The sequence below is a fragment of the Triticum aestivum genome, chromosome 1B, assembly GCF_018294505.1.
Source record: "Triticum aestivum cultivar Chinese Spring chromosome 1B, IWGSC CS RefSeq v2.1, whole genome shotgun sequence".
NCBI lineage: Eukaryota > Viridiplantae > Streptophyta > Magnoliopsida > Poales > Poaceae > Triticum > Triticum aestivum.
Genome location: NC_057795.1, coordinates 495,293,349 through 495,365,437, shown reverse-complemented (window position 1 = coordinate 495,365,437; position 72,089 = coordinate 495,293,349). Strand labels below are relative to the sequence as shown.

Here is a 72,089-nt window from a genome sequence, read left to right as displayed (position 1 = left end):
GTGATTATGTGATCCATATCAACTACACCATGTCCGATCGTCACGTGAGATGGAGTAGTTTCAACAGTGAACATAAATATGTTGATCATATCTACTATATGATTCACGCTCGACCTTTCGGTCTCCGTGTTCCGAGGCCATATCTGTTATATGCTAGGCTCGTCAAGTTTAACCTGAGTATTCCGCGTTTGCAACTATTTTGCACCCGTTGTATTTGAACGTAGAGCCTATCACACTCGATCATCACGTGCTGTCTCAGCACGAAGAACTTTCGCAATGGTTCATACTCAGGGAGAACACTTCTTGATAATTTAGTGAGAGATCATCTTAAAATGCTACCATCAATCAAAGCAAGATAAGATGCATAAAGGATAAACATCACATGCAATCAATATAAGTGATATGATATGGCCATCATCATCTTGTGCTTGTGATCTCCATCTTCGAAGCACCATCGTGATCACCATCGTCACCGGCGCGACACCTTGATCTCCATCGTAGCATCGTTGTCGTTACACCATCTATTGCTTCTACGACTATCGCTACCGCTTAGTGACAAAGTAAAGCAATTACAGGGCGTTTGCATTTCATACAATAAGCGACAACCATATGGCTCCTGCCAGTTGCCGATAACTTCGGTTACAAAACATGATCATCTCATACAATAAAATATAGCATCACATCTTGACCATATCACATCACAACATGCCCTGCAAAAACAAGTTAGACATCATCTACTTTGTTGTTGCAAATTTTACGTGGCTGCTACGGGCTTAGCAAGAACCGTTCTTACCTACGCATCAAAACCACAACGATAGTTCGTCAAGTTAATGTTGTTTTAACCTTCGCAAGGATCGGGCGTAGCCACACTTGATTCAGCTAAAGTGAGAGAGACAGACACCCGCCAGTCACCTTTAAGCACGAGTGCTCGTAACGGTGAAACCAGTCTCGCGTAAGCATACACGTAATGTCGGTCCGGGCCGCTTCATCTCACAATACCGCTGAGCCAAAGTATGACATGCTGGTAAGCAGTATGACTTGTATCGCCCATAACTCACTTGTGTTCTACTCGTGCATATGACATCTACGCATAAAACCTGGCTCAGATGCCACTGTTGGGGAACGTAGTAATTTCAAAAAAATTCCTACGCACACACAAGATCATGGTGATGCATAGAAACGAGAGGGGAGAGTAATGTCCACGTACCCTCGTATACCGTAAGCGGAAGCGTTATGACAACGCGGTTGATGTAGTCGTACGTCTTCACGATCCGACCGATCCAAGTACCGAACGTACGGCACCTCCGAGTTCAGCACACGTTTAGCTCGATGACGATCCCCGGACTCCGATCCAGCAAAGTGTCGGGGATGAGTTCCATCAGCACGACGACGTGGTGACGATGATGATGTTCTACCGGTGCAGGGCTTCACCTAAGCTTCACGACGATATGACCGAGGTGGAATATGGTGGAGGGGGGCACCGCACACGGCTAAGGAACGATCACGTAGATCAACTTGTGTGTCATTGGGTGCCCCCTTGCCCCCGTATATAAAGGAGGGAGGGGGAGGTGCGGCCGCCCCCCAAGGGGTGCGCCTGGAGGAGTCCTACTCCCACCGGGAGTAGGACTCCCCCTTCTTGCCTTGGTGGAGAAGGAAAGGGGGGAGGGGAAAGAGGAAAGGGGGGCGCCCCCCCCCCCGCCCCCCCCCCTCCTTGTCCTATTCGGACTAGGGGGGAGGGGGGCGCGGCCTGCCCTGGCCGGCCCTCCTCTTCTCCCTCATGGCTCATGAAGGCCCAATAACCCCCCGGGGGGGTTCCGGTAACCCCACGGTACTCCGGAAAAATCCCGGTTTCTCCCGGAATGTTTCCGATATCCAAATATAGGCTTCCAATATATCAATCTTTATGTCTCGACCATTTTGAGACTCCTCGTCATGTCCTGGATCACATCCTGGACTCCGAACAACCTTCGGTACATCAAAATATATAAACTCATAATGAAACTATCATCGTAATGTTAAGCGTGCGGACCCTATGGGTACGAGAACTATGTAGACATGACCTAGAACTATTCTCAGTCAATAACCAATAGCGGAACCTGGATGCTCATATTGGCTCCTACATATTCTACGAAGATCTTTATCGGTCAAACCGCATAACAACATACGTTGTTCCCTTTGTCATCGGTATGTTACTTGCCCGAGATTCGATCGTTGGTATCTAATACCTAGTTCAATCTCGTTACCGGCAAGTCTCTTTACTCGATACGTAATGCATCATTGCGTAACTAACTCATTAGCTACATTGCTTGCAAGGCTTATAGTGATGTGCATTACCGAGAGGGCCCAGAGATACCTCTCCGACAATCGGAGTGACAAAACCTAATCTCGAAATACGCCAACCCAACATGTACCTTTGGAGACACCTGTAGTACTCCTTTATAATCACCCAGTTACGTTGTGACGTTTGGTAGCACCCAAAGTGTTCCTCGGTAAACGGGAGTTGCATAATCTCATAGTTATAGGAACATGTATAAGTCATGAAGAAAGCAATATCAATATACTAAACGATCAAGTGCTAGGCTAACGGAATGGGTCATGTCAATCACATCATTCTCCTAATGATGTGATCCCATTAATCAAATGACAACACATGTCTATGGTTAAGAAACATAACCATCTTTAATTAATGAGCTAGTCAAGTAGAGGCATACTAGTGACTATATGTTTGTATATGTATTCACACATGTATTATGTTTCCGGTTAATACAATTCTAGCATGAATAATAAACATTTATCATGATATGAGGAAATAAATAATAACTTTATTATTGCCTCTAGGGCATATTTCCTTCAGTCTCCCACTTGCACTAGAGTCAATAATCTAGTTCACATCACCATGTGATTTAACACCAATATTCACATCTGTATGTGATTAATACCCATAGTTCACATCGTCATGTGATCAACACCCATAGGGTTTACTAGAGTCAATAATCTAGTTCACATCGCTATGTGATTAAGACCCAAAGAGTACTAAGGTATGATCATGTTTTCCTCATGAGAGAAGTTTAGTCAATGGGTCTGTCATATTACGGAGATAACAACACGCCGGACAGTGCCGAAGACAACCCCCTCCAGTAGGATTCAGTGCAGGAGGACGAAGGAGCCAGCCCTCATGAGAGAGCGTCCGACAAAGCGGATGAGGACGACAATTACATGCCTCCCTCTGAAGACGAGGCAAGCCTCGACGACGACGAATTCGTCGTGCCAGAGGATCCCGTCGAACAAGAGCGTTTCAAACGCAGGCTCGTAGCCACGACAAGCAGCCTCAAGAAAAAACAGCAGCAGCTTAGAGCTGACCAAGACTTGCTAGCCGACAGATGGACCGAAGTCCTGGCGGCCGAAGAGTATAAACTAGAACGCCCATCCAAGGGCTACCCAAAGCGCAGGCTTCTACCCCAACTTTAGGAGGAAGCAACTAAACCTACATCACCAGCGTACGATGCGCCCGATCGACCACCCCGTGGCCACGATAGAGAGGCCTTCAGGCCCTCAACCCAAGCCGCACCCCGACACCGCTCAAAACATACCAGAGTATGGGGAGACGCAACAGACCTGCGAGACATCTTGGAGAATAAGGCAAGGCAAACAAGATCGATCTATGGATCGCATGGGCGCCCCGCTTCATGTGACGCTAGCCGTCATGCCGGACATAATAAGTATGGCCCGGCCGAATACAACAGACCAAGCTCGTCCGAGCTGCGTCGTGATATAGCCCAGTACAGGGGCGCCACACACCCATTATGCTTCACAGACGAAGTAATGGATCATCAAATCCCCGAGGGCTTCAAACCCGTAAACATCGAATCATACGATGGCACAACAGATCCTGTGGTATGGATCGAGGATTATCTCCTTCATATCCACATGGCCCGTGGTGATGATCTACACACCATCAAATACCTCCTGCTCAAGCTTAAAGGACCAGCTCGACATTGGCTTAACAGCCTGCCAGCAGAGTCAATTAGTTGTTGGGAGGACCTGGAATCCGCATTCCTTGACAACTTCCAGGGCACGTATGTGCGACCACCAGACGCCGATGACCTAAGACACATAATCCAGCAGCCAGAGGAATTGGCTAGACAATTCTAGACACGGTTCCTAACCAAGAAAAACCAAATAGTCGATTGTCCGGACGCCGAGGCCCTTGCAGCCTTTAGGCACAACATCCGAGACGAATGGCTTGCCCGGCACCTAGGACAGGAAAAGCTGAAATCTATGGCAGCCCTCACGACGCTCATGACCCGCTTCTGTGCAGGAGAAGACAGCTGGCTAGCTCGTAGCAATAACATAACCAAGAGCCCCGGCAATTCGGATACCAAGGATAACAACGGCAGGTCACATCACAACAAGCATAAGCGCCGCATTAACGGTGACAATACTGAAGATACGGCAGTCAATGCCGGATTCAGAGGCTCTAAACTGGGTCAGCGGAAGAAGCCATTCAAAAGAAACCCTCAGGGCCCATCCAGCTTAGACCGGATACTCGATCGCTCGTGCCAGATACACGGCACCCCCGAACAGCCAGCCAATCACACCAACAGGGATTGTTGGGTGTTCAAGCAGGCAGGCAAGTTAAGTGCCGAGGCCAGAGACAAGGGGCTACATAGCGATGACGAGGAGGGGCCCCGGCCACCGAACAACAAAGGACAGAAGGGATTTCCCCCGCAAGTTCGGACGGTGAACATGATATACGCAACCCACATCCCCAAAAGGGAGCGGAAGCATGCTCTCAAGGACGTCTATGCGCTAGAGCCAGCCCAAAGTTCAACCCATGGTCCTCCTGCCCGATCACCTTCGATCGAAGGGACCATCCCACCAGCATCCGTCACGGCGGATTCGCTGCATTGGTCCTAGACCCAATTATCGACGGATTTCACCTTACCAGAGTCCTAATGGACGGCGGCAGTAGCCTGAACCTGCTTTACCAGGACACAGTGCGAAAAATGGGCATCGATCCTTCAAGGATTAAACCCACAAAGACAACCTTCAAAGGTGTCATACCAGGGGTAGAAGCCAGCTGTACAGGCTCGGTTACACTCGAAGTGGTCTTCGGATCCCCGGATAACTTCTGGAGCGAGGAGTTAATCTTCGACATAGTCCCATTCCGCAGCGGCTATCACGCCCTGCTTGGACGAACCGCATTTGCAAAGTTCAATGTGGTGCCGCACTATGCATATCTCAAGCTCAAGATGCCAGGACCTCGCGGAGTCATCACGGTAAACAGAAACACCGAACGCTCTCTCCGAACGGAGGAGCACACGGCGGCCCTGGCGGCGGAAGTACAGAGTAGCCTCTCAAGGCAGTTCTCCAATCCAGGCGTCAAATGTCTGTACAACGTCAAGCGAGCCCGAAGTAACCTACAACAAATCCGGCTGGCACGTTCCGAGCAAACATAGCAGTGCGGCCCCAACCCCAGCCCCCGCCAAACGGCAATACTGGTACCACGCGTACATAATTACGCCTTAGAGATACCATGGGCATAAGGGGAGGGGCACAACAACGGCATGCCCAGAATGCGGCTCAACCGCACTAAGGGGCTCCCTATTTCGCCGTTTTCCTTTTTACACACTTTCAGGACCCAACTATTCGGAAGGCCTGTCCGGCAATACACTCGCCGAACCCATGATGCAACAGCCAGGGAGGGAGCAAGCCACATCAAAAGTCCAGGTGGTCTCTATAACGAGTTTAATACCTGTTTTACTTACAATCCCGCAGCTTGCCCTTGGAGGGGAATATGTCAAATACTCCCATCTCTCGCTTACCGCACTTATTGTATCGTCCTGCTTTCGCAGCAGCCCTTTTTTAATAAACAATATATAACTCTTACCTATTATTGTACTTATCTATTTTTATATACAAATATGTTCAGTCATGATATTCTGCAACCGTACACTTTGGTGCGGACAATACACCAGGGGCTTACAACACCCCATAACATGGTGTGAGAAGACCGAACACTCTCACGAGTGCGGCACCCCGAACTTATAGCACTATATGCATCGGCTCCGAATCATGTCTTTGGTCAATAGTTGGGTTTGCCTGGCTCCCATGTTTTGGTACCTTACATTCCGCATTGTTGGCTAAGGTAGCGCTGGGAGAACTACTGCGATTGTGCCCCAGTTGAGCTAGGTTAACACCTCAGTAGAGAAAGCTAAAACTGACTGTCATGATAGTGCGAGAGACCGGTCGCTGTTCGCGAGGTTTCTTCGAGTCCTTAAAGACTTATGCCGCTTCGAGCGAGGAACCGGACTTATCCGGCCTAGGCGTGGATAGCGCCTCGAACTCGGTCTTCCGAATACTAGGGGCTTCGCCAAAATTTAAAATTATAAAATTCTATGGCTAAGTGAGAGTGATAAAGCATTATAAGTCCGACGGCCTGGTTCGTTGTGTTGAACGCCTCCCTAGATGGACCCAAGAATGGGAACAAGAGCGCTCAGGTTTATCCCGAACACCCCATCACTCGTGGCATGGGGGTCGAAGCCGACGACTTGCATCTCTCAGATTTGATAAACGGCCGCACAGAAAGTAATATTTTAAATTAACAAGTGTTGCTTAACGCATATGAACAAAGCTTCAGCGTATAGGATAACAAATGCGAGTCTACTCAAAAATTACATCTTTGGAGCACTCATCCGCTATACGGCGGGCACCCTTCAGAATGCCATTATAATACATCTCGAGCGTACAATACTCCTTGCCCGGCGGTGGCGCGTCCGTCAACAGCTTCTCTGCATCTAGCTTGCCCCAGTGCACCTTAGCACGGGCAAGGGCCCGACGGGCACCTTCAATACAAACGGAGCGCTTGACGACCTCAATCCACGGACACGCGTCCACCAGCCGCCGCACCAGACCGAAGTAGCTCCCAGGCATGACTTCTCCGGGCCACAGCCGAGCTATGAGGCCCTTCATGGCCTGTTCGGCCACCTTGTGGAGCTCGACCAGCTGCTTCAGCTGGTCGCTCAGGGGCACCGGATGTTTGGCCTCAGCATACTGAGACCAGAACACTTTTTCTGTCGAGCTCCCCTCTTCGGCTCGGTAGTATGCGGCGGCATCAGACACACTACGGGAGAGCTCCGGATTCGGGTAAGTAGCAGATAATTAACTTTTATATTTTTGCTTTGCATAAAGAATGCCTTACCCGCCGCTATCTTCTTCATCGCCTCGATCTCCTGAAGGGCCTTCTGGGCTTCGGCCTTAGCGGTCTTGGCACTCTCAAGAGCCAAGGCAAGCTCGGACTCTCGAGTCTTCGAGTCATGCTCCAAACTCTCGTGTTTTTCCACGAGAGACTGGAGCTCTTGCCGCACCTCCGCCACCCACGCCTCCTGCTTCTCTCACTTGCTGCGCTCCAAGGCCGCACTCTTTTCGGCCTTGGAGACCGCCTCTTTCAGGGTCGCCACCTCGGTCGTGGCTCCTGCAACATTAACGTTGGTCCTGTTATTATTTTGCAACCAAGTATTTCTATATACATTTACAGGAGGTACTATGTACCCTGTTTATCCTCGAGCTGCTTCTTGGCACGGCCGAGCTCGCTCTCGGACCGCTTGAGTCTTTCCTTCAATGCATTAACCTCCGCAGTCAGTGCGGCAGAGGTCAGCAGCGCAGCCTGCATTCCCATATTGACATATTTCTATTAGACTCCTGCGTATATCTTTTTAGATCCTCAGCTCGGCTTTTCTTTCCGAACACTGAACTGAGCATCAGGGGCTACTGTCTATGCAGTAATATTTTTTATATATATGTTTTTAAAACACATACCTCAAAGCCCGTTAACAGGCTTGTACAGGCTTCCGTCAGCCCGCTCTTGGCGGACTGAACCTTCTGAATCACCGCACTCATAACAGTGCGGTGTTCCTCGTCGATGGAGGCGCCGTTAAGCACCTCCAGCAAATTGTCCGGCGCCTCCGGATGGACGGAAGTCGCCGGTGTCGTAGGCCTACCCTTCTTATGAAGGCGCCGCCTGTCGGACTCTGGAACCGCTGATGGTTCCGGAGCAGTGTCCGGCCCGGGGCCGGACTTAGATCCCTCCGGGGCTTTACCCCCTTTGGGCCTGGAGTCCGGAAGGTCGCCTTGTGGCGCCTCCAGGACCACCACCTCCTGGTTTTGTCCCCTACGGGATTCCAACTCAGCATCGTCTGTAGGGAGAGGGGAGGAGGCCGTCGGAAGTGAAGCACTATTCACGTCCGACGAATTCAGAGAGTCGCTCGACGAATCGCCAAGCTGAGCTCTGGGCGGACTACATGATCAGATTCGGCGTTAGAAGCTATTGAATAATAAAGGAGTGCAATAAGTCATTCGGGTAGCTGGACACTTACGATTTTGCCAGGGGCTTGACCCTGGATGGCCATTCCCCCCGCCGTCTTCGGCGTCGGGGGCGTAGTCCGGCAGAAGGGTCTTCCTCTTCTTGGACCCTCCGGCTTCCCCAGTTGGGGCGGCCTTTCTTTTCTTTCCTCCCCCTATTGGAGGGGGAGAGGCATCTTCTTCTTCTTCCTCCTCCTCGTCTTCGGAGGCGGAGGGTGCGTTGGGGTCGTCGGGCAAATCCGACGACACCGGGTGCCGAGAACTCTTTCGGGTCCCCGTGGCATCCTCCTTGGCCTTCTTCTCTAGCACCACGTGAGGTGCCGGAACTAGTAGCTTCGCTAAGTGTGCGTCTGCTGGGCCTTCGGGCAAAGGGGTCGGACAGTCAAACTGTCCGGATGTCCTCTTCCAGTCCTGTCAAAGGAACGGGAGTTTAGATCCCACATAAAGTCACACTATGAAATTCGGGTATCCCGTAAGGGACTAAATGTAAGCTTACTTCGGAGGCTTGACGTTTGGCGCAGAATCCGCGATCCTCGGTGACGGGAGGGGAGACCTCGGAACTCTTGAAAAGCACCTTCCAGGCGTCCTCGTGCTTCGTTTCAAAGAGTCGGGATAGAGTCTGGTGCTGGGCCGGGTCGAACTCCCACAAATTGAAGTCCCGTCATTGACACGGGAGGATCCTGCGAAAGAGCATGACCTGGACCATGTTGACAAGCTTGACCTTCTTGGTCACCAGGTCTCGGACGCAGGTTTGGAGTCCGGTCACCTCTTCCGGATTGCCCCACGACGGGCCCGTCTCTTTCCAAGATGTGAGTCGGGTAGGGAAGCTGGATCAAAATTCGGGGGTCGCCACCCACTTAGGGTCACGCGGCTTGGTGATATAAAACCACCCCGATTGCCACCCTTTGATGGTTTCCACGAAGGCACCCTCGAGCGAGGTGACGTTGGCTATCTTGCCCACCATGGCACCTCCGCATTCCGCTTGTCGGCCTTTCACAACCTTCGGCTTGACGCTGAAGATCTTCAGCCATAAGCCAAAGTGGGGCTGGATGCGGAAGAAGGCCTCACACACGATGATAAACGCCGAGATATTGAGAATGAAGTTCGGGGCCAGATCGTGGAAGTCCAGGCCGTAGTAGAACATGAGCCCCCGGACGAACATGTGAAGAGGAAAACCCAGTCCGCGGAGGAAATGGGGAAGAAAAACAACCCTCTCATGGGGCCTGGGGGTGGGGATGAGTTGCCCCACATCTGGAAGCCGGTGCGCGATGTCGTTAGACAAGTATCCGGCCTTCCTCAGTTTTTTGATTTGCCCCTCCGTGACGGAGGAGGCCATCCATCTACCTCCCGCTCCGGACATGGTTGGAGAAGGTTGAGGTGGGAAGTGCGGGCTTGGGCGTTGGAGCTCGAGCACGCAGGGACGGATAAGCAGAAGAGGAAGAAGGCATGAATGGAAAGGGCGGATTCTTATCCCCTTATATGGGCGGCCAAAACTACAAGCCCCCCACCGGCCTAATAAAACTCGCTTATCTCCCAAGCACCGCGGTTAATGGCGCGATTGGGTTACCCACACCTGTATTGATGAGAATCCCGAAATAAGGGGACATGATCTCTGCTTTGACAAGACATGCCAAGGAAACCGCCTCGCTAAACGCGCTGAGGTGGAACAATAAAATGAATAAAAGCCTAGCCATGGCAGGATGTCACGCCGTGGAATACGTCAGCAGGTCCGATTAACGCAAATATTATTCTCTCTACGGTGGAATGTGGAACTTATTTTGCAGAGCCGGACACTACCCTGGTGTTCAACATCTTCTATGAAATATTCGGAGGAGGAACCCGCCTTGCAATGCCGAAGACAACTTGCGTGCCGGACTCATCGTCATTGAAGCCTGGTTCAGGGGCTACTGAGGGAGTCCTGGATTAGGGGGTGTCCGGATGGCCGGACTATGACCTTCGGCCGGACTACCGGACTATGAAGATACATGATTGAAGACTCCGTCCCGTGTCCGGATGGGACTTTCCTTGGCGTGGAAGGCAAGCTTGGCGATACGATATGAAGATCTCCTCCCATTGTAACCGACTCTGTGTAACCCTAGCCCTCTCCGGTGTCTATATAAACCGGAGAGGTTTAGTCCGTAGGACGAACAACAATCATACCATAGGCTAGCTTCTAGGGTTTAGCCACTCTGATCTCGTGGTAGATCTACTCTTGTACTACCCATATCATCAATATTAATCAAGCAGGAGTAGGGTTTTACCTCCATCGAGAGGGCCCGAACCTGGGTAAAAACATCGTGTCCCTTGTCTCCTGTTACCATCCGCTTAGACGCACAGTTCGGGACCCCCTACCCGAGATCCGCCGGGTTTGACACCGACAATAGGAGTATTAAATATGCAGAGACATTTAGTATTAAATGTTTAATAATAATGTTAGTAATTTGTTACAGTAGAAAATGATAAGGTTTTGCATTGGTTTAAACTAACCTATCTCACGAGTTCTTGTTGAGTTTGTCGTGGATGAAGCCTTTGATAAAAAGAAGAGAAACCATGATATGAGAGGAATTAAGGAGACACAAAAGTTCAAGCTTGGGGATGCCCAAGGCACCCCAAGATAATATTTCAAGAAGTCTCAAGCATCTAAGCTTGGGGATGCCCCGATAGGCATCCCACCTTTCTTCTTCAACAATTAACGGTTAGTATCGGTTGAACCTAAGTTTTTGCTTCTTCACATGAGTTGTGCTATCCTTGCAATGTCATTTTATTTTGTTTTGCTTGCTGTTTGAATAAAATACCAAAATCTGAAATTCTTAAAAAATGAGAGAGTCTTCATATGGCTACATAATTATGTAGCTACTCATTGATCTTCACTTATATCTTTTTGGAGTAGTTGTTCATTTACTCGTGTGCTTCACTTATATCCTATGAGTAAATGGTTTAATGAGTTGAATGTCATAAATCTGAAATTATATATGTTTCATTTGCTTATCCCATGGGGAGTAATGACTTTACATCTAAGAAGTAGAAGTTGTAAATTTATTGATGGTTAGCAAGCATTGTATTAGTCATTTGAACAATTCATGAAAGAATATTGAAGAAAGAGAGATTTCACATATAAATATATTATCATGGACATCTTTTATAATTGTGAGCACTCATTAAGTATGACATGCTAAAGAGTTGATGTTGGACAAGGAAGACAACGTAATGGGTTATGTTTTCTCACATCTCAGTTAAAGTATATTGTCATGGATCATTCAAACATGTTGAGCTTGCCTTTCTCCCCTTGCTAGCCTAAATATCTGTACTAAGCGAGAATACTGCTTGTGCATTCAAATTCCTTGAACCCAGTTTTTGCCATGAGTGTCCACCATACCTACCTATATGCGGTATTTACCTGCTGTTCCAAGTAAATTTGCATGTGCCAAACTCTAAACCTTCAAATTATAATTTGTTTTGTATACCTGAATTGCTCATGTAGCAACTAGGGGCTATCAGTGTCTTTCATGCTAGGTGGGTTATTCTCAAGAGGAGTCGACTCCGCTCCTCATTCACGAAAAAGTGGCGCTAACCGAGATGCCCAGTCCCATGATCAAAAAGATCAAAATGAAATCAAAAATAATTGCAAACAAAACCCCCCTGGTTTGATGTTAGTTGGAGGCACCCGTTGTTTTGGGCAAGCCATGGATTGATGATTGTTGGTGGAGGGGGAGTAAAAACATTTACCATTCTGTTTGGGAACCGCCTATAATGTATGTAGTATGGAAGATATTGGGAACTCTTGGTTGTTATGTTGACAATGAGATCATACCTCTCAAAATTATTTATCTCTATTTCAAAATCGAGCTCTGGCACCTCTGCAAATCCCTGCTTCCCTCTGCGAAGGGCCTATCTTTTACTTTATGTCTTTTACTTTATGCAAGAGTCAAGGTGATCTTCACCTTTCCCTTTTCATTTTATCCTTTGGCAAGCACTTTGTGTTGGGGTGATCCTGATATATATATATATATATATATATATATATATATATATATATATATATATATATATATATATATATATATATATATCCAACTGGATGTACGTTAGCATGATCTATTATTGTTGACATCACCCAAAGGTGAATACGTTTGGAGGCAACATTATAAGCCCCTATCTTTCTCAGTGTCTGATTAAAACTTCATAACCACAAGTATTGCGTGAGTGTTAGGAATTGTAGAAGACTATATGATAGTTGAGTATGTGAAGTTCGCTAAATCAAAGCTCTGACATAGACTCTTCCTGAAAGTAAGATGAATTGCAATTGTTTGATGACTAAGAATGAAGTTTTCTAGTTTTCAAGAAAGTTTATGGTCTATGCTTTAACATGTGAATTGCTTGTTACTAGTTCGTGAAAAGTTTTATGAGATGAACTACTGTTATGACATATAATGATGCTAGTAAAGGTGATTGAAATTTTCATTGATCAAACTTGTGCACCTCTAGCATTCACACTTCATAAATTCTTTCTTTATCATTTACCTACTCGAGGATGAGCAGGAATTAAGCTTGGGGATGCTGATACGTCTCCAACGTATCTATAATTTATGAAGAATTCATGCTATTTTATTATCTGTTTTGAATGATTATGGGCTTTATTATACACTTTTATATTACTTATGGGACTAACCTATTAACCGGAGGCCCAGCCCATATTGCTGTTTTATTGTCTGTTTCAGTATTTCGAAGAAAAGGAAAATCAAACGGAGTCCAAACGGAATAAAACCTTCAGCAGCGTTATTTTTGGGAAGAATATCATCTTGGAGATTTGGAGTTTACGTCAGAAGATCCTCGAGGAGGCTAGGAGATAGGGGCGCCCCCCCCCCCACCTACTGGGCGCGCCCCCTTGTCTCGTGGGCCCCTCGAGCACCTCCCGACCGACTTCTTTCACCTATATAAGCCTACGTACCCTAAAAACATCGAATATGAAGATAGATCGGGTGTTCCGCCGCCACAAGCCTCTGTAGCCATCAAAAACCTCTCGGGAGCCTGTTTCGGCACCCTGCCGGAGGGGGGATCCTTCATCGGTGGCCATCTTCATCATCCCGACGCTATCCATGACGAGGAGGGAGTAGTTCACCCTCGAGGCTGAGGGTATGTACCAGTAGCTATGTGTTTGATCTCTCTCTCGTGTTCTCTCTCGTGTTCCCTCTATGGCACGATCTTGATGTATCCCGAGCTTTGCTATTATAGTTGGATCTTATGATGTTTCTCCCCCTCTACTCTCTTGTGATGAATTGAGTTTTCCCCTTTGAAGTTATCTTATCGATTTGGGTCTTTTATAAGAACACTTGATGTATGTCTTGCCGTGCTTATCTGTGGTGACAATGGGATATCATGTGCCACTTGATGTATATTTTGGTGACCAACTTGCGGGTTCCGCCCATGAACCTATGCATAGGGGTTGGCACACGTTCTTGACTCTCCGGTAGAAACTTTGGGGCACTCTTTGAAGTACTTTGTGTTGGTTGAATGGATGAATCTGAGATTGTGTGATGCATATCGTATAATCATGCCCACAGATACTTGAGGTGACAATGGAGTATCTAGGTGACATTAGGATTTTGGTTGATTTGTGTCTTAAGGTGTTATTCTTAGTACGAACTCTTGAATAGATTGATCCGAAAGAATAACTTTGAGGTGGTTTCGTACCCTACCATAATCTCTTCGTTTGTTCTCCGCTATTAGTGTCTTTGGAGTGACTCTTTGTTGCATGTTGAGGGATTGTTATATGACCTATCTATGTTATTATTGTTGAGAGAACTTGCACTAGTGAAAGTATAAACCCTATGCCTTGTTTCCTGTCATTGCAATACCGTTTACGCTCACTTTTATCATTAATTACCTCGCCGTTTTTATAATTTCAGATTACAAATACCTTTATCTACCATCCATATTGCACTTGTATCACCATCTCTTCGCCGAACTAGTGCACCTATACAATTTACCATTGTATTGGGTGTGTTGGAGACACAAGAGACTGTTCGCACACGAACACGTCACCGTGTACCTCCAACGCCGAGGGTGATGCACCGCAGCTCACGTCAAAGGAGACCCACCGGAAGCGCGATACGCAAGACAATCCGGCGGACGCTTTTGTAGACCCGGAACCCCACACGCCCGGGAGGGACCCCGTCAGGGCGCGCGGCGGCTATGGGCTTCCCTAGGTCGACCTGACCGCCCCTAGGGCCTCGAGGTTCGCCGCCCTGCAACAAGAAGAACAGACGAAGAATGAGGAAGAAGAAGAACTAGGGTTGAGGAGAAAAGATAAAAGATAAAAGTAGTAGATGTGTTTGTTCGATTGTGTATTGTTCAATCGGCCGTCACCACTTAGGTATATAAGAGGCGGCTGGACTTCCCGTGCAAGGAAAAGGCTTGGATTCACGTCCAAAACCCTAGTCAAATTCAGATTGGTTTTGTCCGAACTTTTCAAAACTGTTTGGTTTAAACTGGCTGCACCTTACGGGTCTTTTTTGTGGTGGTAAACGACTTCTGATGGAAACGTGTCCAAAAGCAATCTTGACCGTTTCGACGATACGAACAACTTTCATGTTGAACGTTTTCTAATCAAAGGTCATCTTAAGGGTCAAATAGCTCGCCCAAAAAATCTGTTTACTCGCGCTACCAATCAGACATGGCGTGTGATGGGGCGCGCCATATTTCGCCTCGTGACAGGGCTGCACTCCGATTTGCTCTAACTTTTGCATATGAACTCGGATTTGGACGATTTTTATATCCAAATCGATCGTCTCGACGAGACGAAGACAATCTTTGTAGATCATTTTTCCATCTGAGGTCATCTTCAGGGCTTAATCGGCCAAACTGTACTCTGAATATAAGATCTTAGTACTTTGAGCATAGTTTCGGCCTTCGAGATGAAATCGTACGGCGATGACCCAAACTTCAAATATGTTCATATCAACAATACGGAAATCTTTCATGAAGATCACTTCTCCATTTGAGGCCATCTTTAAATATGTTCTTGACCGTGCCAATATCTGGTGTCAACACATGCCCCCCTATTTTTCGGCAAACCTTGTGTGCCGAAAAATAACTTGCACATAGCTTGCTCTAAGGACGATGTCAACACTCCATCGGCCATTTTGCATATGCTTAGGATGATAAGTTTATATCGGCCATTGCTTGTGTGAATATTTCGATGCAAGTTTGGGTGAAACTTTCCCAACTTCAATAACAATCCGGTGATAAGGTTCCATAGATCAAAACAATCCTCCGAACCATATTGTTCACCCTTTCACTAGGATTTTGCAGATAATTAAGAATGAACTTCCTCCAACCCTTACTTCGCCTGCATAAAATTTTCATTAGTGGCCGAAGCGGTGGGCTTCGGTTTGGCCTTACCTATGTTGACAAAACCTAGAATCGGCTATTGATAGAAATACAATATACCATGGTTAACATAGTAGCCGGATGCTTGCTGTGCCAACTCTCTCAAATTGTCATGTCTAGATATATGAACAATTTTAAAGCAACCCAAGATAAATTTTGCATCTTGACATTCCCCAAGATAAACTATAAGTGATTCGTCAAAACATTGATGACCCTTGGATATTTGTTGCACTATTCATAATAAATCACCAAAAGCCTCAATATGTTTAGCACATATGGCAAAAGTTCCAAACCGAATAATATTGCGTATTCAGCTTTGATTATTGTGCAATAAATATTTTAAGAGGCATGGGGCTTCACAGAACAGCACTATATGGAGATATATAAACAACACCAATACTATGGTCATTGTTATGAATTCAACTATCAAAACATAATCTCCATAGTACTTGTATCGCTCCCCAATCGAACTAAGGACGATGTTAGAATACTACACCGGCCATGCATTAACATACTCTTAGGACGATAGGTAAATATCGGCCATTACCATGTAAACTTCGGTCAAAGCACATATAGCCGAAACAAACAAACGAAAAGTCAAATCAAGTATTTCGGCCCTTTGGATCAGCAACAAACTTGTAGCTAACCAAATGTATAGTGACTTGGTAATACCCTTTCATGATGTAAGAAATTATATGGCATCCATGGATTAAAATAAGACCATTGAGGATTACCAATCATACCTGATGACGAATTCCATGGCATAGGCGTCAATGGCATAGTTGAAGAATATGGATAATGTGTAGACCGAACATGTTGGAACCTTCGGCTTAATTGTTTGTTGCTTTCATTATTTTCCTTCTTCACTTTTATTGTACTTGTTGCAATAGAAGCATGCACACCAATTTTATGTTGATTGATCTTCTTGGGAACCCATGCCATGTTCTTCTTTTTCAGCTCTTGTGCACTAAGATTTTGTAATTTCTTCTTTTGCCAATATGATAAACCGAGTGGGCATCTCGGCTATGATTTTATTTCAACCAATGGCAACTCTTTTTGGGCCTTGTGCACCCTCAACTTCTTTTCTTCCGATTTGGCACTCTGATTTTTATCAATTGATTGCTTCACTTCTTTGCCTTTTGTAGCCAATGTCAACACTTCAATTGGCTCTTTATTATTTGAGATCAAATCTGAAGCAGCACACTTATGACCATCTCTTTTCACACGGTAAACTTGCTTTACCACCTCTTTCTTCTTTCTTGATCTCTGGACCGATTCCTTATGATTGAAACGTCTTTGATGCGTGATTGTTCAAATGTTGATCTCCTTGGAGCTGCATCGTATTGGTGAGATGGTCTAGAATAAGATGGAGAATGTGCCCTTGTATTATACCTGTCCCATGATGAATATGTATCTATATGAGCATAGGGAGGTATCCACGGCATTGGCATTGGCGACCCAAAATAAGGATATGAATATGTTGCATTAAAATTATCACTTTGCCAATACCGATCCTCATATTTGCGCCTTGGGGGTGACCTTGGTTTCTTTGCATGATTTAGCCGATAAGCATTCTTCTCTTCACTCTTCTTTTGATATTTATCCAATAGTTCAGCGAAGGTGATTTTTGATCTCTTACACTTGCGCTTATTTCGGCCTTTGTTTTCTTTTGGTTTGCTTTCATCGATCATTGGATTTAATTGCTGCCTCCCAATCCTTGGCGTCTCCATTGTAGCTTCTATGGAATTCTTTCCCTCAAGATTATGTTCATTATACTCTTCAACAACTTCTTTACTTGAAAGCTTGATCCCATCACCTGTAGTTTTTACCTTCTCTTCAAATGGATCGGCTTGAAGCAACCGATGCAAAAACTTTCTGCCATCAGGACCAATCGAAATAGACTGGTCATCTCTTGGTGTTTCAACAAACTTCAATCGTCCTTTTTCAATGGCCGATTTAACTATTTGCCAAAACATGTTGCAATCCTCAAAATTATGTTTGGACGAATCATGCAACTTACAATACATTCGTCCTTGGATTGATGGCTTAACATGGTGATCGAGAATTTTAATGTAATTATTTTTCAGCAACAAATCAAATATTTGATCACACATGCTTGAATTGAAGGTATACTTCTTGTTTTCTAGCCGATCTTGCTGTTTGAACGGCTTTGGAGATAAGCAAACGAATGGTTCAGATTTGGAATCTCCCCATTCGGCTATGCATTGTGTTTTCTCAATAGAATTTAACCTTGGCTTTAAATTTCTGAAACAAAGATATTTAGAACATACATGTCTCAGTTGAGACCAAGTGCAAGCCAAGTACGAAATAAGCAAAGCTACCCAACTAGATATTAACTTTAGATAAAGCAATGGGGAAAGCTTTGGCTGTAACAATAAGTCATTATCGGTCTTTATAAATGGCGCAATGGTTTGACCGATATGTTCCATAACAATTTTATTGCTAACAAGTAAATTACCCTTCTTCATTGGTCTTTCAAAATTACTTATGAGAATATTTCTTATAGATGCATCAATAATGAAGTTGCGACCAAATCTGAAAATAGGTAAATTACTTGCTATGCATACCTCTTCGAATATGTTGGGAGAGCATGATGGTGGTGCCATTTGAAGAACATCTTGCTCCGTCTTTGGATGGCTCCCCAACACCTTGTCATCATCTTTTTCTTGAATCCGTGCATCACTGCTTTGAAGATTTTTGTCGGTCGAACTTTGTTCGGCTACTTGTTCTTGTCCTTGAAGCTTGTCAATATTTACGGCACGGAACTCATAGGGCAGGAAGTAGGTTCCATTAACTTCAGAAAAATCAAGCACCGTTGTTTTCCTATGTTTGCCATGCCCTTTCTCAATAATGCTTGCCTCGTTGGATTTGATGGATTCAGAATATATACTACTTGATTCGGATTTTTCAACCAAAGCACTTTCATGTTCCGAATCATCCTTCTTTTCATTGATACTACCAATTGGCAATGCTTCTTTTATCCGAGCCAATTCTTTTTCTATTTGTTTCTGAGGGCGAGCGGCAAAATTAGCTTTAAGCTTTTTCTCAATTTCAGCCCACTCGGATATGATTGCCCCCCAATGCTTTTAGATTCTTTCGGCAATGATACACGGGTGTTGCCGAAATTTTGCAATTGTGTAGGGGATGTATAATATGATGTAGTACTAGGTGAGGGCATATGCATTGTTGTAAGACCATACTTTTGCTCGCCAATTTTATCAATTGGCAAAGATTCATCTTCTTACAAAACTCTAGCTTTTATTGCGGCATAATCTGGAAATAGCTCCTTTTCATGTTGTTCAAGGCAAAGAGTACTAATTCTCTTATTTTGGGCTAAACTCTTCAATGCAGCCACCACTACCTCATCTTCTACAATATTGGGCACAACCGCTCCTGTAAAATTTACATTCATTCGGCTATAACCAGGAAGGTGTGAAGCCGAATTGTGAGCATCTACAGTTGTGTATGGTGCCGAAGAATTACTAACATGAGGTGTAGCATATGACGGTTGAGAGTAACTGGCCAAATAGCCACTAGTAGCATGGCCAATTCTCTCATTCATCGGCATGGTTGGATTACTATATTGCACATTAGCTGCCGATGAATAAAAGGGTGAAACACTTCCTTGTATGGCATTGGAAATTCTAACTTGGGGTGTTTCAAGTTGATTAATCGAACTCATCATGTTGCTCATCGGCATATGAATTTGCTGGGTTGCCGATGCATGTGAGTTGGGATACATATGGTGCATGTTACTAATATCATCAGAAGTTGAAGTATATAAATTACTTTGAATCGGCCCTTGCACGTAGTTAGTTGCATGATTGAAAAAACTGGGGTTGGCCGATAGAGTATACTCATTGAACGACCTAGTAACACCATATGAATTATTTGCATCTACATAAAGGGATTGGGTATTCATATTACCTTCGTAGACTGCAAACCCTAGATGACAATCTCTTCGTAGCAAGAACGGGCCGGAGACCGTTCGAAGCTTCGTCCCTAGCGGAGTCGCCAAAAAGTGTGTTCGCACACGAACATGTCACCGTGTACCTCCAACGCCGAGGGTGATGCACCGCAGCTCACGTCAAAGGAGACCCACCGAAAGCGCGATACGCAAGACAATCCGGTGGGCGCTTTTGTAGACCCGAAACCCCACACGCCCGGGAGGGACCCCGTCAGGGCGCGCGGCGGCTATGGGCTGCCCTAGGTCAACCTGACCGCCCCTAGGGCCTTGAGGTTCGCCGCCCTGCAACAAGAAGGACAGACGAAGAACGAGGAAGAAGAAGAACTAGGGTTGAGGAGAAAAGATAAAAGATAAAAGTAGTAGATGTGTTTGTTCGATTGTGTGTTGTTCAATCGGCCGTCACCACTTAGGTATATAAGAGGCGGCTGGACTTCCCGTGCAAGGGAAAGGCTTGGATTCACGTCCAAAACCCTAGTCAAATTCGGATTGGTTTTGTCCGAACTTTTCAAAACTGTTTGGTTTAAACTGGCTGCACCTTGTGGGTCTTTTTTGTGATGGTAAACGATTTCGGATGGAAACATGTTCAAAAGCAATCTTGACCATTTCGACGATATGAACAACTTTCATGTTGAACGTTTTTTGATCAGAGGTCATCTTGATGATCAAATAGCTCGTGCAAAAGATCTGTTTACTCGCGCTACCAATCAGACATCGCGTCTGATGGGGCGTGCCATATTTTGCCTCGTGACAGGGCTGCACTCCGATTACTCTAACTTTTTCATATAAACTCGTATTTGGACAATTGTTATATCCAAATCGATCGTATCAACGAGACGAAGACAATCCTTGTAGATCATTTTTCCATTTGAGGTCATCTTCAGGGCTTAATCGGCCAAACTGTACTCTGAATATAAGATCTTAGTACTTTGAGCATAGTTTCGGTCTTCAAGATGAAATCGTACGGCGATGACCCAAACTTCAAAGATGTTCATATCAACAATACGGAAATCTTTCATGAAGATCACTTCTCCATTTGAGGCCATCTTAAATATGTTCTTGACCGTGCAAAAATCTGGTGTCAACAGAGACTCTTTGTTATTTGGTTGCAGGGTTGTTTGAGAGAGACCATCTTCATCCTACGCCTCCCACGGATTGATAAACCTTAGGTCATCCACTTGAGGAAAATTTGCTACTGTCCTACAAACCCGTGCACTTGCAGGCCCAACAACGTCTACAAGAAAAAGGTTGTGTAGTAGACATCAAGGTGCTGCAACACCCTCAAACCATTGAGATGCGTGAGGGGGTGCTGCACATCCGTGATGTGGAGGGACCAAGGCGTACCGTAAGCATCGAGACAAAGCTCTAGGCCCTGGAGCAACAAGTTTTCAAGTGTCAGGGGATGGTGGAGCGTGGACTCGACGCCAACCAGATGATGATCACGGAGTTTACCAACAACCATAAGCTGGACGCCAAGATCATTGGGGAGACCATCATTAAGCTTCAAGAGAAAATCGAGCACCTCCAAACACAGATCTATGACCTGCAAAATCAAAACTGTGAGTATGAATATAGATTCAAGATGTTGAGTTTGGCTGCAGATTTGAGGATCCCGGAGACTCGATCATCCTTCTATGATGGTGAGCCTATGCCTTGGAAGATGGACGACAAGCCTACATCATCAACAAATCCTACTTCACCACCTCCGAGGTCATAATCACATGAGTATGGACACTCCCCTTGGCAACTACCAAGCTTGGGGGAGGTGCCCCGGTATCGTATCACCATCACACTCCTATCTTTACCGTTTTATTTAGTTCGATCCTTTAGTAATATCTTGATCTACTAGATTAAAGTCTTGGTATGAATTAGTTTTGAGTTTCGCTTTGTGATTTCTATGTAATTGAGTCCGTGAGTTATCTATAATAAAGATTAGTGTTGAGTCAAAGGGCTTTGCTATCTTGCTATGATATTGAGAAAAATAGAAAGAATATAAAAAGAATGAAAGAGTTCATATTGATCTTGTGGATAGTAATGACTTCACATATAGAAAGTATGAGGTTTAAAAGTTGTTGAGAGTTGACAAACATAGTTTTGGTCATCGTTGCAATTAATAGGAAGTAATAAGGAAAGAGAGGTTTTCACATATAAATACACTATCTTGGACATCTTTTATAATTGTGAGCACTCATTAAAGTATAACATGCTAAAGAGTTGACGTTGGACAAGGAAGACAATGTAATTGTTTATGTTTTCTCGCATCTTAGTTAAAGTATATTGTCATGGATCATTCAAACATGTTGAGCTTGCCTTTCCCCCTCACGCTAGCCAAAAAATCCTAGCACCAAGTAGAGATACTACTTGTGCTTCCAAATATCCTTAAACCCAGTTTTGCCATGAGAGTCCACCATATCTACCTATGGATTGAGTAAGATCCTTCAAGTAAGTTGTCATCGGTGCAAGCAATAAAAATTGCTCTCTAAATATGCATGACTTATTAGTGTGGAGAAAATAAACTTTATACGAGCTTGTTATGGAAGCAATAAAAGTGATGGACTGCATAATAAAGGTCCATATACAAGTGGCAATATAAAGTGACGTTCTTTCGCACTAAGATTTTGTGTATCCAACCCTAAAAGCGCATGACAACCTCTGCTTCCCTCTGCGAAGGGCCTATATTTTACTTTATGTCTTTTACTTTATGCAAGAGTCAAGGTGATCTCCACCTTTCCCTTTTACATTTTATCCTTTGGCGAGCACCTCGTGTTGGAAAGATCCTGATATATATATATATATCCAATTGGATGTTCGTTAGCGTGGACTATTATTGTTGACATCACCTAAAGGTGAATACGTTGGGAGGCAACATTATAAGCCCCTATCTTTCTCAGTGTCCGATTTAAAACTCCATAACCATAAGTATTGCGTGAGTGTTAGCAATTGTAGAAGACTATATGATAGTTGAGTATGTGGACTTACTGAAAAGCTCTATTCTTGACTCTTTCTGATGTTATGATAAATTGCAATTGCTTCAATGACTGAGATTGTAGTTTGTTAGTTCTCAATGAAGTTTATGTTCCATATTTGACATTGTGAATAGATTCTTACTTGAGCATGAGAAATCATATGCCAAAATCTATATATGTTGCTGTTATAAGAATGATCATGATGCCCTCATGTCCGTATTTTATTTTTATCGACACCTCTATCTCTAAACATGTGGACATATTTTTCGATTTCGGCTTCCGCTTGAGGACAAGCAAGGTCTAAGCTTGGGGGAGTTGATACGTCCATTTTGCATCATGCTTTTATATCAATATTTATTGCATGATGGGCTATTATTACACGTTATGCCACAATACTTATGGCTATTCTCTCTTATTTTACAAGTCCATATTTAGCGCTAAATCCACGACAAGCATCGGTATCAATAAAAGATTTAACACAATCAAACTTAGGTGTCATACCTGACTCCTTACCATCGTCGGAACCCTAACCTTCAGAGTTGCGTTTAATTCTTTTCAATAAGTCCCATTTGAATTCAATAGTCTTCAGCATATAAGAACCAGCACAGGAAGTATCGAGCATGGTGCGATCATTGAGAGAAAGCTGAGCATAAATTTTTTGAATAATCATTTCTCTGGAGAGCTCATGATTGGGGCATGAATATAACATTGACTTAAACCTTCCCCAAGCTTGAGCGATGCTTTCTCCTTCACGAGGCTAGAAATTATATATGTAATTACGATCACGATGAACAAGATGCATATGATAGAACTTCTGGTGTCCAACTTCAATCGTTTATAATTCCAAGATCCCATATCATCACATAGGCTATACCATGTCAATGCATCTCCCTTCAAAGATAAAGGGAAGACCTTCCTTTTGACAACATCATCGGGAATACCTGCTAGCTTAAATAATCCACAAACTTCATCCACAAAGATAAGGTGTAAATCGGGATGCAATGTTCCATCTCCTGCAAGGGGATTAGCTAGCAGTTTCTCTATCATACCCGAAGGAGTCTCAAAGTAAACATTTTCAGTAGGTTCAATAGGTTGAGGAGAAACTCTTTGCTCTACTGGTCGGGGCGAAGATGCCCCAAACAAGCCCCTCAAAGGATTAGTTTCCATAGTGACAAGTAACAGAAAATTTCAGCACACTATATAAATGTTTCCTTACCAAGTTCCACTCACCAAAAGTGCTACACTCCCCGGCAATGGCGCCAGAAAAGAGTCTTGATGACCCACAAGTGTAAGGGATCTATCGTAGTGATAGGTAAGAGTGTCGAACCCAACGAGGAGCAGAAGGAAATGATAAGCGGTTTTCAGTAAGGTTTTCTCTGCAAGCACTGAAATTGTAGGTAACAGATAGTTTTGTGATAAGATAAATTGTAACGAGTAACAAGCAATGAAAGTAAATAAGGTGCAACAAGGTGACCCAATTCTTTTTGTAGCAAAGGACAAGCCTGGACAATTTCTTATAATGAGAAAAGCGCTCCCGAGGACACATGGGAATTATCGTCAAGCTAGTTTCATCACGCTCATATGATTCGCGTTCGGTACTTTGATAATTTGATATGTGGGTGGACCGGTGCTTGGGTTCTGCACTTACTTGGACAAGCATCCCACTTATGATTAACCACTATTGCAAGCATCCGCAACTACAAAAGAAGTATTAAGGTAAACCTAACCACATCATTAAACATATTGATCCAAATCAGCCCCTTACGAAGCAACGCATAAACTAGGGTTTAAGCTTCTGTCACTCTAGCAACCCATCATCTACTTATCACTTCCCAATGCCTTCCTCTAGGCCCAAATAATGGTGAAGTGTCATGTAGTCGACGTTCACATAACACCACTAGAGGAGAGACAACATACATCTCATCAAAATATTGAATGAATACAAAATTCACATGACTACTAATAGCAAGACTTCACCCATGTCTTCAGGAACAAATGTAACTACTCACAAAGCATATTCATGTTCATAATAGAGGAGTAATAATATGCATTAAAGATCTGAACATGTGATCTTCTACCAAGTAAACCAATAAGCATCAACTACAAGGAGTAATCAACACTACTAGCAACCCACAAGTACCAATTTGTGGTTTTGGATACAAGATTGGATACAAGAGATGAACTAGGGTTTGAGAGGAGATGGTGCTGGTGAAGATGTTGATGGAGATTGACCCTCTCCCAATGGGAGGATCATTGGTGATGATGATGGTGATGATTTCCCCTTTCCGGAGGGAAGTGTCCCCGGCAGCACAGCTCTGCCGGAGCTCTAGATTGGTTCCGCCAAGGTTCCGCCTCGTGGCGACGGAGTTTCATCCCGTAAGCTTGCCCATGATTTTTTCCAGGGTAAAAACCTTCATATAGCAGAAGATGGACACCGGAGGGCCACCAGGGGGCCCAGGAGACAGGGGTGCGCCCCCACCCTCCTGGCCAGGGTGTGGGCCCTCTGAGATGTTTCTTCCGCTCAATAATTCTTATTAATTTCAAAAATAAGTTTCGTGGAGTTTCAGGTCTTTTGGAGCAGTGCAGAATAGGTTTCCAATATTTGCTCCTTTTCCAGCCAGAATTCCAGCTGCCGGCATTCCCCCTCTTCATGGTAAACCTTATAAAATAAGATAGAATAGCCATAAGTATTGATATATAATGTGTAATAACAACACATAATGCAATAAATATTGATATAAAAGCATGATGCAAAATGGACGTATCAGTATCCTTCTTGTAGGCGCCGTCCAGGTTGCCTCCTTCCTCTCTTCCTTCCACCCAGCTCGTATGCCGGGCGAAAGCCCAAATCCTTGCCGGATCGAGCGACAGTGGCGCTCCCGGCGTCGTCACCTTCTTGGGGGTGTCGTTCGTGGTGAGCTTGGGGTGGATGTGATGCTTTGGTTGCTTGGCGGCGGATTGGTCTTCAGGAGCCCTGCCGGTCTCGGCGCAGCGGTGCTTCATCCTACTCATTGATGACGGTGTATCTCGGCGGCGTGGCGCAGTGGAAATTCGGCATCTGATGTGTGGCCATGGACTCGCGCAGGAGGACGAAGCTGTCTGGTGCCGTGGTGACGTCGATGGCTGAGTGGCTAGACAAGGTAGAAGCCCCAATTTGATCTGAAGACGGACCTGTGGAAGATGGCGGCGACGACACACGAGTGCGTCTGACCGGATTGTGCCCCAGACCGGGTATGTGGCTCGGCTGGGGCTTCCGGATGTGTTTCGGCTTTCGGCTTTTGATGTTAGGCTTAGGTGAGTGGTTTGGGTAGTGGCCCAGCTAGCACCCCTTCATCATTTTGGATAGGAGTAGCGGCATATGTTGCCAAAATGATGGATTTAGGCACATTATTGTAATACTTTGTAAGGTCCTTGAGAATAATCAATAAAGTGGCCGTATGCATCTCCCAGATGCAGAGGCCGGGGGTCATCCTTTTTTTCTTAAAAAAAAGATAATGGCAGCAAGTGATTCTGGAACTTTCTTGTTATCAACAATATCAATAGGCCAGGAGTCTGGATGAAGAATGGGAATTCTGACCGGAAAGAAAGCTCCAGTTCAGACAAAAAAACCTTGGCCCATGTACAAGAGAACAGTGCATGTGTTATTTTTTGGTATCTTCTCAATATAACGCTTCTACAGAACCGAACGATATGGCACAAATTTGTGAATAACCTTCCACCAGAAATTACGAACTTTAGGTGGCACTGAAATTTCCCATAACTTCTGCCAATAACTAATAGGAGCGGTTATGAAGGTGGATGCACTCTCATTTTATCTCTTCAACTGCAGTAGAGCTTTGTATCATTGTATTCGGACCGAACAGAGAAATTTCTCAATTTATCATGCTTCCAGGCCCAGATGTCCTCCGGCATATGCCCCACACGAACTCTAAATATCGCTTCTGTATCCACCCTCTAATTCCCAGATCAGGCACGAGGAAAGCACGAAATGAGCACACAACGGCACAAGTCCAAAGTCTCGCATCAGATGCGCTCCCGCCCGTCGCCCCCCGCGCACCGCTCGTCCTCTCCGTCAGTCCAAACCGACGAAACAGCTCACGTCTCTTCCTCCACGAACGGCATCATTCTCCCGTAACGTCTCGAGAAAAACACACATGCTACACCACCATAGGGAAAAATAAAATCCAGCATCACTGGCACGCGTGCGTGCCCCCTCCCCGCCATCGACATCGAACGCGCCAGCAGAATCCCGGCCCGATGGCGACCGCGGGCGAGAACTCGGCCGCCGAGCTGCTGCTCCGCGCGGCGGCGCTGGTGCCGCTCGACCGCTACGCGCTCGCCGCCCTCGTCCTCGCCGCCGCCTTCCTCTACCGCTTCCTCGAGCTCCACGTCCTCGGCGACCTGCTCCGCGGCCTCCGCGGCGGCCGCGTCGCCCTCACCTTCCACCCGGACTCCCAGGTCTACCACCGCGTCGCCTCCAAGTGCCGCTCCCTCCACGGCAGGTGGGACTAGAGTACTTTCGGGCCTGTGGATCGTCAATTCGTCTCTGCTCGAAGAAATTTGATCTGATGCCCTCCAAAATATTGCGATATTTGCCCGCGTAGGTACCTGGCGACGCCGTGGCTGGCGAGCCCTCATCTGCAGACGCTGTTCCTGGGCATCTGGGGAAGGCCGCCTTCGGTCACGTATAGAAGGTAGGCTAAGTAAATCCTTGTTGTATGTGCCGCATTAACAGTTGATTGCGCTACTTGTCCAGTCAAAGGTGTACTACTTGTTCATGGTGTCCCTCCACTTATGTTCGTAGATTGCGATTGTACATTGGGTGGGTGATTCTGATGCAACTGTTATGTTGTACAATTTTGGTCATCCAACAATGCTGTTTATATTACTCCGCCCTACATTTTCCAGAGGAAAAATAGAGATGATCGAAATAATAATTAATTACGAATCTGCAGGCTTCTAGAAAATGTTTAGGCGTTCACCTGTCTCAGTTTGAGTAATTTTACAGCATACTCCTGTCGAACGCTACCTTCCATAGGCCAGATACCCACGTGTGTTTGAACCTCACAAGATGAAGTTAGAGTTAGGCTCACAATTCTAGTTAGTACATTGATTAAACTCGTTGTATTGCAGGCAGCTGTACACAGTTCGTGATGGTGGAACCATTGCTTTGGATTGGCTACTAGCCTCTGACTGGGAAGGTTCTGAGAATTTTAGATAGTTCGAGATTGCTCGGCAAGCAAGGGGGTGCCTGACCATTTGTGGTATGTTGCAGCTGCAGATGGTAGTTCTTGTGATGGAACTATTTCTAGTGATGATTCAACACCCATTGTTGTTGTGGTGCCTGGATTAACTAGTGATTCTACTGCCGCTGTAAGTTCTGATAGTTGCTTTACCAAACTGATTGGTTCAAATAATAACTGAAGTTGATATTATGACCCAGACCCACACATGGTGTTGGGCTACCTTTATTAGTTGATTTTAACAAGATGTTTTGATGTCTAGTATGTGAAACACTTGGTCTTTTCTATGGCGAGCAATGGATGGAATGTTGTTGTAGGCAATCACAGGGGTCTGGGCGGCATCTCCATAACAGTAAGTTCTCTCACGCAATATGATAAATCAATTATGCACTTGTTACACCTTGAATATACGACCTGACACCTAAAAGGACTTCATTGACATCAGAGGCTGGATATGTTCAGCTTGCAATTTTTACACAACTCTTGGTTTTTTTTTCTCTGGCAGTCCGATTGCTTTTACAATGGCGGATGGACAGAAGATATTCGTGAAGTTGTTAATTACCTTCATCAAAAGTACCCAGAGGCTCCACTATTCACTGTTGGGACAAGCTTAGGCGCCAATATTCTGGTAGACCTTGTTATATATTCTTTTACATCAATTAATATTCTAAAACCTAGTTTAATTCCATACTTGTTTACATTGCACATTCAGGTCAAGTATCTGGGAGAAGAGGGTGAAAGTATTCCTATAGCTGGTGCTGCATCTATTTGTTCACCCTGGGATCTTCTGGTTAGTGAGCCACAGTTAGCCTATTGTGCAGATCTTTTACACATTTGTGGATTATTGTTCTTCTTATGCAGGAATACTTTTATCTGAATCTCTACACTGCACGGTGTTCAAATAACATCGGCTCTCTATTTCTTCTATTTCTTTTTGTTTGCACACTAAAGGCTAAACAACAAATGATACTCGCGTAGTGCTTTGGCTTACTAACACTACCCTTAGACTTCAGTTTGCTTTTTGTCATATTAATTTGGTATACCACATTTGCAGGTGACTAGCAGATTTATTTCTCGCAAGCTAGTGCAGCGTTGTTACGATAAAGCTCTTGCAATTGGTCTCAAAGGATATGCAAAACTGTATGTATTTCCTCTTGAGACATTTAAACATTCCCATACTTTGGTGGTAATCGAGATTATTGATTACAGAAGAAATCATTTCATATTTATATTATTTTCCATGATGATTTACCTATATAATATGGATCTCTACTATTTAGGACAATGTTCTTTGCAACAGCTAATTAGATTGTTCTTTGATACAATTTTGAACTTCTCAAATGAGACAAACAGTGTATCCTTTGTTTGAGTTACAAGCCAACAAACATTAATGGTGATGGATAACCGTTGGTCGCAGTAGCAAACAGTCCAAGATATAGGCTTTATCAGTTACGTTTTGTGATCCTAGTTGAAACTTACTTTTTTCGTTTGCAAATCATTGGAGACATTATCGTGAAAATGACCATGGGATCCCTTAGCCTCTGCACAGATCAGTCGGGTCCAGACTGTTATGAACATCTCTTGGCCTTTTCTTTATTTTTTTGCAGACATCAACCAGTCTTGGCACGACTTGCAAACTGGGAAGCTATTACGTCGGTATGCAATGTGCTAACCTGCTGGTCTAATATTTTTCATAGTTACATGGTCAATAGCAGTTATCATAGTAATATGGTGGTCACAGAAAAGGGCCGTGATTATCCTTTCCTTTTCCCTCCTTATCAGTCACGCTCTACCAGGGAATTTGACCATCATGCAACTTGTGTTGTTGCAAAGTACGAGGTATTATTTCTAATGCTAGCAATAATATTACTTCGTCTAAAATAATAAGTTGCATCAAGTTTTATTGTTCCTCTCATTACTACTTGATTAAATACGTTAATGATTGTTCTCTGTATAATGAGGGTTAGAGTTGAATGATGCAAAATCACATTTGTTTTGTTCAAGAAGAAAAAATTGTGGATCGCTTCCTTAAAATTTGAACTAGGAGGGAATGCGAACCTGAATTATAGTTTCTCATAAACTAGTGTGTCAAATCATTTTTTTGGAGATAAGTAACCAAATATTCGTAAAAGAAGTTGGGTAGTCGTTAACTAGTTGGAAGTACCTAATTTGCACTGGACCAATTTTTCAACTTCCTTGCGCTGTCCCACAAGAACCATGCTAGAATTCTAGCCATTTCCACCAAGCAGAACTTCTATAACCTTGAAAAATTTAAAAATTAAAATAAATCTGAGGTGCCAGTAATATCACAATACATAATCACGGATCAGTTGAGATTGACCCAGGGAACTCCTACTTTGCAACTTAAAATAGCAAACCATTGGGTTAGTTTTAGTGGGCAATCAAATGGCAAAATACAGGGGGCATAAAATGGGGTTTATCCAGTTATCCCATATTTGAGCAGTTGAGACTTGAGATTCTTTCTTGATCACATTCACAGCAGACTTTGATTCTATTGAGGGTGGACTGGTTATGACATTGTGGCCTCACCAGTTGAATGGACTGAATCTGCATTTGACAAGCACAGCTTGAAATGCATGCTGCTGGTAGTTGTAGTAATAGTTGGGGTCCAGGTTTCACGCTTTAGATGGACCCTTGGACTTCACAGATTTTTCATTGGGAAAGAAGAATAAAATGGATACTATTAGCTGTGGCATTTATTGCAAGGCAGCATAATAATGGATATGTGACGGCCATTATTAGGAATATCAGGCAGTCCTGCCTTACTCGAATGTGTACTGTAGCTGATTTACAATCTAGATTCAAATTAATTCAAACATGAACCAAATAGGTGAGTTTGTATGGATAAAATGCTTGAGCCAACCAACTTATTAATGCAAATCGAGAATAATGCTGTGAATCTTTTGAAGTCAAGTTTTGTTCTTGGGAATTGATGTTTGTTCCTCCTGCGGTTGTAATAGCTTAAGTATCGGATAAGTAATAAAACTGACGCACCGACTAATCATTTTTCCAGACAGTGGACACATTCTACCGCAAGTGCAGCTGTGCAAACTATATTGGTAATGTGTCTGTTCCGTTGCTTTGTATCAGTGCTTTAGATGACCCCCTTTGCACAAGGGAGGCCATTCCCTGGGATGAATGCAGGCAAGTAACTAGTCTTACACAAGCTCACTATCTTGAACATTTCTAGTTCTGTGTATTGATGAAGTCCGCATTTTATGATTAAGGGCAAATAAGAATATTGTTTTGGCAACTACACCTAATGGTGGCCATCTTGGTTTTTTTCAAGGCCTAACTGCTGGAAGACTATGGTAAGTTTCATTCACAAAACCTCCTTGGAGTGCAGCAATTTGGCTCGTGGGCTCCATAGAGCCTGGTATTTTGGAAAATGCAAAAAAATAGTGTGGAGTTTGAAAAATATCCAAAAGAAAATAGTGGATACATATGGATGTGTTCTACATAACTGTAAAGTTTTACTTCAAAATCTGTCAATTTGTAGGCTACACACAAAAAACATTCATGGCTCCAAAAAAAGAAAAGTTAACTGTGATCCACATATTTTTCCTTTTTGCATACACCAGAGCTGAAAAGATATATTGATGGAAATCCATACGTACATACTACTAGACATCTATATGTACATGTATAATTATTTTCAGATTTTTTGAGGAGTTTGTAACTGTTTACTTTTCTTCTAAAAAGAGGTCAGCGTTGACCGTCTCCATTTCCGCTTTTGCACCTTGTTGTTTCTTCTTTCACCTAAGAAATTTGTTTAAGGACCCCCCCCCCCCCCCCACCTACACACCCACACAAGGGAATGAGGGATGGTGTTTAAGATGTCTATGCATTTAATTTACCAAAAATGTCAGGCAATGCATAAGTATACTCTACAAAATTGTTCCCCCTCCGCCCCAAAAAAAGTGTATGACAAAGAACAGGGGCAGGGACGAAGTTGCATCGTTTTAACTGCTCCTTTTCAATTTCCTATCCTTTCAGGCCTTCCATTTTTTAACTTCCGATGCTGCCTTTGAGATTCTATGTGGTGGTATCTGATAATGTCTTTCTCTGTGCTTTATAGGTGGGTGGAACCTGTCTCCGAGTTTTTCTCTGCTCTACATGATAGTCCTTGCATGCATCGACAGAAGGTGGTGATTATCAAATTTAATAGATCACAAATCATCTTTGATAACATGATATAGCTCAATAATATTTGCATGCAGACTCAAGAGCATGGATTGCAATCTCCGCTGGAATCATCCATCGATAAGGGACCGTATGTTAATCTCATGGAAGATGGAATGGTAGCTGCAGTGACAAACGAGGATACCAACACTCACGAATCCTTGGATAAGCATAATCAGGCTGTCAGTGAAATGGAAGGCAGTGATGTTAATGTACAACAGAATGGGATCACCAGTGTGTTACAGGATGAGAGTCACAGTGCGGTGAAGAACACAAGCGGCACAGAGGATAATGTACCGTCTGCCCAAGGCCCTGTAGGGTCACAAGAGCAGAGAGAAGAGCTCTCCACAGATAAAATCCGAGATGCCATCGCCCCCGTTAAGAAATCCATTAACCAGCTCATTCGATCCCAGGGGAGGTCGGTCTGGTGGCTGGCGTACATTGCTGTGGTAACATCTTGGCCCTTGCTCGGTGCCATAGGTTTTTTCTTGTATAGGAAGAAGTTCAGGAATTCTTCGCCAGCCAAGCGGTTGTTAAGAGGCTAAAGAAATTGTGATATTTCTGCCTACACAAATTTGTTTCGCTTGTAATATGTAAAATTCTGGCAATAACCACTGATGCACATATTTGTCCATCAGTGCTAAAAGGAAATAATAAAAGGTCAAGTTGACATGCTACTTCTCCAAGTTTCTGTTTTAGGAATTACACCCTCTGTTCCTAAATATAAGACGTTCTGGCAGTTTTAAGGCCTCCTTTGGTTCATAGGGTAGGAAAATCATAGGAATAGGGAAGTCATAGAAAATGAGATGACATGCATCTCAAATCCTATGAATAGGAATAGAAAAAGAGATGCTCTTTGGTTCACATCATAGGATTTTTTTCATCGAGTCTAGGCTAATTTTTATTTTCCAATGAAATGTGAAGGATAGGAAGAATTCGTTCATATGAATATGATTCTATTCCTACAAACCAAACGGCTGTAAAGGAATTCTTACAGAAATCCCATCCTATAGAATTCCTGCATAATTCCTCCAAACCAAAGGAGGCATAAACATTTAGGAACAGAAGTAGTAGGAAAGACCTCCACGTATTTTGCTTGTTCTGGTGTTTTTTTTCTTCCTATTCCGAGCTTCTTATATTATACTCTACTTATATATCTATACGATATTTATAACTCATCTCGCTACAGAAAATAACCTTTGCACAAAAAAGGGGGGGAAATGTATCGATGTGTGGTTTCACAGATGTATCATACTCCCTCTGTCCGAAAATACTTGTCATCAAAATGAATAAAAGGAGATGTACCTAGATGTATATTAATTCTAGATCCATCCATTTTTATCCATTTTGATGACAAGTATTTTCGGACGGAGGGAGTACCAAATATCGAACAAACTTACATCGTCAGGTTAGCTACAAATAAAGGATGGAGCCAGATACAACATCTATCTAGTCTTCTGCATACCTAACCATTACCGAAGTTGATGACCCCAGAGAATAATAGAAATACACTACTAAGAAAGAGCAGCTGAAGATTACATGCTATGCTGATAGCAGATGAAGGATTTACAGTACTTGGTAACTGCGCATCCCTCTGAGATCCAAGCACTGACTAAGATCAACAACAGGATATTAAATCACTCCTCTTTGTCATGAGCAAGACGAACCCGATGCCTTAGTTCTGCTCTCTTCCATTTCACCATTAACTGACATAGTGTAATAAGAGAGCTAACCTGGAACCATCAAAAAGATTTGGATTGTAAACAAAGCTGAATCGCAAAGCAGACTCTAATAGACGAAAAGGTTTACTTCGGAACATATAAGATCTTTTACTAACCACGGTGACGATAGATATGAAGACAAGGGGGCCAGACCAAACAACGGAGATGAAAACTCCAGCACGGTCAAAGTAATTCCGGCTGGCGAAGACCTTCCAGTGCTCTGCTAGGTAGATGTTTATCTTTTCAGCTAGATACACCCCTGAATCTGCAAACAGGAAACCGTGGAACCAATTAGAATGTCTGTAGATCGAAAGGCCAGGTGCCTGCCCTGGAGATCTTGTTGCAACCTGCTGTATTGGCTTCATTTGGTCCTTCTCAAAACACTAGAAATTACTTGTGTTGCAAATTATGGCTTAAAGTTGTACTTACTTACTTACGAAGCCTTTTATCCCAAACAAGTTGGGGTAGGCTAGATATGAAACCCTTTCACGAGGACTTCCCAGGAGGTCACCCATCCTGGTACTACTCTCGCCCAAATGGGTTTCATACCCAAAAGAATGGCTAGTTTTTATGTTGTCTCGCCCAAATGGCTTAAAGCTGTACAAAATAAGAAATTTAAAGCAAATTTGAGGAGCACACGCTAACAACTACAATTCCACATATTTTTTCCCAAGTAATTAAAACTGTTAGTTTATAGCATGCTTTCTCTGCATCATACTATAAGCTGTTCTAGCCTTGCACTTTTCTGTAGCAAGCTAAATTTCTCACATCGTTCCCATTCAACGCCCTTAAAATTCATTGCGATATTCTGAATGTTTAATCTTTGTGCCAAGGCATCGAATATTAGACAAGGCAATGTCGCAATTTTGTCAAACCTTAACTCTTCTGGCAAGAACTAGAATGGCAATACAATACGACATCTATGGTAGCACGAAGCTGGCATTCAGTTATGTGCCAAAGGTAGCGAGACACACCTAGAGCAGTGATATTGCTAACTGCAATCAGCCAATCAGTGGATCATGCCCTAATTGAAAACCTCCACATACTCACCTTTATCTTCAGGTTTCAATCTTATACTAAGAATTGAGTTATACAAAACGGATTGCACAAATAGCTGGACTACATATTACTCTGCTGTTGATGTATGAAACATAACTAAAACTAAAATTGGACAAAAGCTGCCGTGGTTAGTAGTTGGAACTCATAAAGATAAAATCATAGCTCCACTCCCGGCAAAAATTACTGGTCTGTCCCGTCCCAGAGATGAGAACTCACAAGCAAGAAACAAGAAGAAGAACTGCAGGTTGGCATTCCTCCTCAGCCCGACGGCCGTCAGCAGCAGGCCCGCGTGGAACGCCATCAAGCACATCAGCCATGGCTCCTGGACACGCGGCGACCGCGAGCCGTTAGTTAGTTCCAAAGGAAAAATACAGGGGGAACAGACAGGGAGGGGGGATTTTTCGCGGGGTACCGTCCAGTCGACGGCGCGGACGAAGGCGAGCAGGCTGTCGGCGGCGGGGCCGATCCCGCTGCGGAGCTCGGAGGAGAGCGCCTGGACGAGGCCCGACACCTGGTCCAGGTGCGCCGTGAATGCCGCCTGCACCTCCTCCATTGGATCGCGCGCGGCGGCGGAGCGCTGGCTGCCGCAGAGGGAGGCGAGTCGCGTCTTCCTTCTGCCGTTTTCCCCGTTGCGCGGTGTACAGCTTTGATGCTTTCCCAAGCATGCCCTCGTCAGATCTACTGTACTGGTAAGATGTCAAAAAAGAAGTACTCCCTCAACCATTCCATAATATAATGTGCACATGCTTTTCGAGATTCAATTTTGACTATAAGAGCAACTTCAACCGGTCGACCTATTTCGTCCACCGCCGTCCGTTTGGGTCGGCGCGGACACAAAAGGCGACCCAACGCGCCGACCCAAACGGACCCGCGTTCGCTTTTCGTCCGCGGGCGACCCATTCCCGGCTCATTTTTGAGCCGGATTTGCGTCGGCGCGGACATGCGACGGACGCGCGCACGCTCGCCTTCTCCTTTCCCGTGCCCGCTGGTCGGTGGCACACTGGCCTCCCCCATCCAACAGCAACCCTCGCCCGCCTCCTTCGTCACCGACGCCACCGTTCATTTTTGCCGGCGACTCTGCCAGCTGCCGCCGCCTCTACATCCGCCCAGCAACGCCGCCCACTCCCACGTCGCCCGCCGCCGCAATCTTGCCGCCGGGGAGCCGACTACTTCCCACCCTCGCGCCCCCAGCCGCCCCCGACCAAGAAGCCGCCTCGCCGCCCGGCCAGATCCTCATCGGCACGCTCGTCGGACGCCGGCAGGGCAGCTAGCTGGTCCGTGCGCGTCGCGACTCCCTTCGACGGTCGTCTCCTTCGTCGACGCCCCGCAAGCTGTTCGACAGTTTGCCAAAACCCAAACTGGAGCCGATCAGAATTTTAGGAGGCTTGACTAGGTTGAATCTCGTCCTCATGCTCCCGCTCCCACCCCTCTCCGCCTCCACACCACCGACACCACCACACCGCTCGTCGCCGGCGTCTCGCTGCGTTGACACCCGTGGCTCCCCTCTAGTGGTTGGGTTCTCCTCCCCGAGGCGGACCGTGTCGTTCAGCGCGGGACTGCAGGTGGCGCTGAGGTCGCTGTCGAGCCCCGGATCGTCCTCGGTGCTCTGCGCTGGTGATGGCGTCGCCTGGAGGAGGCGGAGTGGCCTCAGATCAGGAGATCCATCGGCTGATGACGGAGGTGGCGAGGTTGCAGGAAGGGGAGAAGCAGGCGTGGATTGCGGCGACCCAGGCGGCGCGAGATGCAGAGATCGCATCGGGGCTGGTGATAGAAGCTCGTATGCATCTGGTGCTGCGAGCCATGTCGCGGATAAATCAGGAAGAGCGAGATCGACTGTTTGCGAGGGGGCAGCCGCTCACGCCAGATCTGATTCTGGAGTGGGCTTCAGAGGAGGCATCTTCTACTTCCCGTGCTCAGAGGGCGAAGTGGAGGTTGTTCAGGCAGGACTCGAGCTAGACAGTGGTGACATCGCAGTTGCGGAGGAGATCAGACGTCGCCGGCGTCCCAGGTTTCCCACAGGCCAATTCGGGTGCAGAGCTGCTTCCCCGCGGCTGATGCTTACGGCAGGGGGCGGGTTCAAATTCTGCTCAGAAGGGGTTGTTGAGGGGCCCGGGCAGGTGGGGATTCCGGTGGAGGAGTGGGCCTCGGTGGTCAACGAGGAGGAGGAGGTGGATTCGGGCTACTTTGGTCAGCTGTGGGGATCCCCACTTTCCCCTCCTCTCCCACTTTCCCCACTTCCCCCTCTTCCTCCAGATCGAGGGCGATGCTTAGGTGCGAGGCTGAACCCTAAGGAGGATGAGATAGCAGTCTGGATCCAGAAAAAGCAGTTTGAGGCCAAGAATTTCTCTGTGATAGATTGTTTCCCTGCGAGTGAAGAAGATTGTCAGTCCAATAACCGCGTCAATTTTAGCTGTAGTAGCTCGTCGTGGGGAAGAGGACCACGGCTGAATTTTGCTGAGATCCAGGAGAAGTTTGTGATGGCTGACGACAGAGGCAAGGGGAGGGGGCGAGGTGCTCGCCCAGCCTCTTCGCAGCAGCAGCAGGGGCCGATTACAGAGCCGGGGGGGGGGGGATGCAGCAATTTGGGTATCTGCCACCGTTCTTTGGCTTCCCTGGGGCCCCTCCGCCGTGGATGTTTGCGGGAGGCTACCCTCCCTACCCGACCCCTCCAATGGTTCTTCAGCAAGGGCAGCAATGGGAGCAGCCAGGAGGCCAGGGTCAGATGAGGCCTCAGGCGACTGATTCTCAGCTGAGGAAACAGGGGAGTGGCAAGCAGCAGGCACATCAGGGTCAGGGTGGTGTGGTAGGGAAAGATAAATTGAAGAGGAACTTGGATAAAGGAGCAGGTGGAAATAAGGCTCAGGTCCAAGTGCAGGGGGTGAGTAGCAGGGAGTTCACAGAATATGCACAAGTGACTTGCTTCAATTGTGGTGACCCAGGGCATCAGCAGGCCGTGTGTGAGCAGCCGAAGAAATGTTTCATATGCAAGGCCACTGCTCATCAGGTTGAGGCTTGCCCAGTCAAGAGGAAGCCACATCAGGTGGCTAAGTACATTGGCAGTGCTGCCCCAGGCTTGGGTTTTTACCATGTAGAAGCTCCTGATCTGGGTTCAAATGCTTTGGGGAGTATGAGGAATTGTGGCATTGTGTATGTGGAGGCTGGAGAGTTATCTAAGGAAGAGTTGATCAAAGAGTTCTCTGAAATTTACAAGACTAACTGGCCTTGGCAAGTGAGGGCTTTGGGAAGATGGTCCTATGTAGTTAAATTTCCACCACACATTTCAGTTGAGAAAGTAGCTGGGAACCCTTGCTTTGGGCTGACAAATCCAGATATCACTATGAATGTTGAGGTGTGGAAAGAAGAATTAAAAGGCATGGAAGATCTCAAGGAAGTTTGGGTCCAGGTTAGGGGGTTGCTGCCAAGATGGTGTGAGTGGTCTGTTTTAGATCAATGCACCTCAGCTTTTGGGCTGTTGATTGACTTGGACTGGCAGGGGATGTTTCAGTCTCTGTTTGAGTGTGTTAGAGTTAAAGTTCAGTGTAGGGACCCCACCAAAATCCCTACTGAAAGAGTGTTTGGCATTGGAGGGAAAACCTTTAAGGTGAGGATGACTGTGGAAGTTCCTATAGTGGATCTAGTTAGCAAGGATGTTGAGGTTAATGGAGGAGATGATGACAAGAGAGAGGATCCAAGCAACCAGAAAGATATGGATACTGATGGCCTGGCAGATCAAAACAACACTGCCAATGATTCTGCTTCTGGAAGTAATGGAGGGTCTTTATCTGGAAGAGGAAATGGCAGTGGAGCTGGTTTCCAGAAAAGGTCTATTGATGGAAATGCTAGTAGTGAGTTTAACATGTGTTTTGGGGATGTTCAGGCTCAAGTTTGTGATGTGGGTTTGGATGTTTCTTCTGTGATGCCTATGGAAAATCCTGAGATGGAGGCTACTACCTTCATTTTCTCTAAAATGCAGCAATTGAATGAGATGGCTGGGGAACTGGAAGATCTGGAAATTGCTACCCAAGAGGTTGATGTGGTGACCCAGGATGATAGACTCCCTGAGGATATCATGCCCACTTTTCAGTCTCTTGGTAATGATGAGGTGCTTCAAGAGAAAAAAGTGCCTGAGAAACAGGGGGTTCAGAAAAGAAGAAAGCAGAAGACTGGGGGCCAGTGCAGGCTGCCAGGAAAAGTACTAGAGTCCTTGGAAATCAAAATACTATTGAAAAAGCTCAGCTGCTAAAGATGAAGCAAAACCTTGAAATCCCTACTATGAGAGGTATTGCTTCAAAAAAACCTTCTATGTTCTTCCTGTAGATGAGTTAGTTGGTATGTCTGGTAAAGTTGGTGTTAAAATTGGAGAGGACTTGTCTTCTCAGTCTTGTGATTCTTTTAGTAGGTCCAATGATGTTTATGAAAATCTTGAGAATGGCAACAATGTAGACTTTGATCCCACTGTAGATGAGGAGTTAGGATGGACTCCTGTGAAGAGTAGATGGGGCAAGCACCCCAGAGAGAGATTCCAATGAGATACATCTTCTGGAATGCTAGGGGCATTATGGCCCCTGGGAGAAAGAAGTGTATTGAGGATATGATTTGTCCTTTAAAACCTGCTTATGTGGGTTTTCAGGAAACTAAGCAAAGTAGTTTTTCTAGGAATTATCTTAAGAATTTGCTAGGTAGCAGGAATTTTGAGTGGAATCTTGTAAGTGCATCTAGTGCCCCTTAGTGATTTTGGTGTATTGAAGACTTATAGGTTAAGGGACTAATGCGTTGTGAGTGTACACAGGTCTATAAGTCTATGAGGAGTTTTATATTTACAGAGAAAGTCGACCCCTAAAAATGAATATCTTCGACTGAAGATTTTGGTATTCCTGAAGACTTTCATGAAGACTTTGAAAGTGAAGAAATTGGTGTGTCCGTGAAGACTTGATATTCATGCGAGGAATATGAAGCTTGAAGACTTTCGTTTTCATAGTTTTGTTTTTCTATTTCTTGAGTCATAGGAAACACCGTACTGTTAAAGGGGGTCGAGGAAATACTAAGGAAAAATTTCCAAGTGATGCTCAACTCAAAATCCTAAACCTACCAAAACCTTCGAGTGAAGCCTTTGGAAATCTCATACAGTTTAGTCACTTTCTTCAATGACAGAGATGAAGTTCTTTTGGTCGCTGAGGAATTTCTTCTGACTGAGGAGTTAGGAATTCGCCAGTGCAGATTGCCTACACAGTGAGGAACACGATAGCCCTGAGGAATTTGAGAGTCAATTTTCCGACCGTTGCTGTGCTGCGCGCCAGCTGTCCCAAAATATCTTATCCACCTAACGGTCATATTAGACAAGGACATTTATGTCTTATCATGTCGGGCTGCTCCCTAGGATATAAATAGCCTCCCCCTACAACCACTAGCTGGTTGGCTGCTCCGAGAGAAACTGACACTTGTCATTTGAGAGCAACCCATCCTCCGAGGACTTTGAGCGAAAATCATTGAGTGAGGAAAATCCCAAACCCAAACACCTACAAACCCCAAAGTGATTGAGCATCACTGAAGAGATTGATCCTGCGTGGATCCGATGCTTGTTACCTTTGAAGACTGTGCTTCTTCCAGACGGTTAGGCGTCATGGTCTAGAGCATCCAAGAGGAATTGTGGATCACCGAGTGACCAAGTCTGTGAAGGTTTGGAAGTCGCCTGAAGACTTACCACGAGTGATTGGACGAGGTCTGTGTGACCTTAGTTCAAGGAGAATACGGTGAGGACTTGGTGTCCTGAGCTGCGTGCTCAGCGACTGGGTGTCCGGGACTGTGTGTCCTCGAGTTTAAATACTCAACCGCTCCAACCAGACGTACAACTGAGACAATAGTTGGAACTGGTCTACCAAATCATTGTCTTCACCAACCTAACTGGTTCTATTTCCTCAACTCTTCCATTTCCTCATTATTGTGTTGTGTGATTGTTCATATCTGTGTTTGAAGACTTTGACTAAAGACTTTCTCAATTTCCTCAGTTCAATTTCTTCAGTCTGTTTGTCTTCATCTTGTGTTATCCTGTGCTTACGCTTTCTGTACTCTGAGCTTGTCTTCATTTCATCATGATGACTATGTCTGTATCCTGTTATGCTTACTTCTGAGTACTTATTCCGCTGCAAGTAGTTCTTCACTAAGGAATTTCCTCACCAGCAAATTCCTCAGTGAAGAATTCATAAAAATCATCTATTCACCCCCCTCTAGTCGATATAACGCACTTTCAATTGGTATCAGAGCAAGGTACTCCCTTGTTCTGTGTGATTTTGGTTTAACCACCTGGAGTTCTAGTTATGTCGACCGCAGGTATGATCAAGGTCTCCGCTGGGTGTCCTACCTTCAATGGCACGTACTACCCCTACTGGAAGAATAAGATGCGAATGCATCTTGAAGCAATTGACAACGATCTCTGGTACGTTGTGGAAAATGGTGTTCCCTCAGTCACACCTTCCCTGAATGCTGCTGATGTGAAGAGATTCAAGCAACTCGATTCGCAAGCGAAGAATATCATATGTGGTCATTTGAGTAAAGGGTAGTATGGTAGAGTGAGTGCTTTGGAAACTGCTAAGCTTATCTGGGATAGGCTCTCCAAAGTAAACGAAGGAGTCTCAACTCAATGTGACTCTCGTGTTGACGTTCTTCACAATCTCTTCAACCGCTTCAAAAGACTCGATAATGAAAATGTTCAGCAAACCTTCGATCGCCTCACTGGTATCTCAAATGAGCTTCAAGCGCTCCAGCTTGTTGAAAAGAGAGATCTCTATGGTTCAAGCTATGGCAAACCACATGCCCTGAAGGCCAAGGCTATGTCTAAATCTGAATGTGAAGACTCTGGTAGTAGCCTTGGTGATCCTGAAGAATTGAGCCAGGAGCTAGCACTGCTCGTGAAGAAGTTACAGAAGTTCTCAAGACATGGTCGCTTTGGAAAATCCTCAAGGAGCAGTGATTCCTCATCAAGTGACTATAAGAGAAGGCTATGCCACAAATGCAAGAAGCCTGGTCACTACATCCAAGATTGTCCTCAGTGGGACAAGGAATTAAAGAAGAAGAAATACAAGGATTACAGTTCTGATGATGCCAAGAAGAAGAAGAAATCTTCAAAGTCTTCATCATCAAAATCCTCAAAGTCTTCATCTCACAAGAAGAGCAACTCCAAGAAGGCTCGGGCATTCATTGGCAAGGAAATGGACTCTGAAGCTGGATCTGAGGAACATGAGGAAGAGGAGGCATCCGAGGAGTCTAAGTCAGGTGTGGCAAGTCTAGCTCTTGCTACCGCATTTGTCAGCAAGTCTATCTTCAACTCTGAAGAAAATGGCAACACCAACAACGCTGATGAAGATAATGATGACTACGCTCCCACCTATTGCTTCATGGCAAAGGGTGCCAAGGTAACAAAATACCCCTCCTCTGAATCTAGTGAGGATGAATCTGATGAAAATCTTAAGCCTAGCTACTCTAAACTTGCTAAGATTGATGTGAAACAACAAAAGGCTATTGAAAAACTTCAAAACATGCTAGACAAAAGTGATGATATGTTGGGTGATGAAATGGACCGCACTAAAGACTTAACTGAAAATCTTCAGAGACTTCAGTCTAAGTTTGACAACCTTCAAAGTCATCATAACACTCTCTTATCTGATCACGAGAAGCTTTCTTATGAATTTCTTCAAAGAAAGCAAGACCTTGAGAAGCTAAGAGTGAGTTATGACGATCTTCAGAAGGATCGCGATTCATTACTTGCTCAACAAATCATCGCTACTCAAGAAGAATTTGTTCCTCCATGCTTAAAGTGCATTGAACATGAATCTGCTAATTCTTCACCTGAATGTTCAAATGCTTCAACTGTTACAAATTCTTCACCTGCCTCTGCTATCACTAATTCCTCATCTGAGGACATTGCTAGTACTACTGATGATGCAGGACTAAAGGAATTGTACATGACAGGCATGTACAAAAGCCTCAAAGGGCATCAGATTCTTTGTGATGTGCTCAAAAAGCAGATCCTCAACAGAAACCCTAGGAAAGAGGGTATTGCCTTTGAGAGGAAACTCAATGCTGATGGAACATATTGGAAGCCTGAGCAGTACCCCAAAACCTCATGGGTTGTTGCAAAGGAACCTCCAGTTGATCCATCTAACTTATCTGGCTTTACATGTGAATCTCCTCATTCTTCTGATGAATCATTTGACTCCAACTATAAGCTGTTCAAAAATTAGAATGGTGAAGTATTTGCTAGATATGTTGGCACTAACTGCAGGAACGGTTCCCCTATGAAGAAAATCTGGGTCCCCAAAAGTTATGTTAAAAGTCTTCAGGTGAATGTCCTCATGACACCACCAGTGAAGAACATGAACCCCAGATCCAATTCTTCATATGGACCTAATTCTTCACATGGATCAAATTCCTCAAATGGATCAAAGTCCTCATATGAACATCATTGTGCTAACCCTTCTGTTTCGCAGGGTAGAGCTAAGGGCTATGAATATGCGCATTATTCTTCAAATCATTATGTTCATAAGTCCTCGAAGAATTTCTCTGCTTATTCATATGCTTACCCTAACCCCTCTTATGTGAAACAAAATGGATTGGCTCATATGGTGCTCGCAGAGTGATGAACTCTTTGCCACCCCTTCAGATGTGGATGGTGAAGAAAAAGAACTAATTTCTTCTGCAGGGTCAGGTCTCCAGACATGCTTCAACGTCTCAAGAATTTGCTGGGGGCCTGACAAAATTGCCTGAAAGGACGCAGGCGAATCATGATGAAATGAACTTTCATTTCACACGTCCTCACACTGCTTATCTGTGCTATTGCTTGATGACATTGAACTGATGAATTTGACTTCATATTCTTCACTGATGAAGTATATGAGTTCGTAAGATGCACTAATTCATCTGCAGGATGATCAGCCCAAAGCAAATGAGTGGGTCCTCGATAGTGGATGTACAAATCACATGACTGGTGACAAGAACCTATTGATGGATGCTCCCTTAACACCGTCACATCTGAAGCACATCATCTTCGCTGACAAAGGCAAAAGTCAGGTATTGGGTCTAGGTAAGGTTGCGATCTCAAAGGATCGACACATGGACAAAGTCATGCTTGTCGAGTCCTTAGGATACAACCTCATGTCTGTCTCAATGCTTTGTGATCTTGATATGGTTGTTGTCTTTGGAAGATATCATTGTGTTGTGATCATGGAAGCTGACCATTCCAAAGTCTTCGAAGGCTTTAGGAGAGGAGATCTGTATATTGTTGATTTATCTATAGGACCACAACCAGCCATGTGCTTACTGGCAAAAGCTTTAGAAGGCTGGCTATGGCATCGACGACTTGGTCACGCTGGCATGAGGAATCTGAACACGCTTGCGAAGAAGAAGCATGTCATTGGCATTGAGAATGTCAAATTCCTCAAGAATCACTTATGCGAAGCTTGTGAAGCTGGAAAGATGACAAAGGCCAAGCATCCAGCAAAGACTATCATGACCACTACTCGTCCATTTGAATTGCTTCACATGGATCTCTTTGGACCTAATCATTATTCTGCTGTTTCAAATGATGCATCCCTATATGGCTTTGTTATTGTTGATGACTGTCGGTGTCAAAACCGGCGGATCTTGGGTAGGGGGTCTCGAACTGTGCGTCTAGGCAGATGGTAACAGGAGACAAGGGACACGATGTTTTACCCAGGTTTGGGCCCTCTTGATGGAGGTAAAACCCTACGTCCTGCTTGATTAATATTGATGATGTGTGTTACAAGAGTATATCTACCACGAGATCAAGGAGGCTAAACCCTAGAAGCTAGCCTATGGTATGATTGTTGTTCGTCCTATGGACTAAAGCCATCCGGTTTATATAGACACCGGAGAGGGCTAGGGTTACACAGAGTCGGTTACAATGGTAGGAAATCTACATATCCGTATCGCCAAGCTTGCCTTCCACGCCAAGGAAAGTCCCATCCGGACACGGGACGAAGTCTTCAATCTTGTATCTTCATAGTCTTGGAGTCCGGCCGATGATGATAGTTCGGCTATCCGGACACCCCCTAGTCCGGAACTCCCTCAGTAGCCCCTGAACCAGGCTTCAATGATGACGAGTCCGACGCGCATGTTGTCTTCGGCATTGCAAGGCGGGTTCTTCCTCCGAATAATCTATAGAAGATTGTGAACACCAGGATAGTGTCCGGCTCTGCAAAACAAATTCCACGTACCACCGTAGAGAGAATAATATTACACAAGTTCAATCTGCTGACGTATTTTGTGGCGTGACGTCACACCACTACCAAGCCTTTACTCAAATTGTTTTTATTGTTCCACCTTAGCGCGTTTAGCGAGGCGGTTTCCTTGGCACGTCTTGTCGAAGCAGAGATCGTGTTCCCCTTATTCCGGGATTCCCATCAATACGGACATGGGTAACCCAACCGCGCCTGTTGCCACGCCCCCTCCATCGAAGGCGGGTTCCAAACGGTCACGGGGACGGCTCTTGGTATTCTCCCTCTTTACAATGAGACCAAGGCCCGTTCTTTTCCTTCAATCCTCTATCGAATCCGCCCCTCGCCCCGAGTTCCAACACCCAGGGCTCCATATTCGGGTACCTTCGATCTTCGACAATGTCTGGCCCCGACCTACGAGGCCGGTGGATGCCCTCCTCCGTCACGGAAGAGGACGTGCTAAAGCTAAGAGACGCCAGGTACTTAACCTACGAGATTTCGCATAGGCTGCCTGCCCGAGGGCAAGTTATTCCTACTCCCGAGCTTGGCGAGAGTGTCGTGTTTGTGTCTCACTTCCGTCGGGGTTTAGGCTTCCCGATGGATCCCTTCGTGAGGGGGCTCATGTTTTACTATGGGCTGGAATTCCATGACTTGGCTCCGGAGTCCATCCTCCACATCTCATCATTCATTGTCGTCTGCGAAGCCTTCCTCCGCACTACCCCTCACTTCGGCTTGTGGCTCAAAACCTTCAACGTGGAGCCGAAGATGATTGAGGGGCATCAGGCAGAGTGCGGCGGGGCGGTTATAAGTAAGAGGGCCGATGCTCCATGGCCTGAGGGCTCTTTTTAGGAGGAGCTCGGCTTGTGGCAACAGGAGTGGTTCTATATCACCGCTCCCAGGGGCAGCAGGCAGAGGCTGCCGCCCGTCTTCCGCTCGGGCCCTCCACAGCGGCTGACGTCATGGGTCAACAATGGGCGTGACTGGGGGCCGTCCAAGGACGTTCCCCTGTTGCAGGACCGGATTCGAGGCCTCCAAGAAAGGGAGATCAATCTGGCCGTAGTGGTACAGGTTATGTTGATCCGGCGCCTACTGCCCTGCAAACGTCGCCCCCTCCGCCTGTGGGAATTTAATCCGGAGGGGCCACGAGCTCTTCAACACTTCATGGGTTTGACACCCGCGGAGATGTACAAACTGTTCTTCGGATCACAAGAGATGCGTCCGGAATTGACCGAGGATGCTGGCCTAAGCTGCAATCGCCCGGATACTCAAGTAAGTAGCCCTGTGTTCGGACACATCATCCATTCATTTACTGTGGATTTGCCTTTTAACCAGCTATCCCTTGGACAGGAGTGGATAGCGCAAGCAAAACTGATACAGTGTCCGGCCCCCCTTCCTGAGACCACGCAGGATCCCGTGTTAATCAAAATGTTAGAGGTTGCACCTTCGGAGGAGGGCGAAGAAGGGCACAGGGGAACTACCACCACAGTCACAGAGGCTTTCAGTAAGGGAGGAATCGAGAGTCCCTCCTTCCAGGGGGAGAAGAGGACCGCTTCCGAAGACCCGGAGGCCAAGGCCTCAAAGCGGGGAAAGAAATCTGTACCGGAAGGTCCTGTGCCGGGAAGAGCCCCGGCCGTACTGTCTCCTCGGAGGAATCAGCCCTCTAGCGAGCCGTAAGTAAAAAAGGGGGAATTTTGTAATAGTGGATATCCCCGTTTAATTTCTAAGGGTAACCGAAGTTTTCACCTTGTAGTTCGGATCTCAGCCCGTCTCAGCACAACTCATCTTCGGGAGACCTTCGTCCGGAGATGATGGAGAGCGAAACGCCTCCATCTGCCGCCCCATCGTGCGGGGCGGGCGACCCTGAGGTGTCGTCACGGAGGGTCTCCCCGAGTCTGGCGGGGCCGGAGAGTTCGGCACCCATTGGAGTACGGCCGGTGGAGCTGCAGGATTTGCTTAAGAGGGCGTCCATCTCAGAAGATCACCGCACATTAATGAGTATGGTGATTGAGAGGATCTCGTCCGCCGAAAGCGGGTTGTGTGAGGCCATCGGAAGTTTGCTGACGGGATTTGAGGTATGCAAAAAATGACATACCTTTTGACAGTTTTGCACATGAAGTGCGCCCTGTATAGATAGTAGCCCCTGAGACTTGGTATGCTGTCGAAAGCGACATCGTGCCGAGGATCGTAATCTCAGTTATAGATTGTCGCCTTTCCTATGCAGGTGGCGGAATGTTCGGTGGCCAGCCGGACTGATGGATTTGCCGAGCTGAAGAGGCAACTCGACGTTGCGGATGCGGACATCTCACTGGTCAATAAACGACTTGATGAGTCACAAGGTATGTGGTTGCTCTGCGGTCGCCTAGTAAGGGAGCTGACGCCCATTCCTTACAATTCGTATGCTTGATGCAGATAGTGCCGCTTCTATGGAAGGCCTTCGAGGAGAACTTGCTCGGGCCAAGGAGCAAGCCAGAAAAAGCGAGGCGGCTGCCTCGAAGGCAGCGGAAGAGCTAGAAGCCGAGAAGGCTGCTCACTGCCGAAGCAGGGAGGAGATGGCCGGAATGGCCACGAAATTAAAAGTTGCTACCGACCGCCTGGAGGTTCTTGAAAGAGAACGCCGAGCGGAGCAAGAGGACCTGAAGAAGGCCGACGCCGAAGCCAAGGATGCCCGTAGTGCGATGCGGGCTATGAAGGAGGAACTGCGTCAGGTCGGAGACATTGTGGCTGGAAAGCCCTTTATGCTGCGTAGGAATTTCACGGATCCGAAGTATGCTTAGCTGGGCCGATTGTACGGTGCGGAGGATCCTTATCTGGACTTGGCGGCGAGTGCGGCGGACACAGTCGTGCACTTTCGAAGCCAGAAGGATCACGAAATGGAAGAGCTTTTCTGGTCTCAATTCCATAGTCCGGAGCGTCCACTTCCGTTGAGTGATCGGCAGGTTGAGTGGGCTGAACTGAATAGATCGTCCGGACTTGCCATGACGGATGTGGTCGCTCATCTGTGGCCGAAAAGGCCCAAGCCAAAGAGTTATTTTGGCTTGTTGCAGCAATTCCTTGGGGCGGTGCCGTGTATTGGGGCGATGAAGCGGTCGGCATGCATAGAAGGTGCATGGATGGCTCTCGCCCGTGGTAAGACATACTGGGCGGAGATGGATGCCACCGCTGTTGCATCCTGGGGTTCAGACAAAAGCCGATTCCCCACCGAGCACTATTTTGAGGAAGTCCTGCAGGGCGCTCGTTTAATAGAGTTGCAGTGCTGGAAAGATGTTATGTTTGAATGACATGTATGATTTCTGAGATCATGTTTATAATGCAATAACTTTTTATACTTGTGTGTTCAAGTATTGAACTATCTCCTGTGCGGCCGTATGTTTATGTATAATCTGAAAGATGGAAGTCTTTGGCTTCAGCCCCCACGCACATGGTGCGGGGGTGTTTGCAAAAAGAAAAGCGCTTTTTCACACTTAATCCAACGTCTTGGTCCTTTTAAGGAGGTGATAGCGTAGCAAACTAGGCAACCGGACTATAATGCTTTATCACTTTCACTTAGCCATAGGAGCTCGAATGTGGGGCTACTATATAGCCCCTGGTGGCACCGCTCTTCCCGAACTCGGGGCGCGTATGTGCCTGACCGGGAAGCGGTCCTTTGTCAAAGCGGAGGAATTCTAAACATTCCAATGGTCGATCGAGTGGTTGACCAGTCTCTCGCTATATCATGACAGTCAGTTTTCGGCTTTCTCTACTGAGGTGCTCGTCCGGCCGAACCGGGGCACAATCGCAGTAGTTCTCCTGGTGCCGCGTTAGCCGATGATGCGGAACGTAAGGCAGCAAAACACAGGAGCCGGGCAAACCCAACATTTGACCAAAGACATGATTCGGAGCTGATGCATATAAGGCCTAACTCGAGACGCCGAACACTCCCTGAGGTGTTCGATCTTTATGATACCGGGCAGAACAATGCCCTAAGCCCCTTGTGTCCAGGTATAGGCGGGAACTTCCGACGCGGCCGATGCCAAAACGCCAGCCTCCTCCTCGGCTATGGTGGGAAACCGGGGGATGTGTATCAACAAGAGACAGTAAGAAAGGTTTACGCAGGGTCTTAATCTGAAAAGAATCCTTGCAACGGGTCCTTGCTGCACGTCTGCGCCTGTGTCTCCGTTGTGCTGTATCCTGGACGGGTGTAGCATGTGCTTCATCTGTAAAAGAGAAGGACTTAGTTTCCAAGAAATATCGTGCAGAAGTTGTATTAAAATAGAATAAAACGAAGAAAGTTGAGCTTTATTGGCTCTCATCATTTATACACGCGGCCCCTTATAAAGGGGGTATGCGGCTGGGAAGCCCCTTGTTTAGTTACGCCGGACTCGCCTAACCATGTCCGAGGTCTGAATGACCTATTTTTAGGGGCTTTGACCTGCAAAGTCTGATTAGTGTGTGGCTGTCGAAGCAATCTCACATTCTCCGTGGTCGAGGAACACTCGGAGTTACTTTTTAATGAAATTATGCCACGTTGACCGGGCATTCTTAAGCGTAAAAAACGCGTAATGTGGTATTGCATTAGGGCTGGCGATAGCTGCGCGCCCCAGTAGTGCTTAAGGGCTACTGTTTGAATGGGGCGATGGAGAGTGAGCTTTTCGCGCCGGAGGTTGTCGGATGAACCGAACACAACCTCTAGTGGTACAGAGCCTGTATAATTGGCTTAAAGGCCTGGCGTCACGCCTTTGAAGGAAGTGCCGCTATGGCGAATTTTGGTAGGGTCTATCCCCATTCTGTGGGCGGTGTCCTGGTATTGCAGGTGCCGCGCTGTCTTTTCGTGTTATCACATGAAGTGAGTTCACTGTTTTGACTTCTAGTGGGAAAGTCTTCTATTTTCCGGAGTGCTGCTTTTGGGTTTCGTCACTTTCGCTTGGTGTGTCGAGCCCCTTGTGTTCGGCGTTAAGTCGGCCGGACTATTTGAAGACCCAACAATCTCTGTGGGTATGGTTTGCAGGCTTCCCGGAGGTACCATGTATTTGACATAGTCTATCCAGAATCTTGTTTAGGTTGGATAGCTCGTCACTGTTGTCCTTGAGGGGCAGTGTTTTGTTGTTAGGCCAAGAGCTTTTGAATCCGGCGTTGACTACCGTACTATTCGGGCCATTTTCCTTATTCCGGCGCTGATCTTTTCTGCGTCGTGATTTCTCATTTCCATCCCTAACTTCGGATGTATTCGGGTCGCTGGTGCTGCATCTAGCCAGCCAGCTGTCTTCCCCTGCGCAAAAGCGGGTCATGAGGCTTGTTAGTGCGGCCATTGTTCTTGGTTTTTCCTGGCCGAGGTGTCTGGCAAGCCATTCGTCTCGGACGTTGTGTTTAAAGGCTGCTAAGGCTTCAGCGTCCGGACAGTCAACTATTTGGTTCTTTTTAGTGAGGAACCTGTTCCAGAATTTGCGCGCTGACTCTCCGGGCTGTTGAGTTATGTGACTTAAATCGTCTGCATCCGGAGGGCGGACATAGGTCCCCTGAAATTTGCTCGAAACGCATCCTCAAGCTCTTCCCAACTTCTAATGGTATTTTCTGGGAGGCTTTTAAGACAATGCCGAGCTGGCCCTTTGAGCTCGAGGGGTAGGTATTTTATGGCATGGAGATCGTCTCCTCTGGCCATATGTATGTGTAGGATGTAATCCTCAATCCAGACTCCGGGGTCTGTTGTTCCATCATATGCTTCTATGTTTACGGGTTTGAATCCCGCTGGAAATCCATGATCCAGTACCTCGTCGGTGAAACATAGTGGGTGTGCGGCGCCCCTGTATTTGGGTGTGCCGTTGTCTTCAAATGCTCGGCGGGTTATGTTGCTTCCTGGAGTCTTCTTTTTTGGCCCATAAATAGATCTGACTGGGTCGTCCTTTTTCCGAGGATCTTTATGCTGATCGTGTGCCGGCTTATGTGCGGCGCCCCTTGTTGCTCTTGGCCTGTCATCTGGTCGTCTATCCGGCCAGGCGACTTCTTTCTTTTTTGACTGCGGGGGCTCTAAGGCCTCCTCGTCAAATTCGGGCAACATCTTGCGCTTTGGGTAGCTCTTTGTCTGGTGACTAGCGCCATGTTTATCTGCGCTCTTGAGTACTTTGCTCCATCTCATTCTGAGTACGTCCTCCGCTGTTTTGAGCTTCCGCTTTTGCTTCTTCAAACTTCTTGCAGTGGCGATGAGCCTTTTATGAAGATTCATATGGTCTGGTGATGTGAGATCATCTTCGCCGGGGATGGGTTGCTTGTCCAGTTCATGTCCGGCTGGCTACTTGTTGACATGTGCGTCATCCACTGCTTCGCCCTGCTCTAGGGCCGGGTCCGTATGGGTGCCGTTTTTATCGAGGCCGGTCTTCGGGCGGCGCTTGCGTCGCCGTTTTGGTTGTTTGTTGGGGGAGTTGTCCTTCGCCATGTCCCGTTTTTCCTTATTATCGCTTCCTTTTGGTGTATCCACCATGTATACATCGTGAGTTGGGGTGGCTTTCCCGTGCCCGGTAGGCGCTGGTTCTTGGTCGTCTCCGGCATCGTCGTTCGTACCGTCGATGTCTTCGGAGTCATAGTTTAGCATGTCGGTTAGATCGTCGACAGTGGCTATTAATTGGGCGGTGGGTGGGCTTTGAATTTCTTCGTCGTCCGCATCCCAACTGTCCTGGCCGCAGTCCGGCCAGGGCTCTCCTGATAACGAGAGATACTTTAGAGAACTCAGGATGTCGCCGAAAGGTGAGCGTTGAAAGATGTCCGCTACGGTGAACTCCATGATCGGTGCCCAATCGGATTCGATCGGAGGGGGCGCGGGAGGTTCGGAGTCCGGCACCTCGGAGTCACGAGCTTTATGAGGGACAAAGTCAGTCTTTGGCTCTATCGCCGTAGAGGTTGCAGCCCCCGAGGCGGTGTCTAGCCATCCGTCCTCGATCTGCGCAGCCGGCTCCGAATTGAAGATCGGAGTGGGTTCGAGTGCGGCCTCCAGGGTACTGTCCGGCTGCAGAGCTAAATCATGCTCGCCGTGACAGTGCGGCACGCTCGGCTGTGGCTCGAATCCATCGAGGATCAAGTCCCCGCGAATGTCGGCCGTGAAGTTCAAACTTCCAAATCTGACCCGACGGCCAGGGGCGTAGCTTTTGACCTGCTCCAGATGGCCAAGCGAGTTGGCCCGCAGTGCAAAGCCGCCGAATACGAAGATCTGTCTGGGGAGGAAGGTCTTACCCTGGACTGCATCGTTGATGATGGTCGAAGTAGCCATCGAGCCTATCGGTGACGACACAGAGGAACTCTCAATGAAAGCACCAATGTCGGTGTCAAAACCGGCGGATCTCGGGTAGGGGGTCCCGAACTGTGCGTCTAGGCGGATGGTAACAGGAGACAAGGGACACGATGTTTTACCCAGGTTCGGGCCCTCTTGATGGAGGTAAAACCCTACGTCCTGCTTGATTAATATTGATGATGTGTGTTACAAGAGTAGATCTACCACGAGATCAAGGAGGCTAAACCCTAGAAGCTAGCCTATGGTATGATTGTTGTTCGTCCTATGGACTAAAGCCATCTGGTTTATATAGACACTGGAGAGGGCTAGGGTTACACAGAGTCGGTTACAATGGTAGGAAATCTATATATACGTATCGCCAAGCTTGCCTTCCACGCCAAGGAAAGTCCCATCCGGACACAGGACGAAGTCTTCAATCTTGTATCTTCATAGTCTTGGAGTCCGGCCGATGATGATAGTTCGGCTATCCGGACACCCCCTAGTCCGGAACTCCCTCAATGACTATTCTCGTTACACATGGGTGCACATTGTTACTTACAAACATGAAGTGCAGGAAATCTTCAAACGATTTTCCTCGAGGGCTTCAACCAACTTTGGTGTGAAGATCAAGCACATCAGAACTGAGAATGGGACTGAGTTCAAGAATACCGGTCTTGATGGCTATCTTGATGAACTTGGTATTACTCATGAGTTATCCGCTCCTTATACTCCTCAGCAGAATGGCATCGTGGAGCGCAAGAACAGAACCCTTGCTAAAATGGCTCGACTGTGCTTGATGAATACAAGACGCCTCGTCGTTTCTGGATTGAGGCAATTGATACTGCGTGCCATGTCATCAATCGGGTATATCTTCACAAATTCTTCAAGAAGACTATCTATGAACTCCTCACTGACAAGAAACCCAATGTGAGTTATTTCAAAGTCTTCGGTGCTAAATGTTGGATTAGAGATCCTCATCACAATTCTAAATTTGCACCAAAAGCACATGAAGGTTTTATGCTTGGTTACGGAAAGGACTCGCACACCTATAGAGTCTTCAACAACGTTCTTCACAAGGTTGTTGAAACTGTAGATGTGCGGTTCGATGAAACTAATGACTCGCAAAGAGAGAACCTACCTTCTGTGATAGATGAACCAGCACCTGAGGATTCTATCAAGTTCAAGGCTACTGAGGATGTTATTCCTACCGAAGAATCTACTGAAGAATTCATTCCAGAACGTGAAGAAAATCGAGCTGGTGCACCTGATGAAAATGCTGAAGAAAATGGTGCTGAAGAAAATGCTGATCAAATTCCTCAATGACAACCAGCTCATCCTCGCATTGCAAAAGAAGTGCAAGTTGAAAAGATCATCGATGACATTCGAGCGCCAGGTCCTCTCACACGCTCAAAAGCTTCACATTTATCTAACTTTTGTGGGCACTATGCTTTTGTCTCTATCACAGAGCCCACTAAGGTAGATGAAGCATTTCTGGAGCCTGAGTGGATTCAGGCCATGCAAGAAGAATTACATCAGTTCGAGCTCAACAATGTTTGGGAACTGGTCAAACGTCCAGATCCTCGCAAGCATAATATCATTGGCACAAAGTGGATCCACCGCAACAAGCAAGATGAAAATGGCCTTGTGGTGAGGAATAAGGCATGACTTGTAGCTCAAGGCTACACACAGGTTGAAGGAATTGATTTCGATGAAACTTTTGCACCTGTTGCTAGACTTGAGCCTATTCGCATATTAATTGCTTATGCTAACCATCATAATATTATCTTACAACAAATGGATGTGAAAAGTGCATTCCTCAATGGTAAGCTTGAGGAAGAAGTATATGTTGCTCAACCCCCAGGTTTTGAAGATCCAAAGAATCCTGACAAAGTCTTCAGACTCAACAAGGCCCTGTATGGCCTCAGGCAAGCCCCTCGGGCGTGGTATGACACTTTGAAGGAATTCTTCATGAAGAATGGCTTCACACCCGGTTCACTCGACCCTACTCTCTTTACTAAATCTTATGATGGTGAACTGTTTGTGTGCCAAATATACATTGATGATATTATCTTTGGCTGTACTAACCAACGCTATAGTGATGAATTTGCCTATATGATGAGTGAAGAATATCAAATGTCTATGATGGGGGAGTTGAAATTCTTCCTAGGTATTCAAATTCGTCAACAACACAATGGCATATTCATATCTCAGGAGAAATACCTCAAGGAAGTTCTGAGGAAATTCGGCATGCAAGATTGCAAAGGCGTCAAAATTCCTATGCCCACAAATGGCCATCTATGCACTGATGAAAATGGTATTGACTTCGATCACAAGGTATACCGCTCCATGATTGGTTCATTATTGTACTTATGTGCATCTAGGCCAGATATAATGCTTAGTGTTTGCATGTGTTCCCGATTTCAAGCTGCACCGAAGGAATCACACCATAAGGCTGTGAAGCATATTCTTCGATATCTAACTCACACACCAACACTAGGATTATGGTACCCCAAGGGTTCTAATTTTGATCTCATTGGATATTCTGACTCTAACTATGCTGGTGATCGTGTGGACCGCAAGTCAACATCTGGTACTTGTCATTTCCTCGGACGATCTTTGGTCTGTTGGTCCTCGAAGAAACAGAATTGCGTATCACTGTCTACTGCTGAAGCTGAATACGTTGTTGCTGGTTCTTGCTGTGCTCAACTGCTATGGATGAAGCAAACCCTCAAGGACTACGGCATCAACCTGAAGAATGTGCCTCTCCTCTGTGACACTGAGAGTGCCATCAAGATTGCTCACAACCCAGTTCAGCACTCGAAGACAAAGCACATTCAGATTCGTCATCATTTTCTTCGTGATCATGTGTTGAAGGGCGACATCTCCATCGAGCACGTGAAGACTAAAGAATAGCTGGCTGATATCTTCACAAAGCCCTTGGATGAGAAGAGATTTAGCAAGTTGCGGTGTGAGCTAAATATCCTAGAATCTTCGAATGTTCTTTGAAAAAGGACACTCATCCTAACACTTATGCAAAATTGATGACTTAGATGTGCAACACATGAAGAAACGTTTTTCTTCAATCAATGAAGAATAACACTCTAAGTGTGAAGAAATTAATGAAGAATTTGATTCTCAGAACCCTACGACAATTGTACGCGGTGTCTGAAATCATCATTCTTATACGGTGGGTCACGCCACCACCAAAGTTGAAAATCTTCATTGTTGAAATTCCTCAGTTGTTCAAATTCTTCAACTTTTCAAAATCTTCATTGTTTCCGTCGTTTTTCTTCATTGGCTATATATATATATGAGTTTATGTCCTCTACAACATTCACTTATGGCTATTTCTTCAAGTTGCATTTTCTGCTAAGTGAATGTGATCGGACCCTTCCCCCTCTATGCTATACTCAACCCAATCTATTCACAAATTCTTCATGTGCGTTCTATTTGAAACTCGTTCAAAATCTTCATTGTGTCCTTGTCAGCTGAAGAATTTGCGAACGAAACTTTGAAACTAATCTTATCAAAATTTTCGGTTTTACCGCTCAAACCGTCACGTATCCCACGATAGACTTATCTATTCACCCACGATCTAACACGATCTCCACTTCTCAGTATGTGGGTGACACATGTCAAGCGAATGAGAAGGGTTAGGGGCACGTTCATCCTAAATCTTCGGGCGAACAATTTTTCACTACGACTATAAATACCCCCTCACCCCTTCCTCACTTCCTTTACTCCGCTCGACCTCTCTCTCTCTCTCGCTCGAGCTTCTCAAACCCTAGCGCCGCTGCTACTCCATCGTCGCCGGTGAGGAAGAGCTTCACTGCCTCGGCCTCGTCGTCATCGTACTCGCCTCGACCGCGGAAATCCTCACTCCGCCGCCGCTGTAGCTGTCTTCCTCCACCGAGTTAGGGTGTGGAAGATCTGAACTGACGAGCTTCAAATCTACACTTCTCAGTTCGTCATGTTCTTCATTCAGGGTAATTAAAAGTTACTTTTACTGCCCTCTTTTGATTCGAAATTTCACAACAAAATCTTCAAAGGTGTTTTATTCTTCAAATCCTCACACACAAAACACCTCACTAGTTATATGTTCTTGATTCATTTCTCTAAGCATCATTTTTCTTCAAGATTCCTCAATTGTTAGGATCCTCGATCTATACAACTCTGGAACCTAAGACAAAGAACGCTTAGTGAAATTCTTCAAGGCTCATCTGGTCAAATTCCTCAAACTTGTTCTTTTTGAAAAACCTTTTGAGAACGCATATGACCTCTCCAAATTCCTCGCAACTATACTATGTTCATAGGTACTCATGTCTGCTGCTGAATCACTAGGTTCTCATCAACTTAACTCATTTGCAGCGTTCCTCGAAGAAAAGTTGCACACTTCTTCAGAGAATTCGATTGTTCAAATTCCTCATCTGAAGAATATGGCTGACGGTAAGAAGCCGCAGAAAGGAGGAAAGAAGCCTGAGGTCATGACTGCTTTTGAAATACCTGAGGCCATCTATGCTGACTATTGCACACCTGATGAGGCTAAGTTCGGAAAGGAAAATAAAAATCAGCGCAAGGTGTGCATACAGAAGATTGAAAGGAGATGGGCAAGAGAATGGAGGGAGTACAGATATGTAACTCCAAAGTATATGAAGAAATTCGTACTTAATCCTCCATGCCCAAGAGCTCCATTGGCACCTGGCCAAGTAGCTGACCCCACCAGCATCAAGCGTGGTGAGGATTTTCCTGAAGAATGGGCCAAATGCCAAGCCAAGTTGGCAAGACATGCCAAAGAAGCAGTGAGGAAATTCAATGAAGACTCTGCTACTGCTACTGCCACTGAGGCCTCTATCAAGCCTAGAAAATCAATGGCGAAGAAGCTCGCTCACAAGCCAAGTGCTTCACCAACTATGCCCTCACAGCCAAGTTCCTCAGCAATGCCCTCACGGCCAGATTCTTCAAAGCCCTCACGGCCAGTCCCTCATGCTGCTCCTGCTCCTCCAAAGTCCTCTCCTCCTCCTCCAAAGTCCTCAGCTGCTCCTGCAAGGTCCTCAACACCTATACATCTGGCCACGTGCCAAAGGACAACATGCATCTCTATTGCCTCTGGTGCCTCAGCAAGTTTTCAGCTGCACCAAAATCTTCATCAGGCCCCACTCTGCTGAAGACAAAGGCAACGACTGGTCGAGGTCCTCGGCCAAGTCCAAAGAAGAAACAGGTTGCCTTCCAAGTGCCATCTGATGATGAAGCTGATGATGATGAACTGTAGAAATCATCAGAGACTGACAAGAAAGGGCCGCTAGAGCCAAAGGCACAAATGTGCCACTGCTTTTGGATCCACGGGCGATCCTCAATTACATTGATCTCTGGCACAAGGATCCAAATACTCCTATGCCTGATTTCAATCCGACTCCTGGTCAAAGTCACATGCTAACCCATTTCATCACTGAAGAGAAATGGAAATTTGAGAAGGCCAAGTAGATCAAGAAGGCTCAGTTCAGAAAGGAGAAGTTCCTGAAGAAATACGTTGTCAATATGACAACTAATGAACTCCTCAAGATCCAAGCTGAAATCAAAGCCCTCAATGATGATTTCAATGCTTACTATGCTGATTGGCAAGGAGCCAAAGTCAGGTTTGTGAAACTGACTGAGAAGTTCACCAATGTTGCAGCCCCATTGCAACAAGAAATTCCTCAAGCTGAAGCATCTGCTTAGCCAACTGAAGAACATGCCAGCACCGCTGATGACATTCAGGCTGCTGATGAAAATGCTAGTTCCAGGGTTGATGACTCCATTCCAGCCGCTGAAGAAATTGCCAGGGCATCCACTAGTGGTGCGCCTGAAGAAACTAAAGAGGCCAGGGCAACTGCATCAGTTGCGCCTGAAGAAAATCAACCATATTCCTTAGCTCCTCCTGTGCCTACACCAACTCCTACCCTTCCATCTGCATCAGATGTGAGGAAGACCAAGGCTGTAGAGCAAGCTGCAGTGAAGAAAAGGAAAGCATCAAGTGCTTCAGAATCTTCAGCTCCAAAGAAGATGAAGCCTATGACCAGCTCACTTGAAAATCCAATTGATGTTGTTCCGATTTCCACCATGCCATCAAAGGACCTTGTTCCTTTTGGTGAAGAAATTGAAGTGGATGCAATCCCTTCAACGACTGTTGCTTCCTCGCCACTGCCTCAGTTCACAGCTGAAGAGGCTGGTGTTGAAGAAAATGAAGATGAAGACGTGGGCATTGGATGTACAACGCCCGTGATGAATGATGACTTTTGGGAAAGTCAGCACCCCAATTCTCCACTCTTCACTCCGATTCAACAAATACCTCAGTCCCCTGCACCAACCGTTCAAATGGGCTCTGAAGAAACTCATCCCACCTCGTCTGTGCATGAAGACATTCCAGCCGCTAGTGCTAAAGAAACTGTTGTTGCTGATCCTATGAACATGCAGACTGCCACTGGAGAGGAACCAGAAATTCCTCAGCCTGAAGAACCCGAGATTGCGATTCTTGAGGTTGTGATGCAACTCACTGACACACCAGTGCCCAAGCCAAATGATCCATTCTCAAAGAAGCAAAAGTTCAAGGCTGAAGATTTCTTCAGCGAACATGTGTTCTTCACAGATTACAACCCCTATGATTCTGCTCGCATAAGGAAGAGGCGTTTCTGGACGGCTAGTCAAGCAAATTTCTATTCCTCAGTACTGTTCAACAAAGACAAAGTCTTCGATCATGAACATATTCCTCATGTGGACATGGAATCTCTGCCGTCCTTCGAGCCAGTCCTCAGTGTTCTTCATGATGCTGGATTGCTAAATTTCTGCACTAACATCTGTGATTGGAATGAAGAGCTCATTCTTCAATTCTTTGCGACGCTGCACATTACAGGAAATTCTGAAGATGTGAATTCATGGGTGCTGACTGGATGTCTGAAAATACTCACTACAAGGCACCAGCTACTGAATTGCTTCGTGTCTTACCACTTAGTCCTCCCCTTGACGGTGCACGTTGCGTCTACAGTGAACCTGAGCTTTCAAATCATTACATGCAAGTGCTGATGAAGCCTTTGAAGCTAGGACAGACACCTCGAACCAAATTCCTCGTCAAGGAATTACTCTATGTGCCTCGGACTGTCTATCGCATTCTGACAAAGACAATGAGTCCTATCAAAGGCCATGACTCAAATGATGAAGAAGTCATTGGCATCATGAAGAATATGCTTTTCAACATCATTCATGGCGTTCCCGTCAACTTCCATGATTTCTTCATGAGGACTCTGGCGAATATTGCTATGTCACCATTTGAGCTGAAGCCTTATGCACCATGGATTATGAGATTCATCAGGACAAGGTCTTCACTCAATTACAAGGCTGATACTTTAAACCATGACAGCTACTTGCCTCCAATTAAAGTCCTCAAACGGACATATTCCTCAGCCAATGACAAAGGCAAGGCAACTGCTGTGATAGATGAAGGCATGCGTCCATTGGATGGTCAATTCCGCAAGGCTGCATCCTACTCCACCAATGATGACTCTGCCACACATGATTCTGCCGCTAAGCAAAATCCTCAAGCCACAGCACCCAGGGTGATGACTAATCGTGAGTTACTCCTCAGTCTTCATCAGAAGGTTGATCGCAATCATAAATGGGTCAAGCGTCAGTTTGGTTCAATTCTTCACAACATGACATCAACACACAATGCAGTGAAGAAAAACCAATACTACCTCCATGAAACCTTCAACCGTACCTGGGCTGTTCTATCTCATGTCTACAGTGCTGCAGATCTTAAGAATATGGGTCTCAAGGAAGAATTTGACTGCTCTGCACCTCCACCGAAGAAATTCAAGAAGGTCAAGGTTCCTTCCTTGGTGGCCAGCTCCTATTCTTCATCGCGCGACACTGATGAAAATGAAGACTTGGATGACACTGCGGCAGGCCCTACTACGACAACCGACCCCACCAACGCTGACGCTCCTCCATCAACTTGATATTCTTCAGGGGCGTTAGTCCTCAGTTTCGATCCTTTTGGTCATTCGATGACAAAGGGGGAGAAATTTGAGTTAGTCTTCAAGCGGATCTATTATATGGGTGTTTTTTTGCTAAGTTACAACTCTCGTTCTTCTGAAACTTTATTGGATCGAGTTGTAAACTTAAACCCGATGGTGCTCTGATACTTTTGATGCACTGTGCTTTGATACTCTTGATACGTTATTTTGCATGCTTGTTCCTCATTAATATTATTGCACGCATGCTGAATTTCATCAGGCACCATATTTCATCATGCATTTCAAATTCTTCATATTATATGTCAAATGCGTGTATGAATTACAAGATATAGGGGGAGATCTCCATGATTCAACTCTTCAAGTGTGCATTGCTTCAAAAGAAAATTCCTCACTATCCACATCTTCAGGGGGAGTTCTTCTATATCTTGCAATCAAATTCCTCAATATCAGTACTTACACTTCATATGTTTATCCCCGTTGAAAACTTAACCTATATTGTCATCAATCACCAAAAAGGGGGAGATTGTAAGTGCATCTAGTGCCCCTTAGTGATTTTAGTGTATTGAAGACTTGTAGGTTAAGGGACTAATGCGTTTGTGAGTGTACACAGGTCTATAAGTCTATGAGGAGTTTGATATTTACAGAGAAAGTCGACCCCTAAAAATGAATATCTTCGACTGAAGATTTTGGTATTCCTGAAGACTTTCATGAAGACTTTGAAAGTGAAGAAATTGGTGTGTCCATGAAGACTTGATATTCATGCGAGGAATATGAAGCTTGAAGACTTCCGTTTTCATAGTTTCGTTTTTATCTTTCTTGAGTCATAGGAAACACCGTACTGTTAAAGGGGGTCGAGGAAATACTAAGGAAAAATTTCCAGGTGATGCTCAACTCAAAATCCTAAACCTACCAAAACCTTCGAGTGAAGCCTTTGGAAATGTCATACAGTTCAGTCACTTCCTCCAGTGACAGAGACGAAGTTCTTCTGGTCGCTGAGGAATTTGTTCTGACTGAGGAGTTAGGAATTCGCCAGTGCGGATTGCCTACACAGTGAGGAACTTGATAGCCCTGAGGAATTTGAGAGTCAAATTTCCGACCGTTGTTGTGCTGCGCGCTAGCTGTCCCAAAATATCTTATCCACCTAACGGTCATATCAGACAAGGGCATTTATGTCTTATCATGTCGGGCTGCTCCCTAGGCTATAAATAGCCGCCCCTACAACCACTAGCTGGTTGGCTGCTCCGAGAGAAACTGACACTTGTCATTTGAGAGCAACCCATCCTCCGAGGACTTTGAGCGAAAATCATCGAGTGAGGAAAATCCCAAACCCAAACACCTACAAACCCCAAAGTGATTGAGCATCACTGAAGAGATTGATCCTGTGTGGATCCGACGCTTGTTACCTTTGAAGACTGTGCTTCTTCCAGACGGTTAGGCGTCATGGTCTAGAGCATCCAAGAGGAATTGTGGATCGCCGAGTGACCAAGTCTATGATGGTTTGGAAGTCGCCTGAAGACTTACCACGAGTGATTGGACGAGGTCTGTCTGACCTTAGTTCAAGGAGAATACGGTGAGGACTTGGTGTCCTGAGCTACGTGCTCAGCGACTGGGTGTCCGGGACTGTGTATCCTCGAGTTTAAATACTCAGCCGATCCAACCAGACGTACAACTGAGGCAGCAGTTGGAACTGGTCTACCAAATCATTGTCTTCACCAACCTAACTGGTTCTATTTCCTCAACTCTTCCATTTCCTCATTATTGTGTTGTGTGATTGTTCATATCTGTGTTTGAAGACTTTGACTGAAGACTTTCTCAATTTCCTCAGTTCAATTTCTTCAGTCTGTTTGTCTTCATCTTGTGTTATCCTGTGCTTACGCTTTCTGTACTCTGAGCTTGTCTTCATTTCATCATGTTGACTATGTCTGTATCCTGTTATGCTTACTTCTGAGTACTTATTCCTCTACAAGTAGTTCTTCGCTAAGGAATTTCCTCACCGGCAAATTCCTTAGTGAAGAATTCATAAAAATCGCCTATTCACCCCCCCCCTCTAGTCGATATAATGCACTTTCAAATCTTTTACCCTCTAATGGCTCTGCTGGAGGCATTTTAGTGGGAGTAGATTTAGATTGCTTTCATATTATTAGTTGAGACATTAAGCTTTTTTCTGTTAGTGTGGTAGTTAAGGATAAGAATAAAGATTTAGTGTCTATAATTACTACACTCTATGGTCCTTGTTATGAGGAAGACAAGCCTGCTTTTCTTTCTGAATTACATAATTTGTTTTTAGACTGGTCTGGCCCTGCCATTATTGGGGGTGACTTTAACCTGGTTAGATCTATAGAGGATAAGAATAATGGTAATATTAACTTTAGATGGGCTAATAATTTTAATTCTTGGATTGATATGTGGTCTCTGGTGGAGATCAACATGTCAGGTAGGTCATATACTTGGGGGAATAATCAAGAAAATTTGATTATGTCTAAGATAGACAGAATTTTCTGCACTACTGAGTTTGATGTTGCTTACCACCTTGCTAATGCTAGAGTGCTACCTAGGGTTGGTAGTGATCATACTCCAGTAGTGTGTGAATCTGGTTCCAATGTGGTTCATAAAAGTTGTAGTTTCAAGTTTGAGAAATGGTGGTTGACTAGGCCTGACTTTAGAGAGTTAGTGAGTAAAGCTTGGGCTAGTAGATGTAATAGCACTAATCCTGTGGATATCTGGCAATACAAAGTTAGGATCTTTAGGAAACTTGCCAAAGGATGGAGTAGGAATCTAGAAGCTGCTCTGAGGAGGGAGAAGAAAGAGCTTATGGAGGAGTATGATGCTCTGGATATCAGGGCTGAAACTAGTTTGGTGTCTGATGAGGATAAAGAGAGGATGGGATACATCCTGAAAGAGTTACAACATGTGTGGGAAATTGAAGAGATTAAAGCTAGGAAATGGTCCAGAGATAGGGATATTCTAGAAGGTGATAGGAATACTGCTTATTTTCAAGCAGTAGCTAATCAGAGGAGGAGGAAGAAAATGATTCATGTTCTGGATGGGGAAGATGGCCCAGTTAGTGATAGTGAGGGGATGAAGAAAATAGCTATAGATTACTATAAAACTCTGTTTGGTTGGGAGCCTAAACCAGACATTCATCTGCAGGATGATTTCTATAGTGTTGAGGAGAAAGTGACCTCTAAGGAAAATGCTAGGCTGGAAGCCAGGTTCTCAGAGGAGGAGATTAAAAATGCTGTGTTTGTCTCTTATTCAGATGGAGCACCTGGCCCTGATGGGCTAACTTTTATGTTTTTTCAAAACTTCTGGGATATTGTGAAGGGTGACCTTGTTAGGATGTTTGATTTTTGGTTTGATGGTAATCTAGACCTTTTTAGACTTAACTTTGCGATGATTACTCTGATCCCTAAAGAAAATGAGGCCAGAACTATGAATAAATTTAGGCCTATTAGTCTGCTTAATTGTGTGTTTAAGATCTTCACTAAGGTACTCACAATTAGGCTTGCTGGGGTGATTGGTAGGCTTATCTCTATTTCCAGTCTGCCTTTGTGAGAGGGAGGTATATTTTGGAGAGTGTGGTGTTTGCACATGAGGTGGTGCATGCAGTACACTCGTCTAGAAGACAGGGTTTAGTTTTTAAAATAGATTATGAGAAGGCTTATGATAAAGTTAATCTAGAATTCCTTTATGAGATGTTAGCTTTGAGGGGATTTGGAAAAAGGTGGATAGGTTGGATTAAAAGTATTTCCCAGGGTGGCTCTGTTGGAGTCAAACTAAATGGGGAGGAAAGTAACTTCTTCTTGACTGGTAAGGGGTTGTGACAAGGGGATCCTGTGGCCCCTTTGCTCTTCAATCTGGTTGTAGATGTTTTTTCTAAAATGTTAATTAAAGGTTCCCAGTCTGGGTTAATTAGAGGGCTTTGCCCTGAGCTGGTCCCTGGTGGAATCATGTGTTTATAGTATGCTGATGACACCCTGTTATTTCTAGAGAATAATAGTAGGGTAGCTTTAAATCTTAAATGGATTCTCACTTGTTTTGAGCAGGTTTCAGGCATGAGAATCAATTACCATAAAAGTGCTCTGGTTCTTATTAATGTTGATTCTAGGGATTTGGAGGGATTCATTAATATCTTTCAATGTGTAGAAGGATCCTTCCCTATCAAATATTTGGGTGTACCTCTTCATTTTGATAAACTAAGTAGAGAGGACCTGCAATTCCTTATTGATAAAATTCTAGCTAGGATAGCAGGTTGGAGGGGGAAGTTGCTTCCATATCTAGGGAAGATTATCCTCATCAAAACTTGCTTAGCTAGTATTCCTGTTTATTTACTTTCCTTTTTTAAATTCCCTAAATGGGCATTGAATTTGATTAATTTGTTGGAAATATGCCCTAGAGGCAATAATAAAATGGTTATTATTATATTTCTTTGTTCATGATAATAGTCTATTATTCATGCTATAATTGTGTTATCCGGAAATCGTAATACACGTGTGAATACATAGACCACAACGTGTCCCTAGTGAGCCTCTAGTTGACTACCTCGTTGATCAATAGATAGTCATGGTTTCCTGACTATGGGCATTGGATGTCATTGATAACGGGATCACATCATTAGGAGAATGATGTGATGGACAAGACCCAATCCTAAGCATAGCTCAACGATCGTGTAGTTCGTTTAGCTAGAGCTTTTTCCAAATGTCAAGTATCATTTCCTTAGACCATGAGATTGTGCAACTCCCGGATAGCGTAGGAGTGCTTTGGGTGTACCAAACATCACAACGTAACTGGGTGACTATAAAGGTGCACTACGGGTATCTCTGAAAGTGTCTGTTGGGTTGGCACGAATCGAGACTGGGATTTGTCACTCCGTATGACGGAGAGGTATCTCTGGGCCCACTCAGTAATGCATCATCATAATGAGCTTAATGTGACCAAGTGTCTGGTCACGGGATCATGCATTACAGTACGACTAAAGTGAATTGCCGGTAACGAGATTAAACAAGGTATTAGGATACCGACGATCGAGTCTCGGGCAAGTAACGTACCGATTGACAAAGGGAACTGTATACGGGGTTGCTTAAATCCTTGACATCGTGGTTCATCCGATGAGATCATCGAGGAGCATGTGGGAGCCAACATGGGTATCCAGATCCCGCTGTTGGTTATTGACCAGAGAGGCGTCTCGGTCATGTCTGCATGTCTCCCGAACCCGTAGGGTCGACACACTTAAGGTTCGGTGACACTAGGGTTGTAGAGATATGAGTATGCAGTAAACCGAATGTTGTTTGGAGTCACGGATGAGATCCCGGACGTCACGAGGAGTTCTGGAATGGTCCGAAGGTAAAGAATTATATATAGGAAGTGAAGTTTCGGCCATCGGGAAAGTTTCGGGGGTTACTGGTATTGTACCGGGACCACTGGAAGGGTCCCGGGGGTCCACCGGGTGGGGCCACCTATCCCGGAGGGTCCCATGGGCTGAAGTGGGAGGGGAACCAGCCCCTGGTGGGCTGGTGCGCCCCCCCTTGGGCCCCCCTGCGCCTAGGGTTTGAAACCCTAGGGGTGGGGGGCGCCTCCACTGGCCTTGGGGGGCAAGGCACCCCCTTGGCCGCCCCCCCTAGGAGATCCCATCTCCTAGGGCCGGTGCCCCCCCTAGGGTCCCTATATAAAGAGGGGGGAGGGAGGGCAGCCGCACCCTTGTAGTTAGCGCCTCCCTTCCCCCTTGCTACACCTCTCCCTCTCGCAGACGCTTGGCGAAGCCCTGCCGGGATCCCTGCTGCATCCACCACCACGCCGTCGTGCTGCTGGATCTTCATCAACCTCCCCTTCCCCCTTGCTGGATCAAGAAGGAGGAGACGTCTCCCTGACCGTACGTGTGTTGAACGCGGAGGTGCCGTCCGTTCGGCGCTGGGATCTCCGGTGATTTGGATCACGACGAGTACGACTCCCTCAACCCCGTTCTCTTGAATGCTTCCGCTCGATCTACAAGGGTATGTAGATGCACTCCTCTCTCTCGTTGCTAGATGAACTCATAGATTGATCTTGGTGAAACTGTAGGAAATTTTTTATTTTCTGCAATGTTCCCCAACAGTGGCATCATGAGCTAGGTCTATGCATAGTTCTCTTTGCACGAGTAGAATACAAATCTGTTGTGGGCGTAGATGTTGTCAACTTTCTTGCCACTACTAGTCTTATTTTGCTTCAGTGGTATTGTGTGATGAAGCGGCCCGGACCGACCTTACACGTACGCTTACGTGAGACAGGTTCCACCGACTAACATGCACTAGTTGCATAAGGTGGCTAGCGGGTGTCTATCTCTCCCACTTTAGTTGGAGCGGATTCGATGAGAAGGGTCCTTATGAAGGGTAAATAGAAGTTGACAAATCACGTTGTGGCTTTTACGTAGGTAAGACAACGTTCTTGCTAGAACCCTATTGCAGGCCACGTAAAACATGCAACAACAATTAGAGGACGTCTAACTTGTTTTTGCAGCATATCATTTGTGATGTGATATGGCCAAAAGTTGTGATGAATGATGAATGATATATTGTGATGTATGAGATCATGTTCTTGTAATAGGAATCATGACTTGCATGTCGATGAGTATGACAACCGGCAGGAGCCATAGGAGTTGTCTTAATTATTGTATGACCTGCATGTCAATGATTTAACGCCATGTAATTACTTTACTTTATTGCTAAACCGTTAGCCATAGTAGTAGAAGTAATAGTTGGCGAGCAACTTCATGGAGACACGATGATGGAGATCATGATGATGGAGATCATGGTGTCATGCCGGTGACGAAGATGATCATGGAGCCCCGAATATGGAGATCAAAGGAGCTATATGATATTGGCCATATCATGTCACTGTTTAATTGCATGTGATGTTTATTTTGTTTATGCATCTTGTTTACTTAGAATGACGGTAGTAAATAAGATGATCCCTCATAATAATTTCAAGGAAGTGTTCACCCTAACTGTGCACCATTGCGAAAGTTTGTCATTTCAAAGCACCACGTGATGATCGGGTGTGATAGATTCTAACGTTCACATACAACGGGTGTAAGACAGATTTACACATGCAAAACACTTAGGTTAACTTGACGAGCCTAGCATGTACATACATGGCCTCAGAACACAAGAGACCGAAAGGTCGAACATGAGTCGTATGGAAGATACGATCAACATGGAGATGTTCACCGATGATGACTAGTCCATCTCACATGATGATCGGACACGGCCTAGTCGACCCGGATCATGTATCACTTAGATGACTAGAGGGATGTCTAATCTGAGTGGGAGTTCATTAAATAATTTGATTAGATGAACTTAGTCTAAAAACCTTTGCAAATATGTCTTGTAGATCAAATGGCCAACGCTCATGTCCACCTCAACTTCAACGCGTTCCTAGAGAAAACCAAGCTGAAAGATGATGGCAGCAACTATACGGACTGAGTCCGGAACCTGAGGATCATCCTCATAGCTGCCAAGAAAGATTATGTCCTAGAAGCACCGCTAGGTGAATCTCCCATGCCAGAGAACCAAGACGTTATGAACGCTTGGCAGTCTCGTGCTGATGATTACTCCCTCGTTCAGCGCAGCATGCTTTACAGCTTAGAACCGAGGCTCCAAAAGGGATTTGAGCAACACGGAGCATATGAGATGTTCGAAGAGCTGAAAAATGGTTTTCCAAGCTCATGCCCGGGTCGAGAGATATGAAGTCTCCGACAAGTTCTTCATCTGTAAGATGGAGGGAAATAGTTCTGTCAGTGAGCACATACTCAAGATGTTTGGGTTGCACAACCGCTTGACTCAGATGGGAGTTAATATCCCGGATGACGCGGTTATTGACAGAATCCTCCAGTCGCTTCCACCGAGCTACAAGAGCTTTGTGATGAACTTCAATATGCAGGGGATGGAAAAGACCATTCCTAAGGTATATTCAATGCTGAAATCAGCGGAGGTAGAGATCAAGAAAGAACATCAAGTGTTGATGGTGAATAAAACCACTAAGTTCAAGAAAGGCAAGGGTAAGAAGAACTTCAAGAAGGACGGCAAGGGAGTTGTCACGCCCGGTAAGCCAGTTGCCGGGAAGAAGTCAAAGAATGGACCCAAGCCTGAAACTGAGTGCTTTTATTGCAAGGGAAGCGGACACTGGATGCGGAACTGCCCCAAGTACTTAGCGGACAAGAAGGCCGGCAACACTAAAGGTATATGTGATATACATGTAATTGATGTGTACCTTACCAGTACTCGTAGTAGCTCCTGGGTATTTGATACCGGTGCCGTTGCTCATGTTTGTAACTCAAGCAGGAGTTGCGGAATAAGCGGAGACTGGCGAAGGACGAGGTGACGATGCGCGTCGGGAATGGTTCCAAGGTCGATCTGATCGCCGTTGGCACGCGACCTCTACATTTACCTACAGGATTAGTTTTAAACCTCAATAATTGTTATTTAGTGCCAAGTTTGAGCATGAACATTGTATCTGGATCTCGTTTAATACGAGATGGCTACTCATTTAAATCTGAGAATAATGGTTGTTCTATTTATATGAGACATATGTTTTATAGTCATGCCCCGATGGTCAATGGTTTATTCTTAATGAATCTTGAATGTGATGTTACACATATTCATAGTGTGATTACCAAAAGATATAAAGTTGATAACGATAGTCCCACATACTTGTGGCACTGCCGCCTTGGTCACATTGGTGTCAAGCGCATGAAGAAGCTCCATGTTGATGGACTTTTAGAGTCTCTCGATTATGAATCCTTTGACACATGCGAGCCATGCCTCATGGGCAAAATGACCAAGACTCCGTTCTCCGGAACAATGGAGCGAGCAACCAACTTATTGGAAATCATACATACTGATGTGTGCGGTCCAATGAGCGTTGAGGCTCGCGGAGGATATCGTTATGTTCTCACTCTCACTGATGACTTGAGTAGATATGGGTATGTCTACTTGATAAAACACAAGTCTGAGACCTTTGAAAAGTTCAAGGAATTTCGGAATGAGGTAGAGAATCAACGTGACCGAAAAATAAAGTTCTTACGATCAGATCGTGGAGGAGAATATTTAAGTCACGAATTTGGTACACACTTAAGGAAATGTGGAATCGTTTCACAACTCACGCCGCCTGGAACACCTCAGCGTAACGCTGTGTTCGAATGTTGTAATTGCACTTTATTGGATATGGTGCGATCTATGATGTCTCTTACCGATTTACCGCTATCATTTTGGGGATATGCTCTAGAGACAGCTACATTCACTTTAAATAGGGCACCGTCTAAATCCGTTGAGACGACACCGTATGAATTATTGTTTGGGAAGAAACCTAAGCTGTCGTTTCTAAAAGTTTGGGGATGGGATGCTTATGTCAAGAAACTTCAACCTGAAAAGCTCGAACCCAAGTCAGAAAAATGTGTCTTCATATGATACCCCAAGGAAACCATTGGGTATACCTTCTACCTCAGATCCAAAGGCAAGATCTTTGTTGCCAAGAACGGGTCCTTTCCGGAGAAAGAGTTTCTCTCGAGAGAAGTAAGTGGGAGGAAAGTGGAACTTGATGAAGTACTACCTCTTGAACCGGTGAGTAGCGCAGCTCAGGAAGATGTTCTTGTGGTGCCAGCACCAACTGTAGAGGAAGCTAATGATGATGATCAAGGTACTTCGGATCAAGTTACTATTGAACTTCGTAGGTACACGAGGACACGTTCCACACCAGAGTGGTATGGCAACCCTGTCCTGGAAATCATGTTGTTAGACAATGGTGAACCTTCGAACTATGAAGAAGCGATGGCGGGCCCAGATTCCAACAAATGGCTTGAAGCCATGCAATCTGAGATAGGATCCATGTATGAAAACGAAGTATGGACTTTCACAGACTTGCCCGATGATCAGCGAGCGATAGAAAACAAATGGATCTTTAAGAAGAAGACAGACGCGGATGGTAATGTTACCATCTATAAAGCTTGACTTGTCGCTAAGGGTTATCGGCAAGTTCAAGGGGTTGACTACGATGAGACTTTCTCTCCCGTAGCGAAGCTGAAGTCCGTCCGAATCATGTTAGCAATTGCCGCATACTATGATTATGAGATATGGCAGATGGACGTCAAAACGGCATTCCTTAACGGTTATCTTAAGGAAGAACTGTATATGGTGCAGCCAGAAGGTTTTGTCGATCCTAAGAATGCTAACAAGGTATGCAAGCTCCAGCGATCCATTTATGGGCTGGTGCAAGCATCTCGGAGTTGGAACATTCGCTTTGATGAGATGATCAAAGTGTTTGGGTTTATGCAGACTTATGGAGAAGCCTGCGTTTACAAGAAAGTGAGTGGGAGCTCTGTAGCATTTCTCATATTATATGTAGATGACATACTTTTGATGGGAAATGATATAGAACTCTTGGACAACATTAAGGCCTATTGAATAAGTGTTTTTCAACGAAGGATTTTGGAGAAGCTGCTTACATACTAGGCATCAAGATCTATAGGGATAGATCGAGACGCCTCATAGGTCTTTCACAAAGCACATACCTCGATAAGATATTGAAGAAGTTCAATATGGATCAGTCCAACAAAGGGTTCTTGCCTGTATTGCAAGGTGTGAGATTGAGCTCGGCTCAATGCCCGACCACGGCAGAAGATATAGAAGAGATGAGTGTCATCCCCTATGCCTCAGCCATAGGATCTATTATGTATGCCATGCTGTGTACCAGACCTGATGTAAGCCTTGCCGTAAGTTTGGTAGGAAGGTACCAAAGTAATCCCGGCAAGGAACACTGGACAACGGTCATGTCGTGGAATTGTCATGTCAGATGTCCTCGTGAAAGGACTTAGTTGTGGAGCCATCGCAACTAGGAAGCTTTAAGGGGTTAATCGGGACAAAGGACACGAGAGGGTTTATACTAGTTCGGCCCCTTACGGTGAAGGTAAGGCCTATGTCTAGTTGGGTTGGTATTGATGTTTCGATGACCAGGGAGCGAGATACGCTATGCCCGGTTCTCGATGAGTTGTTTTTTTGCCCTAAGCCGCCAGCAGGTCGTCCCCTTATATACACGGGCTGACGCCCTATGGCCTACAGAGTCCCGGCTGGCTTATAATAGTGTCCGGCTCGGTGACTAGTTAAATCTACCTTATGATAAAAGTCATGCCATTACGGCGGTTTACTACAACGGGCCTTAAGTCGCCTGTGGGCTTAAGCCCCCTATTGAACCGCCGTCTTCATGCTTGGTCTTGGGCTTGAGTCTTCTTTGCGTAACCCGGCCCCTCCTGGGCGGCTTACACAAATAGTTATATCCCCAACATTAGGCCCCAGATTGATTTGAACCTGTTCATGTCAATCTTAAAATACCTTTTAAGAATAAATTTTCAGTCTTCTGACTGTGTAGAAGGGTTTCTTTAACCCGCCATGACGTCATCTTCTGGATCCGTGTTAACCCGGCGTGACGTCATTCTCTCTTAAATTCCTTTTCTATTCCATCGTATCCTTCAACAGATCTCTGCTTTATTGACTATTCCGAAAATCGAGGCGTCGGGGCCTCTGGATAATAACTCTTATCTCCTCGTTTCCCGCATCGTCTCAGTTATCCTCTCCCTATAAATAGGCGTGACTTAGGTCTTCCACTTTCCCTCTTTCAGTCGTCTTCTTCCTCTTGCCTCCTCTCGAGCTCCGCCGCCGCCGCCATCG

At 45.5% G+C, this 72,089-nt stretch overlaps 2 protein-coding genes across 3 annotated transcripts; one reads left to right on the top strand and one right to left on the bottom strand.

The window, feature by feature from the left end:
• The first annotated feature begins 26,816 nt into the window (after positions 1–26,816).
• On the top strand, positions 26,817–32,824 carry LOC123134586 (embryogenesis-associated protein EMB8). 2 transcript variants are annotated; one of them, XM_044553816.1, is made up of 14 exons: positions 26,817–27,203; positions 27,306–27,395; positions 27,835–27,902; positions 27,983–28,074; positions 28,207–28,296; positions 28,450–28,572; positions 28,657–28,734; positions 28,999–29,084; positions 29,552–29,600; positions 29,727–29,783; positions 30,979–31,109; positions 31,193–31,276; positions 32,044–32,110; positions 32,186–32,824. In XM_044553816.1, exons 1-14 carry the CDS (start codon positions 26,959–26,961, stop codon positions 32,690–32,692), a joined length of 1,767 nt encoding a protein of 588 aa, XP_044409751.1. In that variant the 5' UTR covers positions 26,817–26,958; the 3' UTR covers positions 32,693–32,824. The 2 variants fall into 2 exon arrangements, with proteins under 2 accessions (XP_044409751.1, XP_044409745.1); XM_044553810.1 differs by having other exon boundaries at positions 26,818–27,203; positions 27,977–28,074.
• A 700-nt stretch (positions 32,825–33,524) lies between these two features.
• On the bottom strand, positions 33,525–35,626 carry LOC123134603 (transmembrane protein 18). The gene is made up of 4 exons (XM_044553826.1): positions 35,340–35,626; positions 35,144–35,249; positions 33,985–34,133; positions 33,525–33,880 (listed from the first exon to the last, which is right to left on the bottom strand). The coding sequence occupies exons 1-4, from the start codon at positions 35,478–35,480 to the stop codon at positions 33,785–33,787; spliced, it is 492 nt and encodes a 163-aa protein (XP_044409761.1). The 5' UTR covers positions 35,481–35,626; the 3' UTR covers positions 33,525–33,784.
• Positions 35,627–72,089: the final 36,463 nt, after the last annotated feature.

What these genes read in the sequence shown, in the direction of transcription:
- LOC123134586 (XM_044553810.1), top strand. Translation starts at nt 26,959, where the DNA reads ATGGCGACCGCGGGCGAGAACTCGGCCGCCGAGCTGCTGCTCCGCGCG. An exon ending in ACTAGCCTCTGACTGGGAAG is followed by an intron (nt 27,903 to 27,976) that starts GTTCTGAGAATT and finishes GGTATGTTGCAG; the next exon opens with CTGCAGATGGTAGTTCTTGT. An exon ending in GCTTAGGCGCCAATATTCTG is followed by an intron (nt 28,573 to 28,656) that starts GTAGACCTTGTT and finishes TTGCACATTCAG; the next exon opens with GTCAAGTATCTGGGAGAAGA.
- LOC123134603 (XM_044553826.1), bottom strand. Translation starts at nt 35,480, where the DNA reads ATGGAGGAGGTGCAGGCGGCATTCACGGCGCACCTGGACCAGGTGTCG. An exon ending in CTTCTTCTTGTTTCTTGCTT is followed by an intron (nt 34,134 to 35,143) that starts GTGAGTTCTCAT and finishes TCCTGTTTGCAG; the next exon opens with ATTCAGGGGTGTATCTAGCT. An exon ending in TCATATCTATCGTCACCGTG is followed by an intron (nt 33,881 to 33,984) that starts GTTAGTAAAAGA and finishes TGATGGTTCCAG; the next exon opens with GTTAGCTCTCTTATTACACT.